The 71,777-nt window shown below is 40.5% G+C and overlaps 3 protein-coding genes across 5 annotated transcripts in view; 2 read left to right on the top strand and 1 right to left on the bottom strand.

Moving 5' to 3' along the window:
- The first annotated feature begins 49 nt into the window (after positions 1–49).
- LOC109984044 (mucin-2-like) lies at positions 50–16,527 on the top strand. Of its 2 annotated transcripts, XM_065954019.1 has the most exons (29): positions 50–287; positions 485–537; positions 637–711; positions 1,501–1,709; positions 1,795–1,876; positions 2,329–2,726; positions 3,153–3,711; positions 3,828–4,024; positions 4,103–4,492; positions 4,869–5,161; positions 6,069–6,334; positions 6,753–6,821; positions 7,009–7,146; positions 7,237–7,493; positions 8,090–8,174; positions 8,374–8,442; positions 8,651–8,785; positions 8,927–9,183; positions 9,301–9,385; positions 9,965–10,165; positions 10,262–10,399; positions 10,738–10,994; positions 11,138–11,222; positions 11,310–12,959; positions 13,167–13,375; positions 13,490–13,646; positions 13,736–14,130; positions 15,032–15,158; positions 15,345–16,527. In XM_065954019.1, the coding sequence occupies exons 1-29, from the start codon at positions 211–213 to the stop codon at positions 15,485–15,487; spliced, it is 7,056 nt and encodes a 2,351-aa protein (XP_065810091.1). In that variant the 5' UTR covers positions 50–210; the 3' UTR covers positions 15,488–16,527. The 2 variants fall into 2 exon arrangements, with proteins under 2 accessions (XP_065810091.1, XP_065810092.1); XM_065954020.1 differs by lacking the exon at positions 6,753–6,821.
- Positions 16,528–27,771: 11,244 nt separating this feature from the next.
- Positions 27,772–45,982, bottom strand: pax3a (paired box 3a). Of its 2 annotated transcripts, none has more exons than XM_065954018.1 (9): positions 45,637–45,982; positions 44,727–44,962; positions 44,047–44,176; positions 43,791–43,934; positions 34,920–35,119; positions 34,206–34,371; positions 33,878–34,101; positions 29,987–30,250; positions 27,772–28,931 (listed from the first exon to the last, which is right to left on the bottom strand). In XM_065954018.1, the coding sequence occupies exons 1-9, from the start codon at positions 45,719–45,721 to the stop codon at positions 28,914–28,916; spliced, it is 1,467 nt and encodes a 488-aa protein (XP_065810090.1). In that variant the 5' UTR covers positions 45,722–45,982; the 3' UTR covers positions 27,772–28,913. The 2 variants fall into 2 exon arrangements, with proteins under 2 accessions (XP_065810090.1, XP_020489634.1); XM_020633978.3 differs by having other exon boundaries at positions 33,878–34,098; positions 45,637–45,981.
- A 14,229-nt stretch (positions 45,983–60,211) lies between these two features.
- Positions 60,212–71,777, top strand: part of acsl3b (acyl-CoA synthetase long chain family member 3b) — a 15,445-nt gene continuing 3,879 nt past the window's right edge. The window contains exons 1-14 of the mRNA XM_020634045.3: positions 60,212–60,428; positions 62,913–63,393; positions 63,934–64,111; positions 64,206–64,315; positions 64,491–64,629; positions 66,082–66,232; positions 66,428–66,551; positions 66,776–66,847; positions 67,772–67,911; positions 70,004–70,176; positions 70,321–70,395; positions 70,556–70,747; positions 71,411–71,525; positions 71,715–71,777. The exon at positions 71,715–71,777 is cut by the window's right edge and continues 95 nt beyond it. Coding sequence (XP_020489701.1) covers positions 63,043–63,393; positions 63,934–64,111; positions 64,206–64,315; positions 64,491–64,629; positions 66,082–66,232; positions 66,428–66,551; positions 66,776–66,847; positions 67,772–67,911; positions 70,004–70,176; positions 70,321–70,395; positions 70,556–70,747; positions 71,411–71,525; positions 71,715–71,777 — 1,883 coding nt within the window. The 5' untranslated portion in view covers positions 60,212–60,428; positions 62,913–63,042. The remainder of the gene's footprint in view (positions 60,429–62,912; positions 63,394–63,933; positions 64,112–64,205; positions 64,316–64,490; positions 64,630–66,081; positions 66,233–66,427; positions 66,552–66,775; positions 66,848–67,771; positions 67,912–70,003; positions 70,177–70,320; positions 70,396–70,555; positions 70,748–71,410; positions 71,526–71,714) is intronic.

The following is a 71,777-nucleotide window of genomic DNA, read 5'->3' as shown; positions in this document are numbered from 1 at the left end:
TATAAATGCCTGACACCCTCCGCTCTGCTCTGAGAACAACCAACCAGGGCCCACACCTCTGTGCTGGCACTGATAGGGTCTCATTAGCTGTGTTTCCACAGAGAGGCTCTTCAACAGTTACTGCTCATCATTCATTCTCCAGCTCATCAAAGAGGGAGACAGTATTAGCAACGGGAGAGCAGCTGAGAGGCTGCCGCTAAGGGATCAGCTATGCTCCGAGGCATCCACACTGATTTGTTGGTCACAGTGACTCTAATCTTTTTAACTCAGACTGGGACTCCGATCAGGTGGGTCTCTTGATAATTAACATTTCAACTGTCTGGTTTGAAATACCTACTAAACTTTTTGTAATAAAGTCAAAAAGTGGAAACAGAAGCAGGACATGGTTTTTAGTTCAAGTATGATTTTAAAGTCAATAAGATACTTCAATTTATGGAATGTACTTCCACAAGGAATCTGATCTCTTTTTTTTTTCCTATTTCAGGGCTGAAAATGATTTTTCATTAGTTACTTTACCAGAAAGGAGAGAAAATTCAGGTATGAATTTATGTAGTCGATAATTGCTAGAACTTCATTTGACACAACAATAAGATTTTAATGCATTTACTGAACTTAACCCTCTCATTTTTTCCATAGAGTATGTTTCAGAATGTTTCTACGACAGGCACAACAATTACTTTTGTGACTGGACAAGAAATCAACAAACAACAGGTACAGATGCCGAGTCAATTAACTGAATGTATCAATGAAAATTAAAGCAGAAGGTTTTTTTGTCATCAAACCAGGTCATAGTTCAGTCAAGTAATGAGTTCACTTTGACATTATGAGATAACTTGACTGAGGCAACCTTTACAGTAATAATGTCCCGCCCTTACATTTGGCATATGGGATATCAGTCAACAGATCTTTTTTTCATCTTCAGGCAGCGTGAGAGTGTGTCTGCCGAGCAACATATGACCTGAAGCAGGCTAATATTATTTTATAGTCTGGTTCTCTCCCAGTAGCAGTTAAAGTGGAGGGCCTGCACTAATGGCGCAAATGTAGTGCAACACTTCTTCACAGCTATTTTACGTGTATTATGATGATTGTACCCCTCAACATAATTAAAATAATGACCAGAGAATCATTTGTTATATCTGATGTCGTTAAAATTATGACATCATTAAAGCTCATTCTTGATAGGCATGATTAAAATAAATATTGTATTTATGTTTGGGATTTAACGGACACATACATATGTCCTAGCAGATAGGTCGTGCCCCATGTACAGGTCCTCCAAGCGAGCGTCTGGGTTCAAGTCCAGCCTGTGGCTCTTTTCCCACATGTCATTACACAATCTCTCTACCTAGTTTCCTATCTAATAAAAGCAAAAAGGCCAAATTACTCATTTCAAAAGTTTGAAACAAAGTATTCAATTGCTGTAAATATATTAAAAATAGATCACTTTTTTGTGTTGATGAAATCAGTATTGAATTGTCTTGTTGACCCTTTCCCCCTCAGGGGATGATGCAGTTAATACTTTAGAGAGTGGTCCACTGGGAATGGAGGGGGAGGCCTGTCTGGAGTTCTGGTACCTAGCTGGCTCAGATGTCCGGGCTTTGTTAAAAAGCAGCCTTGGTGAGGTTGAAATCTGGTCATCACCTGCATTAACAGAGGAGACTTGGAGACACGTGTTTGTTCCCTTGAACGTCACCGAAGCAGGGACTCAGGTATGACTACAGATTTGTAATGAAACTGTATGGAAGAAATAGAATATTGGATATAGTTCAACGAATGATCTGCTTTTTAAATCAGGTTGTATTCAAGACGGTTCAAGCAGCTTCCATGGAAGGACAAGTCACACTTAAACAAATAGGTGTGAGGAGAGGCTCATGTGGTAAATATTTTTTACTCGTGTTTAACTGCAAAAAGACAAGTCCACTTCTGGTCCCATCAAATTAGAAAAAAATACATATTACACTATATTCATGTTAGAATCTTGATGACAATGTCGATTTAAGAAAGAAACCATAACTGTCATAACACTTGACAGATTAGTGTTAATGAAGGATCCTAAATCACCTTCTGGAGATATTTAAATGTTTCATCTATTATTATTGACAGGAACAAATATTAATAAGTTGGTGAGGAGTCTCTTCATTGTTTTAATAAATGAAAATTAAGAACATGCTTATCTAATAAAAGTCACTTGTAGGTTGGTTGACAAGGATTGTTAAGTCCAGTCCATACAGCGTTATCAGCAAAAATGATTCATAACATGAAACTGATCATTGTTACCAGCCAGATGGTATAAAATGTGAATGGTTAATTGGTCCCTCCCCCCAACAGGACCACAGTGTGAATCCAACACAGAGTTATGGACAGATGAGTCCACTCGCTGCCTTTGCTCTGATGGCCAGCTCTCCTGCTCTCTCTCTCAGTGCCCTCAGGGCCAAATCTGTGGCTCTCAAAGAGGAGGCTCCACTGGGATTTTCGCCTCTGGGACATGCACGATCCATAGTGACACAGACTGCAGCACTTTTGATGGAGTGCTGTTCCGCTTCATGGCTCCCTGCTCCTATGTACTGGTTAAGAGCTGCTTACCCAGCGAGGCCCCGCCTGCGTTCATTGTGGAAGTGGTCAATGAGCAAAACGGGAACTCATCTCTCTCGACTGTACAGCAGGTTGTTGTGGTCGTGGGGCACCACAGAATTTCCCTGATGAAGAAGATAACGCGCTGGGTTGTGGTGAGTTAAAGTGGATATCCAGGGAGGCCAGAAACAGCATCTACCAATGTAAAAGTGATCAATCATACTGCCCTGTTTCCTTTTGATCTTTCCTTTAAAAAACACTGTATTCCCAACAGATATTTTACACTGCTCCTTTAACTCAAAAGTAACTTCAGTACCTTCTTTACAACTTCAGTTTCTTAATAAGTGTTGGGCTATGTAATTGATTTAACAGTTTCAATGTTTTCAGCCCACTCTACTGATAAACTGTGTTAATCATAAAGTGCTAGGTTTATTGTCATAATGTCCGGGAATTCTTTAGACTTATCAGCCTAAGATAGATCCATCTTAGGAACACTGCTGTTTATACAAACTGTAAGATAGAGTAAGGTCTTACTGCTGATAAAAGCTGGTTAGGAATTCTAACACTTGCACTGTTTTTAGGTCAATGGAGTCTGGCAGAAGCTTCCACTGAACATCCACAATGTCCACATCGAGAGTAACCCCGTTGCTGTGTCACTGAGAACAGACTTTGGTCTTTCAGTTTCATACGACAGCGCTGGTGCAGTCCACGTCAAGCTGCCAATCAAGTACTCTGATAAAGTCTGTGGCTTGTGTGGAAACTTTAACCAACTCGAAGAAGATGACTTCAGAACGCCTAATGGGTCAAATGCAGGAGATGCGACAGCTTTGGCTAAGAGTTGGCAGACGAGGGAAACCAGCTCCTCGTGTGAAACCATGCTGGTACCACATCAGTGTGACCCACTGGAGGAGGCGGAGTATGCCAGTGAGCTTTACTGTGGAGGCCTCCTCTCGAGTACTGGGCCCTTTTCCAACTGCCTTTCAGTGGTGGGGGCAGAGAGCTACTTCAGGGGCTGTGTCGTCGGCATGTGCTCTACTCACGGTGACCCTGGAGTACTGTGTGAGACTTTAAAGGTCTATGCTGATATCTGCCAAGAGGCTGGAGTGGCTGTACCTTTCTGGAGGAACTCTTCATCCTGCTGTATGTTGCTTAATTTCTTCCAGCTTTTTAATTCTTTAACTCAGTTAAAACATTTTCTATTTGTCAAATAATGTGTGCGATAAGGTCAAGTATTCTCCTCTTTTCTTCCCTCTCAGCCCTTCAGTGTGGTGAGAACAGCCATTATAACTCTTGTGCTGATGGCTGTCCAGATGTGTGCCCCAGCATGGATATAGTTGGCTCCTGTGGAAGCTGTGTAGAGAGATGTGATTGCGACCCAGGCTACAAACTCGATGGGGGAAAGTGTGTCCCAGCAGAGGGCTGTGGGTGCTGGTATGAAGGAAAACACTATGAGGTAAGTGTGAGGTACTATCTCCTTTGCCACATTCCCTTTGAAGTGCAGATGTATTTAAACAACTCACTTTGCTTGCAGAAAGGAGAAACATTAATGGAAGGAGAGTGTGTGCAGCAATGCAAGTGCATGGGGAATAATGAGTTGGAGTGCAAAGCAATGCGGTGCGCAGACAGTGAGGTCTGCAAGGTCAAGGATGGAGTCAAAGGCTGCTTTGCTTTCCATCCTGTCACCTGCAGTGTGTATGGGGATCCACATTATATCACCTTTGATGGGTTGGCCTACGATTTTCAAGGAGGTTGCAGTTACACGCTGATGACAACATGCGGAAGAGAAAGCACAGTCCAGTTCACTGTAATCGGACACAACATGCATCCCGCCCTTCAGAACTTCACCCGGTCCAAGCTGCAAGCTGTGTCTCTTCAGGTCGATGATCTATACCTCAACCTGAATACGAGTGGAGAAGTCTATGTAAGCATGAAAACACTTTTGATTTGATACACTTCAAACAAGTTGTAATTGTAAATGCAAAAGACTTTTTTAGTTTATTGGATTTATTGCTTTAATTTATTGCTTTAGTATCAGCACACACATTTATAAGGGTGAGTTATTACTCTGTGACAGGTCATTGGAGGAATTCATTTGTTTGCATATCTTGGACTTACAACGACACACAAACTAAAAGCCAACCCACTTGACTTTGCCCTTAAGAGCTGGTTGGCAGCAAATTAGTTGCAAAGACTATCCCAGTGAGAGTAAACACTGATCCTTTATGTAAGACATCATCAATAAACTCACAGCCTAACAAGAATAAATCCACATCAAAATATGAATTGTGTCTTTTTAGGTGAAAAACAACTCTGTTGGAATCCCCTATTTCACCAATGGCACATATGGCTCAGTATGGGTTAATAGGTGGAATAACTATATTATCTTGGAGTCAACCTTTGGCCTCAGGATTATGATAGATGGGGAGAACAGGCTGTTCCTGCAAGTGGATGACCGCTACAAGTATGAACTGTGTGGACTGTGTGGCACCTACTCTGAACACCAGGATGATGACTTTATAACACCAGGAGGCCAAAATGCTACTGGGCCATTTGAGTTTGGTGACAGCTGGAGACTTCCAGGCAGTGATGAGTAAGCTGTTATTACCACAATATATGCACTTAAATGTGTTCAGATGAATAGAATGTTGAGCAATATTAAGGTTTCCAAAAGAAAAAAACATACCAATCAACAGCAGGTTCAATGGAGAGACTAGCATTGTGGTGCTAATTACAGTCCCTTCAACCTTATCTATACTGTGTTTACAGTTAATTAGTAAATGATAGCATTGAAATGCTCTAAACTAAGATCAGGAACATGATAGCATAACTGCTAAAACAGCATGCTAGCATTGTCGTTGTCAATATGTTATCAATTTATTCAAACATTCATTTCAAACTGCTACTGTGCCCAAATAAATATTTTAATTATCTACAGCCTATATAGATATATATATATCTATATAGGTAATAAACTAACCTTATGTAGTTTTACAACATGGTTTTCTTGATAGGTTTATTTCATACCACATAAAAAAGAATCTAAATTACTACTAGCTAATTAAAATCTGAACACAAGCACATAAAGTGGGACACATTGGCAGAAAATAGCTGAAAACCTTGCAACCAAAAGATTACTTTTAATTTTTTCATTAAACAAGTTGTTAAAGATGCAAATATGAATAAATAATTAACCATTAATAAACATTAAAGTCAATTTATAAATATGATTATTTAATTTAAGTTCTCTGATATTCTTCACACCAAAATCTTCACTTGCTTACTCCTTGTTTGTACGTCCCTCTCGAGCAAGAGAATCCAAAGGCAGATATCGCCCTCTGCTGGTTTTAATAAACAGCATTGTAATATTCCTTTTTCTAAAATGTAATTTAATTGTCCATTTGTGTTTCAATTTTAAATGTATTGCCAGGTATCATCCCTAGTGAAAGGTGCTATAAATCTATTATTATTTCTTATTAAATGTAAACTTTGTTCTCTAGGTGTGTTGCTCAACCTAATGATCCAAGAGTCTGTGATTATGAAGAGGAGAATGAAGCATACAATGAGTGTTTCACACTAGTAGGGGAGCCCTTCAAGCCCTGCCATGAAAGAATTCACCCAAGCATCTACCTTAATAGTTGCGTCTACGACTACTGTGACACAAGTGGTGACCAAAACACCCTATGCGAATCTCTAAAGTCCTATGCTGCAGCATGTGAGGTTGCAGGAGTGGAGCTGCTCAACTGGCAGATGGACACTGCCTGTGGTGAGTGTTTACATCTGACATGATGATGATGATGGGTTGCAAAAAAGTATTGTTTGTGACTGAATTCATAAAATAATTGAGCCAAATACAGTAGAGATTTATCAGCACTAAAGATCAGATATAACTTTTTCAGTTAAATGCCTTTTATTACCTGTAGCTGGTCTTAAAACATTTTTATTCTAAAACACTCCATAATTCAGTCTTTTAATTATGGCAACAACTGGCAATTGCTTAAGTGCCCATCAGGCAAATGGTTCGAGCTATGTTTGGGTGTTTTGTCATTGATTTAAGCAGAGCTGGAGAAATTGGATGGTTAACATGTGGAGGGGTTGGCCAAACTCAAACTATTTTATAGGGTACAAAAAAGCTTACTGGCGTGTTTGATTGGTTTTTTGTTTCATTTTTGTCCCAATTTCAGCTGACCCCCCAACCACTGCAACACCTCCAACAATTCCAACTGCTTCCTCTCCAACACCAGATCAGATTTGTAAGAGCCTTATGAAACAGAATATTTACTTGTTTGGATTTGCAGCGCAGTTAAACATTTATTTCAACTGTCTTGCTGTCACACATTATGTATGATATTCTTAAACTTAATCTTTTCGTTCTATAATGTTCTCGCTATTAACATTAGCTTTGACTACTCCGTTATGTGTTCATCTGCTTTTTCATAGTGTGTCCCATGAATTGCGACTTTGAAAAAAATATGTGTGGATGGGAACAGCTTATACAGGACAGTTTTGATTGGACAAGAAATTCAGGATCCACACCATCAGATCAAACAGGTCCAAACCAAGACCACACCACTGGAGGTAAAATGCTTGGCTATACCATATCTGATTTGTTGCTCCTCTGATTTTCATTTTAAATGCTGATTGTGCTGATTTTCAACATTTCTCTAGCTGGTTCCTACATGTATATTGAGGGAAATAGTGCGACACATGGAGACTCAGCTCGTCTGATAAGCTCAACGTGCCATTTTAATGGCCCACTCTGCCTACACTTCTGGTACCATATGTATGGTTCATCTTCAGCCATGGCCCTCAATATCTTCCTGCTCAAAGGCAATAAGGCCACCAAGCTTTGGTCACGGATGAACAACCAGGGACCAGAATGGCATCCAGTAAATGTTGATATTGAAGTGTCTGGTCCGTTCCAGGTAAGTTATGCACAATATGTGAGAATATATGCTATATGAATAGTATGAAACTTTAGATATAACTGAACAACAAACAGCTCAAAAATAACCTGAAAGACACTGGACTTTGAGAAAACATTGACGGTTATTTTTGTCTTTCGGATGCTTTCCGCTCTTGCCTGCCATTTTTCTTAAGACGGATATGATGTCACGATTATGGATCCCATTTAAAAAATATTTTCAAAATCATCCAGTAACAAATCCAGATGCTTTTGTGAATAGATTCTCTTTCCCAGTCCTAATGGCTGGCACGTCATAAACTTAGTCTGTAAAATGTCCTGGACTTGTTAATTTACACTCAGAACTAGAAAATTCTTCATTTATGTGCAATACTTTGTGCCATAGTTACACAGTTTAACACTGCTGATGCATATTTGTGAAACGTGTGCTTGTATAGCTTACTTCTTCTTCTGATACCCTTACTTTGGTACTTAGTTCTGCTTATTCCACTTAAATATATATATATATTCTATAGTTCCTACTTTTTATTTTGTTTGAGAGGAACTGTAACGACCAAATTAATAAAGCATTTCTGATTCTGATTCTAACTCTTTCAGATCTTAGTGGAGGCAATTCGAGGCTCTAATGATCAGTCAGATGTGGCCATTGATGACATTTCCATCCACTTTGGCTCTTGCAAAGGTAAAATTAACTTCTAGCAAAAATAAGAAATACTTTCAGCTTGATTTTAAAAATGCAATGATCTTAATCAATCATGGCTTTGAGTTAAACATTTCTGATACATTTCCAAGATCCCAGCCAGGTTTTGTTTGGACAGATAATGCCATGACCATTTCTAGATATGTAAGGTTTGAAGAAAGTAATTTATTACTTCCTTTAGGCATCTTCCCTGACCTGGTTAGTGGAACCATACTTCCTTCCACAATTGCAGAAATACCTTCACACACACGTAAGTACACAGGAAGCAATATTGAATGGGCCACTTGTTTCTGCATTAGAAGCTGGAGTCTGGTTACAAATTAACATTTGTGCCCAGTCCATTGCTGAACATGCATAGTTTTGATTGCAGCTGAAGTTACAGACTATCTAAAAGAAGGAAGTTGGATTAAGGCCTCAGTATTTTGTTCCTTTTTAACCTTTTGCTTTTTCCCTTATAGTCTGCGGTCTTGACTGCAGCTTTGACAGCAACCTTTGTAGCTGGAGTCAGATGATCACAGACGCTTTTGACTGGACATGGAACAGTGGTTCTACCCCCAGCCTAATGACTGGGCCCTCTGCTGATCACACTGGTGGTATTACACCCTATCTCTATGAAATATTATACATGGTGACGGTTTAAGTAAAATTTATAATACAGAAGAGCCAACAAGATCTTTCTAAGTGTATCTTTTTTTATTTTAGATTTTGATCATGCATTTCACTACTCTTTCTAGATGGCCACTATCTTTACATTGAGGCCAGCAGCGTGACACATGGAGACACAGCTCGTCTTATCAGTTCTGAGTGTTCTGACTCTGGACCTCAGTGTCTGCAGTTCTGGTACCATATGCATGGTTCTGCAGACACAATGGGCCTCCATGTCTACTTGCTCCAGGATAGATTAGCCAATGCTGTTTGGTGGAAGAGGAATGATCAAGGAAATATGTGGCAACTGGCTCAAGTGGACTTCACAACAACTGGAGCCTTCAAGGTCAGCCACCTTCAACCAGACACTCAAATCATTTATAAATTACAATCCAATGATATTGATCAGATGGAATACTAATGTATACAAACATCCTGAGAATACCTTTGTTATCCCATATAGATCATCATTGAGGGACGTAGAGGCTCCAATGAAGAGTCTGATGTTGCTATTGATGATGTAATGCTTCATCATGGTCGGTGCGCTGGTAAGGAACAGGCACACAGAATAAGTACTGCTAAATTCTAAACATGCAGGTTCTTCACCACTGGAAGCTTGGGCTGGGCGATATGGGCGATAAAATCTAAGACTGTTTTTACACCAAACTCGATTAATGATTTAAATCGACTTTCTTTCTATTCAAGAAAAACTATAAATTATACATTTATTTGATCATTAAAATTACAAAAAGACAAACTGAATTTCCCATTGAGGATTGATAAAGTAACCTGAATTTCTCTTTTGGGGTTAAAGTGCAAGCTGTGAACTTGTCTTTAAAAGTGCACTATTGCAGTTTCAGGGTAGAGCAAAAGTACAGTTGAGGCAAAGCAATTTCAGCAAAAAAACTTGGTAGGAAGTAAAGGAGGATGGAGGATATGAATTACGGGAGCCCATGGGGGGTGGTGGAGTAAGTTAAACAGAAATCATGTTTTTCATTTTTGAAAATCCAGATTTTCCCAAAAAAACAATAATCTCTATTAAATTAATTTGCGCTTCCCAGCCCTTCTGGAAGCTTGATGAAGTTCTAAGTATTTGCTCATATTGACCATATTTTGCACTGTTGCAGATCTGAATGATGTTGTGACAAATCCTCCTGTACCAGAGGGGAACACCACAGCCCCTGCACCAACCTCCGCTCGAGAGCCTCCTCTAGTCTCCTCAACTGTTAAAACTGTCACCTTACCTCCCATAGTAGAAGCAACAACCCACTTAGTTACTGTTAACAATGTTACTGACGATTCAGATAATGGATCTCTTCCACAACCAGGTAAAGTACAGATTAAAAAGCAACAACCCCCCCCCCCCCCCCCCATATTTATTACATTTACAAGGATTCAAGGATATTTCTGACTTTTGATTCCAGTATGCCAGCTCCACTGTAATTTTGAACAAGACGTATGTCAGTGGAAACAACTTCTTACTGATGTTTTTGACTGGACTAGACATAGTGGCGCCACTCCTACTATGATGACTGGGCCTTCCTCGGATCACACCACAGGAGGTAATCATCTTTCTGACACAAGCCAAGTACATTTCCTGTAGAGCTGTCAGGGAACAAATGATCCAGTTTCGTAGTCACACTTAAAAACTTGTGAAAAACTCATTGTTGAAGCAGTTCTTCCTTGTTGAACCACAATTGTTGACTGTCTTGTGTAAAGATATAACATGTTTCCTTGAGGCTCCTGATGTGTAATATTTTTTCTGTTCAATTTTTTTTCTCAAAATGTAGTAACTAGTTTCAACTGCAATTGGATATGTTTTGGATATATAATTAACAAAAGAATATTTTAGTATTTTCCTGTGATTGACTAACTTACTAGCTCTTGTGTCCTTAACCAGATGGCCACTACCTATACATTGAAGCCAACGGGGTGTCACATGGAGACACAGCTCGTCTCATTAGTTCTGAGTGTGTTAACTCTGGTCCTCAGTGTCTGCAGTTCTGGTATCATATGTATGGTTCAGCCGATACAATGGGCCTCCATGTCTACTTGCTCCAGGATAGATTAGCCAATGCTGTTTGGTGGAAGAGGAATGACCAAGGAAATACTTGGCACCTGGCTGAGGTGGACTTAACAACAACTGGAGCATTCCAGGTGAGTAACCAATGAGGTTACCAATGAGGTCAAGCAATTCATTTGCTTGTCTTATCTGTTTAATGTTGAAAGCTGACAGAGCAAAACAAATATCTGAAACATTGATTGTGATAAAACTAACTAACCTGTGAACTTAATTTTAGATCATTTTTGAGGGTCGAAGAGGCTCAAATGATCAGTCTGATGTGGCTATTGATGATGTGTCTCTTCATTATGGCCACTGTGCAGGTAATTCTACCCTCCTACTAATAACATTGTAATTCATAGGTCATGACTTTAAATTGATATGATTTATTTCATTTTTAACTTTAACAGACCTGGCTAAGCCCGTGACCCCTGCTCCCACAATATTTGAGACCCCAGCAACAGAAGGTCCAGAGCTTCCTTTTGTGAACAGCACAACTGCTACACAGCCACAGACATCAACGACCCAACAACCTTCAACAAATCAAAGTACAGCTAAGCCCCAACCAACAACAGAGAACCCACAACTTGAAACTTCATTGCAACCAAAACCTGAAAACACAGAACAACCCCAAACCACAACATGGACAGATCAGCCAGCTACATCAACGAATGAATCCCAAACCACAGCTAGACCCCCCCCAGTAACAACAGAGTACCCAGCACTCGAAACTTCAGAGCAACCAAATCCTGAAATTACGGAAAGACCAGACTCTACAGATGGACCTGTAAATCAAACACAGACACAAGCAACTGCTCAGCCACAGCAACCAACAACAGAGGGACATCTACCTCTAACCTCAGTAAAACCACAACCTCCAAGCACAGCTCAGCCACAACCACCAACAACATCTCAACCACAGCTACCAACAACAGTTAAACCACAACCGCCAACAACAGATGGACCTCAACCTCCAACCTCAGTTAAACCACAACCTCCAAGCACAGCTCAGCCACAACCAACCACAACAGCTCAGCCCCAGCCGCCTACAACAACTCAACCACCAACAACAGCACAGCCACAGCTACCAACATCAGTGAAACCCCAACCCCCAACAACACAATCACCTACAACAGCACAGCCAGAAGCACCAACAACTGTGAGACCACAACCTCCAACAACAGCTCAGCCACAGCCACCAACAATGAAACCACAACCGCCAACAACAGGTGGACCTCAACCTCCAACCTCAGTAAAACCACAACCTACAACCACAGCTCAACCACACCCACCAACAACAGAGGGACCTCAACCTCAAACCTCGGTAAAACCACAACCTCCAAGCACTGCTCAGCCACAACCTCCAACAACAGCTCAGCCACAGCCACCAACATCAGTGAAACCCCAACCCCCAACAACACAATCACCTACAACAGCACAGCCAGAAGCACCAACAACTGTGAGACCACAACCTCCAACAACAGGTGGACCTCAACCTACAACCACAGCTCAACCGCAACCTCAAACAACAGCTCAGCCACAGCCACCAACATCAGTGAAACCTGAACCCCCAACAACAGCTAAGCCACACCCACCAACAACAGTTAGACCCCAACCACCAACCTCAGTAAAACCACAACCTACAACCACAGCTCAACCGCAACCTCAAACAACAGCTCAGCCACAGCCACCAACATCAGTGAAACCTGAACCCCCAACAACAGCTAAGCCACACCCGCCAACAACAGTTAGACCCCAACCTCCAACTACAGCTCAACCGAAACCTCCAACAACAGCTCAGCCACAGCCACCAACATCAGTGAAACCACAACCCCCAACAACAGAAGGACCCCAACCTCCAACAACAGCTCAACCACAACCACAAACCACAGCTCAACCGCAACCTCCAACAACAGCTCAGCCTCAGCCCCCAATAACAGATGGATCAAAACCTTCAACAACTAGTAAACCAAATCTCACAACAAGTAAACCAGGGATTCACACGACAGCTTCATCACAATCAACGACAACAACCAGACCATCAAATACACCTGTACCAAGTAAGTTTTCATATCCCCTTTTAAACATGAACTGGGTTTTGCATTATGTTTTCTCCTTTACATGTTGGACACCACTTATTAAACCACATGCAAGCAAAGATACTCAAGACTTCTTTCTAATAAAGTGCATGGCACACTGATTACCTTTTCTGTTTATTTTAAGCCCTTGACTAAGTACACACTGTGTCTATATTTCTGTCACTCTAGCCCCCTCTTGCCCTGAGGATAGTCATTACACTACTTGTGTCCCATCCTGCAGTCCAACTTGTTCATCCCTGAATGGGCCACCACACTGCAGTGAAAATGAGGGTTGTGTGCAGGGATGTGTATGTGATGATGGATTCGTGCAGAAAGGCAGGGTTTGTGTGCCTATCCAACTGTGTGGATGTGTTGACAGGAATGGCAACAAACGCCAGGTGAGTTACCATTAAGTATGACTCTTCAATGGCAGCAGAAGTCATTGTGTACAGCTATGCCTTTTCAAAGAGCCTGCATAGGACAATGCTGTGATGAATCTCTTTTTCTTTTAGTTCAGTGAAGAATGGTACACAAGTCACTGCAGTGAAAAATGTAAATGCAAGAAGGACAGTGGTGTGGGGAGAATTGAATGTGATGACAAGGATGAGTGTGATGGAAATGCTGTTTGCCTTCCAAACGAGAATGACGATTATTACTGCCAGTCAACAGGTGCTGTAAAAACATTTAACTCTGTGATATACCTACACCATGTTCTATCTTGTTCACAAACTTATGAACTGCTCTGTGTTGCTCCACAGGCTTCAGTGAGTGTTCTATCAAAGGGGACCCTGAGTACAGAACCTTTGACAGGTTTAAGCATGACTTTGAAGGAAGGCACTCATACGTGCTTATCCAGACCAAGAACTTGCCAAATAACCTTCAAGAAGTCTACATCGAGGGCATTAATAGACGCACAGAGGATGAAGATGATAGTCATCATCATGATGACAGTAGCAGTGAAGAAGACAACAGCCACAGAATCAGGGATGAAGATGAGGATGAGGATGATGATGATGATGATGATGATGACAAGGATGAAGATGACTCCCATAATGATGAAAGTGAGGAAGATGATGAACAAAACGGTTTAAGAGAGCTTAAAATCAGAGTGTACAATCACACTGTAGAGTTCAAGAAGAAGCGGAAGTTGACTGTAAGTATTCAGGGTGTGTTTAATGTCATACCCCCTTTCTTTTTAATATTCCTGTGAAGCCCTTCCAGCAAAACAACGTTATGTTCATAAGATAATTTAATCATAATTCTGTCTTTCCACAACACATTTGTTAAAGACTGAGGGAAATAACAATAGCTCCAAGAGTATAGTTTAATAACAGCAGCGAGCTGATGTAATGTGGGCTAAATTATGTTGATCAAATGTTGTATCCCTATTGTAAGTTTGTGGTTGTAAGAGAGTAAGAGTTTTGTAATTTTAGGACGGTCAGAACATAGTGTATCATATTTGATCAAACTCAAAATCATTGAGCATTGTAAAGCAAAAACTGTTATTAATAGGTAAGCTTAAAATCACTAACAGGGATGAGGTTGTATATCTACTAAGAGTGGAGCTTTTCCAATGTGTAATTTCACAACAATGGAATAGGGGTGGATGGTAACAATACTGACACCGGTATTACCTTCTACCCCTACATTGCAATCACTGCACATTTAGACAATGTATTATTTTTCACAAGCACTGGAAAAACATAGCTGAAGTTGAATGGAAAGTCTGTATTAAGCAATTACAAATACAAATTTTCCTCACTTGAAAAGTTCAAATAAAAGCTAATACAACTCAGTGGGATTATTATAAGAATTTGTACAGTAGTATCAATTTTAATTGCAAGCCATCAACTAATTGTTGACATATTTCTCTCTGAATTTTTCTGACTGACATACCCCTTAAGACACTATCATGGAATCTTGGAATGAAAAAAATATATTCAGTTCAGCATCCCTGCAAACATAAACATTAAATCAAGTATAAATACTAGATACACCAGGTACACTTCATTGTGACAAATCCCACTGACACATCTTTATCTCTGTACCTGCAGATGGATGGAAAGAGAACCAACACTCCTGTATCACTTCCTGGTCTCAGCATTTGGCAGCATTCCTCTCGCATCTACCTGAAGACTGACTTTGGCCTTTCAGTGGAGTTCGATGGACAAAGTGAAGCAGGTAATTAAACTTCACCTTATTACGATAGTTTAACGGAATAGACAGTAATCTAAAACAAGTAGGGTTCATCACAAATCCTTAAGTCTCAATGTATCGTTCCAACGCAAATTAATGAATTATTTTGTCTTTTATAAAGTGTTGTATAATACATTAACTGACATTGTATTGTTGATGTTGTTTCTGCAGAGATCATTCTACCCAACACATATAAAAGGAAGGTGGGGGGCCTGTGTGGGAACTTCGATGGCAGAAAGCAGAATGACCTGATGATGCCGGATGGCACCAGGGCCAGGAACGTTCAAGAGTTTGGAGAGAGCTGGAGAGTTTGAATATCAGATAGATCTTGTGTTGAAACTCCGCACTAAAATAAATAGGGTGGTTTGAGCACTTGAAGAAACAATACTGAAGAATTTTACTATGAAATGCACATTGACTGAATCTATTACTTAAAATAATAAGAACAGACATATCCATGCATATTTCACTTTATTCAAGACAACTTAACCCCCAGCGCTAAGATAAAAGATAGCAAAAGATATATCAGTGGAAAGACATACCTCTCGAATGTAATCACATTATTCAAGGACTTGAATTGTTTCAACTAGAGTCTGTTTTGTAGTTTTCAAGTAAATTTAGAAAAAGTTACTTATCTCTTTGTGTATAGAGTCTTTGTCTTTTTAAAGATACTTTGCACTCTGAGCATAAACTGTATCTTCGGTACAGTTTGTGTCTTTGCCATAAATACTATTTATTCAATAGATGATGTTATTACTGTTGTGAATACACTGCATGTCTGTTTTACAAAGTAATGGCCGTGTTGAGATGAAACAAATGTTTCACTGTGTTAAGAGAAAGATAATTCATGACAATGAAGGATTTTCTATCACTATCTAAACTAGTCGGAAATACATTCAATGCGCAATAAACAAGTAATCAAGATGCTGCTTGTACTGTGTCATGATGTGTTTGGAAACATTGTGCACTGTCCTACTGAAGCTAAGACAACATTCCTGGTATATTTACAGTCTGGATGTGAAACCCATTTTGACCTCCAGATCTACAACGGGCGAGTCTAATCATATAAGAAAAAAATTACAAAACTTCTGTAACATGATAGTCTGAGAAGGCAGACAATGGGATTCTTGTCATAGTATACATGTGCGTGTTTGTATGATGTGTGTGTGTTACAGGCAAAGGGGGTGGTGTTTTTTTGTCTGTGAAAATCATCTATAAAAAAAAGTCTCAGTTATACTTACAGTCACGCAGAGTCATGGATTGTTTTGTATTTTTCTTCCCTCTCCTGTTGGGGTTGTTACCTCTCTATAACGGTGAGTGCAACATTATAATAAAATATATGATATCAATATTGCTTGGTTTATCTTGGTCTATTGCTTTAGCGATTGTGGTATCTAAGAGTATTCTTTTAGGGCAGATATCTAAATATATTGGTACCACAGATAACCAGTTTGGCTTTAAATCTAAGCATGGTACTGATCTTTGTATTTATGCCTTGAAAGAAGCTGTTGAGGTATAGGAAAAACTCCTCAGTCCTGATAGGATTTGTTGATGCCTCTAAGGCCTTTGATCGTGTCAATCATCGAAAGTTGTTTATGAAACTAAGTGAAAAGGGGGTCCCTGATTATATATTAAGGCTTCTGGCGTACTGGTATGCCAACCAGAGTATGCAAGTCAAATGGGGAGATAAAATTTCCTCCCTCTTTGGAGTGAGCTGGTGTGCGACAGGGGGGGTTGCTTTCTCCTGCACTCTTTAACTTGTACATGGATGATCTATCTAACCCACTGAATGGTTGCAAAACTGGTTGTGTGTTGGGTAACAGTATAATCAATCACCTCATGTATGCTGATGATTTCGCAATTTATTCCCCTAGCAGCGCTGGGTTTCAGCAGCTGCTTAATATATGTTCTGATTATGGTCAAACATATGATGTGCAATACAATGCTACAAAGAGTACTGTTTTCATATGCAGAACAAAAGGAGACAAGGACCTAAACTTTCATAATTTTTACCTCTCAGGACAGGTGCTGAGTGTGGGCACCAAAATAAAATATTTAGGTCACTTTATTACGGATCAAATGTCCAATGATGACGACGTACAGACAATGTCGAATGTTATGCCCAGGCCAATATGTTGGCAAGAAAATTCTCAATGTGTACAGTCAATGTTAAGAAAAATCTATTCAGACCATATTATACTCCTCTTTATACTGCCCCCCTGTGAGCCAGGTTTAAAAATGCAAGCTTACAAAAGCTTAAAGTTGCATATAATGACTCCCTTAGAATACTGTTTAAAAAACCTTGATGGACTAGTGCAAGTGAGTTATTTTGTAATGCAGGAGTTAACACTTTTCAGGCTCTTAAGAAACTTAATGTACAAATGTATCTGCCGATTGAAGGATTCTCAGAATTCCATCATTATGCTGTTGACAAATCCCAGTCATAGTTCTGTGCGATACCAGTCATCCTTGTGGCGACATTGGTACAGTTGTCTTTTATGAAGATGATGATGATGATCCAATTAAGTGATGTCACTCAGGGCACAATTATCTGATAATACATAAATGTGTTTTACTGATGTAGACATGTGGACGAATAGCTGAAACAAATTTAGTGAACAGTTTTTCAGCTATTGTTTTTGACCTGATTGTACAAATCTTATTGAATGGTTTTTAATTACAAACCAGGAAACAGACTCTTATCTATTTGGTGCAGGGTAACTGTGTGGTCTTGATGTAACATCTATGTCCCATCTGACAAGGAACAATGAACAACATGAATGCAAAGCTTGCTGTACCAGTCTGTTCCCAGTGATGGTGGCATCAATGCCAGTCTCCTGCTATTTAATCATGATTAAAAGCCCCAACTAAATGGCTGTTTTTTCCTGATTTTTGTCCCTTTTCATTTTCTAGCTCAAACAGAAGATCCCAGTGACCTGCCGTCAGGTAAAAAACCACTACACCCTTTTACATCATACTTACCTGCCCCCACTCTTAAAATGCAACACATTCTTCCTCTACTTCAAGCCCACGATATCAGGTAGCTTAAATACATTTCAAGCCCTTTTCACACAATCACTGCACTCTGAAAATGTCTTGACATTATCCAGGTAGACTGCATTTGAGAACGCAAATATCTGAGTCCTTCACTCTGACTTTTCTAGCAAAGATTTCCCAGACAAACCCGCTGTGATGAGGCCTGTGTAGCAATGAACGACTGCTGTCCTGACTACATCTCTACCTGCACACAATGTAAGCAACATTGATTGAACACAAACAGAAAGAGGGTATTACTTTAGTTTGTTTGAAAAATCGGATAGGTTCAAATTTAAAGTTGAAATCGTTCTTTTTTGACAACAGCTTTTACAACAACACAGACAAGCCAACACAGTAAAACAAGCAGGAATATCACATCTTCACTGGAAAATAATGCCACAACTTCCACATCCCCAAATTCTTCTACTATGGCACCCAGCACGACATCTGACGTACAGAATGTTAGCGCAACCTCAGCATCCATAGTGTCTTCAACTTCAGAAATCAACCAAACAAGCAGCAGTACATCTACATTAGCCATCTCTACAACACCCAGCACATCAGGCAGAACTGCTAACTCCACGCAAGAGGAAATGAGTTCAACTTCAGCATCCACAGTCTCTGAAACTACCAGCCAAACAAGCAGAAATATAACATCTCCAGTAATGAACATGACAAAAGCTTCTACGTCCATGATCTCTGCTGCTACCAAAATTAACCAAACAAGCAGCGGTACATCTACATCAACCGTCTCTACAACACCCAGCACATCTTTTACAGCAAATAGCAGCACAACTTCATCAGTCTCTGGAACAACAGCACCCAGAAAAACAAGCAGCAATACTACCTCTGTGCTAGAAGGTGACAAAACCAATTCAGCATGCACAGTTTCTGATTCCACACCAACACCTATCACAATAAGTAGTACTGCAATATCTGAACCTGCGTCTACAGTATCTTCTACTACACTAACCAGTCAAACAAGCAGAAGTTCATCCCCGCCAGCAGATACTAGCACAACATCAGTCTTCACAGTCTCTCCAACAACAACATCACCAAGTACAACAATCAGCATGACTGTACCTGATGTAAGCACCACTTCTCAATCCACGGTGAAAGCTACTACAGCAAGCAGCCAAATCAGCGTAGTTAGAAGTAGTAGTGTTGGATCTACACCACCAGATGGCCCTAAAACTACAGCCACAGTCTTCACTGCTACAGGTCGGTCATTCTAACTTCTCAAAATGTACAGAAAAGTCACACTATAGAATAAATATATTTGAATCAATATATCCTTGTAATGATTGGTTAAGAGTCGGCTAGTTTGACGGGCTCAATAAACACCTCAGGCTTTTAACGATTTCATTTTCCTCTTAGCAGGGACAACACTGACGGAAACAAGCACAACTGTCCAAACTAGCAGTGTTACACTTTTACCAGAAGATGGAAGCAAATCGGATGTTTCAACCAGCTCAAATAAAGGTGCACTCAGTTTAACTGACTTCTCTACTTTAGTGAGTTTCCTATGAAACACATTCTCATTTTCATCTTTATTTCTCCAGATTCCCAGGTAGTGACTGTCCATCTCAAGGTTTCTGTTCAATCTGATAAGGATGTTCAAGAGGAAGCCGTTTTAGAGGCTTTATCTAATGTAAGTGTGAACAACCTGCATTTATGTATCTCATGAAGTTTGCAGTATAATACTGAGCCCCCAAAGGTTCAGGTAAGAAAAAATAAAAAGCTGTTTACAAGTCCGTACCCACGTTTTGCAAATCTGTGTGCACAGATTATAAACCGTGCAAATGGATATTTAAAACATGGGTACAGATTTGAAAACAGCTCTTAATTGTTTCTTACTATGGAGCCTTCGTGGTGCTCCATAGTATCACAAAAACAAGCATTTAAAATACTAGTTTTGTCTCTTACAGTTTGTATACCAGGTCCTTCTCCAGGAAAACTGCATGGGCTGCACTACGTCTAGAAAACACATCAACCCTACCTGAGAGAGGACTGTAAGTGTTTCAGCTAATTTATGCATCAGTATGGACTGCTGCACTCCAAGAACAGACTGCACAACCCGTCAGAAACAACTGAATCATCAGAAAACAAAATAGTACTTGAATACAAGTTGAGACTGAAGGCCTAGGCAAATTAAATGCACTATAACCACATATTTATTCAGTTGTTTACAGTTTTGTTAGAGCAAACAGAGAAGCCAACACAGATAATGGCAGTTCATTAATGTTTAGTCCAACATTAGTTTTTTTTAAATGACTCACTTAGCATTTTAAATGTATGTCATGCAACAAACAATATCAACTACAATACTACCTATGCTAGAAATATCACATCTGAAATAGCCTACAAATAGGCCTACTAAAGATTAAAAGCATTGATGGAACCAGAAGTTTGTGTTCACCTATCCTCGCATGTTTTACATTCATGGCCTTTAGCTCACAGCATTTGGAAATCAAAATTTCAATTTTAAAGATAAAGGAAAAGCTTAAAAACAAAAGCATGGCTTATTGAAGCATCCAGCAAAGACTCCATCCAAAAATTAACAACAAAAAAATGTTCAAATTCTTTAACATTTCAAGCTCTGCAGGACTTCATTGTTTATTTAAGAGCAGGAAAAACAAGCTTTACCACAGTAGGCCTACAAAATATAACCACAACAATATCAACATGTAGGCTATACTCATCAACAACCAGATAACAGCTCCTAACACTTTAAATACTTTTCTATAAAACCACAGACTAAAGTTACAGAGGGGGTTAAATAGTCCACTGTTAGACCACTGTAAAGCATTTGACCATCACCAGCTTGCAAAGAAAACAGACAGAGAATGTAATTTGTTTCACTTACGTATTTAGACGTCGACGTTTTTTCAAGTCGTGAAGTTGATGTTTTCCATACACAAAGTGTTTCTCTGCACTTGTTGCTGTGACAAGTTGTTTATCGCCATTCATTGTATGACTGTAGCCGTCGTTAACTCTGTGAAGTTTATGCTGGTCTTACATTTCATACTATTTGTTTCCCCTCATTTTATGCGTAAACTGCTGGTCAGGTGTATCTATAGTTTTTTGGTTTGTGACCGCATAGAGTTTGTGACATTTATTAGCCACAGAGGGGCGCTGTTTCACTCAATGTAGACTATACTGAGTTCTACCACAATGGGAGAGAGATTTATTTTGTTTTACATTAAAATTTGCTGTGTTGGTCTATGGGTGCTTCGACAAATATCTTATAATTAGCCACCTCTCAGAAATCCTGTTGCCAAATGACAGTTTGGAGATAATCCATCATTCTAAAATACAAAAAACGTATAAGCTAATCAGGAAAATTAAAGGAACAGAATCGTTGTATTTTGTCAATGTAAGCCAGGAGAGGCATCCAGTTATAAAAATCAATAAAAACAACATTTACTGATAGCAAAATCTATTATGTTGAATGAGACTTTGTGAAAAAAAAAAAAAAAAACACTAGTATTTACTGATCATTGATCATCACTGATCATTCCCCTGTGTTTGATAGGTACATGGCCGAGAAGTCCTAGAGACGCCTATTCAATATCTTAACACCTACAATTCAGCGACTTTTTAATAAAATGCCATCTGCTTATTATACAGCAAAATGTTTAAAAACATCCATGATTATTTAATTCAGGCCTATTTGGCTTTAGGCTCCATTTTTCTAGAGCTGTTTCTAGAGAGAGGTTTTCTTATCATAATGGCTAAATTATAATAATATATAGAGATTAAAGCATTACAGGACGATATGACTAATTTTTTCATGATATTTTAATGTTGAAAAGAAATGTAATATGCTATTTGTTTATTCAACTAGTGCTGCCATTTGGTCATACCTTGTGTTTAAATGGCCACTGGAGATTTTATACCGTTCTTGCACTGATTCAATTTAATGTGAGTCAGTATAAGAAAAAAATCTGTGATGCGTTAAACTATCCTCTCAATTACAGCTGCCAAATGGTTCCAGTGCAGGCCATACTGGTGTAGATGGCAAACAGTGTGGGATCTCCGCCAGTAGATGGCAGCAACACCACAGAATCAACCATCCGCTATTACAGTGTAACACTTTTGAAACAATACTTTAGCATCCTACATGTTGCATGTTGTGATCTTCTGTGATGATGAGCATTCAAAAATGAAATTTGCTACAAAAAATGTGTCCCACATTTTCTGTCAGACTCATTGTGGTTCAATCAGTCAGTCAACAATAATCCTAAACAGTTACATTGAGCCACACCTCTGCACACTCCTTTATCATACAGCCTGTGCCTAGAAACCGGGCTCTATGGCCACAATCAGGACAGCTAAGAGAGGAGTCTGAACAGTTGGTGTAGATTAAAGATTGCAAGTATTTAATTTTTTTTTTTTTACATCCTTTTCTGCTCAGATGTATGACTAAGCGGTATGAATTGCCACCTGGGGAAAAATAAAGTTTTCTTGAATTGAATTGAATTGAATTCACCTAAACCTTGTCGTTGGAACCTCAACCTTGGGAGAAAGGTTTTATCTCGTAAAAGTAGACTACATGAAAAAACAACCGTAATAAAGGGAACTCCTACACAGGCTTTTTTGATATATTTCTTTATGTGGTTTCTCTGTTTTCACTGCCTGTAAACCAGGCTCAAACGCTTCTCATATAGATATCTGAAACTCTGAAGGTGAGAAACATTAACCCCTCCAGTGGATCATCTCTGTATTGCTGCAGCCCCGCAAGTGTGTGACTTCTACCTGCAGCTGAATGATGCGCTAAACATGTCAGATGAAGTTGGTCCTGAGTATATTCCATGAGGAAAAGGCACCCTCAAACTGCCATGAGAAGGATAGGAGCAGAGGGTGCTGCAAAGACCCCCCAAACCCCACCTAAATGACGTAGGCTATGTTCAGGTCTAATTGTTTTTGGGTTGCTTTTTTTTAACATCACATTAAACATCAACATTGCCAGAGGACACATTATTTTAATTGCTATAAGCAGGAATATGTATAGTGCATTAAGAGATTCTTACAAGCTACAGTTATATTGTGGACTATGGACCAGATACAGACTACATGTGTAGTGACAAAAACAGATTTTATTTTTTAAAGATTTATATTTGGGCTTCTTATGCCTTTTATCTGATGAACATGACAATGGATAGGGTTGGAAATTGACGAGAAAGAGTTAGGAATGATATACGAGAAGGCGCAACAAGTCAGATCTGAACCCATGCTGCCCACTTTAAAAACTACAGCCTCTGTACATTGGGCCCACGTCCTAACCAATCAGCCACCGGGGACCCTAAATTGCAGATTTCTTTAGGTAGATTAAAACTTTTTGAGTTGAAAAATTAATTTGCAGCTTGAAAAATGTTTATAATAAAGCATTCAGGCTCAAAATAAACTTTACTCATTTTTTTCAAGATTCCTTTCAGTTTATTGACTTTTTAATGAAATCATATGAAAATACCAATGATATTTTTATTTTTTCCCATGATTATTTTTAAAGATTAATCGCATGTATGATAGAATGGAAACCCAGTTAACAAAATAACTTGAATCCATTGGTTAACACGACTTGGTCGGAGATAAATATTTGGGCAAGCTCTCCCTGAACATAAAGACTGAGTTGTTTGGCTGTTAGTATGGACACGTGTTGACCTCAGTACTTCAAGGGAGGAGGATGAGACAAAAATCTAATTATGAGGGAAGAAGAGGAAACAGGTTCACATGGCCTCGGGGACCGGCACAACCTCTCGGAGCGGATAGTTCAAATTAGACCTGCATTGTCAGTCCAGGGCCACCTTTGACCCTGTAGATTTAATTGCATAGAACCAAGCATGAAAAAATGTGATTGATTTTTTTTCCAGCATTTTAATCTGCGTCTTACTATCTCTACCTGTCCAGCTGCTAATCTGAAGCATCCTCCCGTTCACCGCAAACATAACGCTGCTAGCCAAGCGTGGTGCAAATCAGAATCGTGTGTTCTCTCTCCACAATCCCACAATTGAAGTTGATTCTGCAGAGTGAGTCTCAGGCTCACGTTTCGCCACAGCTTTGTAAACTTAGATCATGTGGGGTCACTGGGAGGTTGAATGGTTTGTAGCTGCAGCACGTTGAGTCTGCAAAGATCAGTTACATTGTAATGGCACAGGAATGTTGCTCAGCCCTGCTGTTGCATGGAGATTTTTTTTTTGCCTAATTAGAACCAATTTGAGAGCGCAAGATCATTTTATTTTGTGAGGAAACATTGTTTGCATGCTTTCACATTTTGAAGCATATGTCAGTTAGTACATTTTTGCAGAGAGATCTACTACTTAAAACCATACTTATTGTCCAGAAAAGAAACAACGATAATAAATGTATCATTGAAATTCTAAGTCTAATAAAAAGGCTTTACACTTTAATCTTTAATGCAGTAAAATAAAGTTCAACCCATGTCTAATTTGTTCAATATGTTCAGTTGAAGTACTCTGAATACAGAAAATGGAAAATCTATTGGCAGGTCAATGCTAGCTCTCTCCCTCAAACACACACACACACACACACACACACACACACACACACACACACACACACACACACACACACACACACACACACACAGTATCCATGTTGTCCACACCATCAGTCTGCAGAGGTATCCCTGCTTCCCTGCGGTGTGAATGCATGTCGAAGGCCCGGTGTTATTGATCCTGATTGGGCCTCACAGGAGGAGATTCCGGCCTGCCATTGACCCACACTTCTCTGTGTTCCCACTCCTCTCACAGATCATTAGAGGCAGTCGGCTCCTTCAGTCTGCCTGCCTGCTTGCATGAGATTTCTGATTGTCAGATGGAAGTGGATAAAAGGAGAAAAATGAACTTACTACAGGTTTTTTGCTAAATCACTAGCAGGTCTTGCCTGAGTACCTGCTCTGACGTTTTTCTGGCTTGGCGACTGTCAAAACATCCCCCCCATGTGTTACCCTCCCCTCCTTCTCCTCACAAAGCTTGTTGCTCAAAAGTTGCTCTCCTCTTCAAAGTCAAACTTCTCCTCCATGTGGCCTGTGTTGAATTTCTGCGTCGACTGCTTCCCAGTGCTCATGAACTCCTCATAGGGGTCTTTTTTCTCCTCGTCGCTGCCTAAGCACTTGAAAAGTGTCATGGCAAGGAAGCAGTAGAAGACCATGACAAACAGGATGTAGAAGTAAGCATTGTCACTGCTCCCCCTGGAAGTGGAGATGCTGCTGGACGCCGGACTGGTGCTGGACAGAGGGTTCTCTGTGACGTTGGAAAATGTCTCGTTGATTTGCATTCCATTGATGTCGATAGCAGTGTCCTCCAGGAGCTGCCGACATCTGGAGAGGAGAGGAAACAGGAGGGTCCGGTTCATATGTTTCATAGCAGGAAAATCGCTGTGAAAATTCTTGATAGAAACTATAAATACAAAAGTGTAGACAGAGAAAAGGGACCAGGACAAGCGACAAAGAGAGAGTGAGAGGTGGGCACTCACCACTTTAGGAAAGGCATGCTGAGAGTTATTCACCCACTCTTCTGGAGGCTTGATAAGGTATCCAGAGATATAGCCCTGTTCTTTTTGTATCCTGTTGAATGCAGCCAAAGTGTCGTAAAAGTACAGCCTATAATGATTGGAACACAGGAGATTTTTCATTTTGATCAGAAAAAGCCATTAAACTCTTTCAAGAAGACTTTCTTAAGATCCCTTTCTACTCTTTTTTCCTATCAAAACCTTTTTTTTTTTTTTTTTTTAAAGCTCAGCCTTTTGCCCTTTGTTGTCCTTCCTTCACTTTCAATTTGAGTTCTTGGAAGCTGAAGAGACACTCGGATTGTTGTCAGCTTTGGTCAAGTAGTCTACTCATTTCAAAGAGTGTTGGGGTCAGAGGTTAAGTTGTCTCCAGTGTGTTGCTGCTTGACTGACACACCACTCCAAAGCAACCCCTTTGGCTTTTCACTCATTGTGTCTTACAAGTTGAGCAATTGTAAAAAGAAAAGTTTGTGGAGAGCAAAGAAAATAGTGAAATTTGATCTTGCCTTGATCTAAGACACAGCGCAGAAAGAGACAAACAAACAAGCTAACACACAAACACACATACAGAGGAAATGTTTTAATGGTGTTAAAAACAAACACTCTTTTTCAACAGGCACAATGAATGACATGGGCAGCTGCATACCTGATCTCTAAACCTCTTAAAGAAATGAAAAGACGACAGGGAGCGATAAAAAGAAAAGCACCTGTGATATCTGTAACCTTTTGAGGTGTCTGCCAACTGGCTGAACACTGTTTTCCTTTCTGTTTGGCAGCGAGAGCCCAAACCTTTCTGAACCCTGCACCGCCATGTCAGTGACTGATGTCCTGGTGTGACTGCGGGCCGCCGTGCTTATATAATTTACAGCAGCTCTGCTTTAGTCATCAAGGGGTGTGAAGGAGCCCCCAGGGAGCAGGAATTTGTCCAAAAGGACTGTTTATGAAAGGGGATATATTTAAAATTTAGTGCTCCAGGAGCAAGCATGAGATATTCTGCTCACTGAGCGGGGGCATTGTCAGTCTCCTGATCATCGTGGTTTGAAGAGGAAGGGGGGAAACAGCTGGCATGTTTGAAATGGAAAGGGAAAAAAAGAACAAAGAAAGAGATGGGGGGAAAAAAAATCTTTAGTTTAACTGACAAATAAATCAAAGGGTCATAGAGAATATCTAAGAAATGTTGAGGTCAACAGTTGTCAAAGGCATCACTCTCTTCCCATAAACTATTCTGACTCTAAATCAGAAAGATAGCTGAGAACTCATCGTTTTAATTTTTAATCATGTATTTGGTTTCCAGTTCAGTGTTATTTATTCCTCATCCAATTTGTAAACGTAAATGTTGTGTAAATGTCTTGTGTGACGTACAGTGACGAGTATGAAATAATGGGGAATAATGTGGAAGTATTCAATAAGCAGATGTCAGACAACAAATGTTCATTGTTGGCTAACTTGTTTAATTAATATGAAATGATTCGACATGTCTAAACCTTTCTGTCTCTTTGTTGCATTTTTGAATATTAAAAAATGTCCTCATGCCTGAACACAATTTCTGCCCTAAGATACGGTTGAATCAGTAATGAAGATTGTTTAACAACCTTTGAAGACAACAACTCGCCCAAGCTTCTTCATGACATCATCAAACCATGTTTTTTTTTTGTGTGTGTGTGTGTGTGTGTATTGTTTTGATTGGGAGGCCCATAGCTGCAGAAATTAATTTAACCTACCTTTATTTATTGGCCTAAATTTAGGTTAGTATAAAACAAATGATGTGATTATTTTATAAACTATTCAAAAATGACAAATCAAGTAGTTATTTTGGATATAATTACCCTAACCCTGAAATAAAAGATGTCTGTCTTCTCAGTTGATGCTACGGCCCTGGTTTACATTTTTATTTCCTTTCGTTTATTTCTGTACTTCTTTACATTTTAAAATTAGAAATAAAATATATAGGAAAACAAAATGATTACAGCATACTTTAAATGAAGACTGTTTCCTTTTAAGCTTCCATTAATGACACCCACTCAAGGCAATGTTTTCTGCATTTTTAAACCGTTTATTATAAATAGTAAATAGTGCTGTATTGTACACAAAACTTCTTACAACAAAATCATTTTATGCCAATGTAAATGAAAACAATACAAAAGAGGAAACATGTATACTGAACATAGTGTAAGACTTACTGGAGCACAGAGGACACATAACACTTAAAGACTAAATAAATAAGAAATGGAACACATGTTTTGCAAGTTCCTGCTGGAAACTAATTTAAAACATGCAAGAAAAGAAAAGAACAAAATTAACTGTCAAACTGAATAATGTATTCACCGGCAGAGAATTTTTGGCTTCATGACATCACAGCTACCTTTACTAGTTTTCATTGCTTGATGATTTCCCCTGATTGGTCGATGCGCACAACCCAAATAAATGACATTTAAAAAGAGAGAGCATATTTTTCAGGGTTATTATCAGGGGCGTTTTGATCCTTGTTGTTAATTTACAACACATGAGGTATGAATGTATTGCACTTTCTTTGGGGTTGCAGTGGTTTCACTATGACTCCACTCCGCCTCGGTTCATGCCTTTCTGCTAAGTTATCTCGGTGTAGTCACATATTCATCGCCAATGTCCGATACAAAAGTCACATCAATGTACAGTACGTATTTTCTCCTAAAACATTGAGATGAAGAGAAGCTTATTGGGGCTTACAAAGTCCACCTCAACTTGCATCTCTGCCACTTATAACCAAAATCAAAGACAGAATCTTGAATGTATTTACTCCCCACCACACTTCTTTTCCTCTTTAAGCGTGGACAATGAATCGTGCTTGGTCCTTGGAGCATGATGTGACGAAAAAGCAAAGCAAAGATTGCCAGGTAACAGGAGAGGCTGCTGCCTTTGGTCCCAATTATTCCAGTCATCATCGCCCCCCCTACTTCACCATCGCTACACCTCCATCTCTACTAGTTCTCTTGCTGAAGAAGAAAACCTCAACCTCTTCAGCCATCCAACTTTTTTTATCTTCCTCTCTCTCCCTCTCCCTCTCTCTGTGTTTTGCTGTCCTCAGGGCTGGGGAGAGGCAGCAAAGGCAGCATGTTAGCGTTGGGGGGAGGTTGTTCTCTAGCGATGAATGTCAGACTGTCTGGGATGCCTCCTGTTTAGAGCATGTTGGGGGTTTCATATAATGAAAGGCACCTGAGGAAAACAGGGAAAGAAAGAAGAAGGGTTAGGCATTATCTGCGTTTTATTCAGGTTAAATGAGAGGTGACAGAAAGAAAAGGTGTTTGAAGACCAGATAAGGTGAGGATGCATACTGAGGTCTCAGATTAGAAAATAAACCTGAAAAAAAATGGTTAATTACATTTGGGATTCTCCGAAAACTTTCTTTGAACACAACGTGGTTGGCAAAAGAAGTCTAAGACAGAGCCTTAGCCTGGATCTCTGGTTCTGCTCCACTGATCAATAACAACTCTAAATCTGACCTCCAGTGGGACACATGGTTCTAATCCTGGCCTGCCAACGGCCATAATCACCCCCTGTTAAAGAGCCCCCTACCCTTCTTTTATACATAGTTACACACACATACATATACACATAGACACACACACACATTTCACCAAACCCCCAAAAGCTATATGCGAGTCTCTCCCAGGACGGGCTAAATTAATGACATCAAGATGTTGCCACTGATGGGCCAGTCAACATGTGGAAGTGTACCTCAGATCAGCCCCAGCAACACACCACTATGACCCGCGCTCCCCCCCTCCCTGCTGTCAAACACGTTTTGGGAAGTGGCTCCTTCCTTTCATTTGGGCGGCTATCTATGTTACACAGGGGTCATTACATGGCTAAGTGAGCTGCACTGCGGGTTGGATGGGCGAGCTCATCATACGGGGTCGTGAAAGGACAGTGAGGGAAATGTGTGTGTGGGGATAGGACCCTGACAGGCCCCTGAATCAGGACACGTGGATAGCAATGATGATGGTAATGTAAACTCCCTGGCCACTAGAGCTCTCTAGCTTCATGTAATTACAGCACTGCGCGGGTGATTGGAGTAGCAGGCTCATCAGAGGGGATTGTGCAATTAACATATAGGTTAGAGAATGTAAACTAAGCAGACACCCAATCACGTATAGGAAATTAAAATTAAAAAACAGAAGTTAAAGTTTGCAGACACGCCTTCATTTTATTCCATACTGTCTATTTTTCCCCAAAAAAACAGTAACATAAACAGCGTATTCCCAGCATACCTTGCTCTGACTGTACTGTCCATATTGGTAGGATGGATGGTGGTCCACGGCGTAGGCTGGGGTAGTGTATGAGGGTGGGCAGTAAGACTGGGTGCTGGGCAGAGTGGGCATACTGGTCAGGCCTTGTAGAGCCTCTAGACGCTGGGAACCATGGCAACTTGTAGCCATGCCACTGTTAGGCTCCAGGCCTCCGGTCAGTGGGGAGAGGGTGAAGTCACTCTGGGACTGATGTGGAACTCCACCTGGGTTCAATAGGCCCATGACCTGAGGGGAGACATGAGAAGAAAATGGGTTTTAAAAAAAGTTATTTTGTGTTTCTACCTCAATAGGAGCACATAAAAAGTAAACAGTTTTAAAAGCAAAAAAACAAAAAACAAAGCCGTTTTATTCACTCTTTAAAACGTTGTTTTTTAACCTAAATCTGCTGTTACGCCATTCAACCTTTATTCCACTCAGGTGGGCTGCCGTGTGGTCCCACTCCTTGTTCATTGTCAGTTATACATTATTACTGTCTTCCTTTACACATGTGGTTTTCCTTTACTCTGCTTGACTGATTGAGGAGCTGATGCTGTCTGCAGAAGTCGAATATTCTAGCGAACCAGGGCTGGCTGACACAGTTATCCTGTCAAATTTAAGGATGAAGAGAACATTTTGTTTCTCGTTTATATTTTTTTATTGGACAAGTACAAGCTTCTAGCCTGCTATAAAAATTAGAAACCAGTCTAAGAGTGAGAGTATGAGACTGGATATGATGATTATTGGTAAAGAAAGCTATGTATACAACAGATTTGTGAGGATTTGATGTGTTTCAGAAGAATTTGAGTAAATTAGTGTCTGCTGTTTCATTGTGCCTCTTCAGATCAATGCACATTCTCTTATGGTCTACCTTTTCCTCTCTCACTTTCTCCTGATGCCCTAAAATCACCATGTCCTTGTGGGGCCAGGGTGAAGAGGCCAAAGGGTACGTGGGAACGAAGAGCAGGGTGTGTTTATGTATGTGTGTGAGGGCTACCTCGCCTTTGTGTGGATGGGGGTATTTAACAGTAGGTGTGTGCGCGGTAGTGTGTAATATAAGCATTTTTTGCTCTGATGTCAGGGGGTAGAAGGGGTATCGGTGATACATCATGAACAGCTGCACGCAGGTTTGCGTGAGAAGCAAAGTCATGAACATGTCCCAAAAAAATGGAGTTAAAGAGGGAACAAGAGTTACAGTCCATGCAATAAAGAAAATATAGACAAAAAAACAAAGACAAAAATAACCCTGTAAAAAAGGAAAATCAGAACACAGTAAGTGTGTGTGGTGTAAAAACAAAGGATTTCCCATCTGATAGCAAGCAACCTCAAGTGTCTTTAATGTATGTAATTTACAGTCTGTCAGAGGGAACTGCACACATCTGTCAAACATATCATTGCAGTGTACCACTAAATCATTTTACTGCTAGGGACGTGTGATATTCTTTGAGATGCACAAGTGGTATGACACTTATAAAACCTTTATTAATATTTATGATAAAGTTTGGAAAATACTAAATCCATTCACCAACAAATACATGTTGCTCTTGTCCAATGAACTCATCCGTTTAAGCTTCATAATAATATGTATCTGTAAATCAAATACTTTTGTTAATCTCTAAATTTGGGATTGGTTATAATCTAATATAAGGTTTTCACGCGGCTTGTTTAAGATCTCTTTTCATTGTTTTAAGTCGTATCTCCTCACAACGACCCCCAAAGTTTATATTCTCTGTCTTCTCTGTCTGCAGTTGAAACGGCAGCAGTCCCCGATGGTGTCTGTTTTGAGGTTGTTCCGGGGATTAGGTCTCGGGGGGGGTGCAAATCCCAGCCGCTCGCTTCCTTGGTGAGAAAGGGTTCCTTTGGTATGCACCAGATCAGCAGTGAGACGCCACAGATCCCGCACCACAGGGAAATCACCTCCATGACTGAAGCTCTGACTACAGAGCTAACTGCCCAGACAAGAATATCACCTATCTTAAGTAAACTTTATCCATATCCAAACTCTGCGGCGCTCTAATGTGACCATATCTGGAGCTAAGTGAACCTCTGAATCTCTTGCTGGATACAGAGTAGTAGATAGAGTAGCTCTTATAGGCCGATCTGGAGTTCAGATAACCAGATAATTCCAGGGAGGATTTAGGACAAAATAGACCCAGCTATGTATCTATTGGAGGAAATTGAAGCTGTAAAGTTTTCTAGGAGCAGTGAGGGTCTTGGTTTATTAACTATCAATGTCATAGAATTTAATCAGTTCTCATTTCCCCTGTCTTAGTGGAGTTCAAATTAGAAAATTAATTCTGTACCCATCTGAAAAAGAGAAAACTGTTTCTCAATGTACATTCAAACTGCCGCAATGAATACATGAATTAAAACAAATTAGTCAACAAAGTGAGTCATTTGCATATATTACACACTTTGTTATAAGGAGATAGATTACTTCATTCCAATCAATTAACACACTGGAACATTCTCTGATTGCAATTCCAGACTGAAAAAACATTCCAGGCACGCCGCTGCCATCCCTACGCAAGATGAGATGTGCGTTCAGTACGGAGCGGCCTGATGAGGTTAATGCTGAAACCATGCACGAGGGCACGGCACCTTTGGCCTCTTTATTGGAGGTAAAGTCAGCCTGTGACCCTGTTGCTGTGTGAACTCATACGACAGTCATGCGCTCAGTAGCAGGAGGGGCAGATCTGCAGTTACGCTCCAGCAAAGTAATTAAGTGAAGTACAAATTAAGAGTTAGTTTGGTTGTCTAACGATAAAACAATCATGGCATATACTCATAGTGTGCCTATCTTCATTCTCTCTTTTTATCTTTATTTGTTCTATGAAAATAAACTGTTTTTTTTAAATCAGGCAATTTCCTGAGGAGGAAAAAAAAATATTCCTGCCTGCATTTAGAGCTCATCTTCAAAGAAGTCAATTATACCTTCAGCAACAATAAGACCACCTACCACTTACCCACAGTGCAGCCTGAGAACAACTACAAAGATCTACTTTTTTCAGTATTTATTATATATCCTCAGGCATCCAAGTAGTTACAAACCTGCCTGAGGCCGTTTTTTATCTGTGCCTGACAGGAGTCTCAGATTTTTCTCTCATGGGAATTAGTACCCAGCATGCATTGCACGTGGGCCTGCCACCCTTTGTGGCGGTTAAAAGCTTGTTTTCCGCCTGTTAGTCCATCTTCTGGGCCGATGGGGAGCCACTGATGGACACTGATGACTGTGTAATCGACCATAATTGTCTTTTCAGTTTTGATTTGTGTCATCATGCAACATCCATACATCCATCCTCATGTCTGGTCCCTTTTCCTCCTCCCCAAAGACTGACGTCCGCCACATTTCTACATTCATCAAACAACTCATCAAAATAAACAAAATGGAAAGCTACCGTGTTTCTCGGCCTAACAAGGTCTTCATCAATGTCACTGCAATGACACCTCCAAGGTCATGCGCGGAGGAGTGCGTATGTGTTTGTGTGTATTATTACCACTCCATATGGTGCCTCTCAAACACACCACGAAGGACTAATGGTGCCCTGTTTCCTGGTATGATAATGTGACAGTGGACAGTAAGTGTGTCGTTAGAGACAGAATTGACAGAAGTGTCTATTTTGTAACTACACATGCAGATGTTTTTTAAATTTACGCTAGTGGCAGACGGCTGTTCACAGATGAGTCTGGTTCTGTTCAAGGTTTCTGCCAGTTTTCCATACCCCTGTTACCATGTGCTCATTATTGTATGTATACTGCATCTGACCCTGCCAAATAACCCAGAGAAAAGAACAAAGTATAGTCTAGAGCTGCTTTTTATGTCAAATTATGTCAAGGGAATATCGAAAAAAATTGAATCTAGAAGTAGGATCTAACCTGAGGTGAGAGGCTGTTACTGATGGCAGGGTTGACTGTGTTGGTGTGTCCCGTTGTGGCCACAAAGCTGTCCGAGTAGCCTGAGAAGCCGTGACGTCCGGAGGAGAGGCAGTACGCTGAACCTCCATCCTGCGAGCCGGCTGACGAGCTGAGCCCAGTTTGGTGCACGGAGGTGGGGGGCAGGGGCTGAGGTCTGTGGACTGTACTGGGCTGCTCGGATGCTGCTGAGGATAACACAGAGAACTTAAAAATTGCACTTTGTCATCAGTTTGTACAAGTTGTACAAAATTCTGCATTCCTGTCTGGACATATGTGAGGGTGAGCCCACCTTGAGATATAGAAGTAGGAGTGTAGGGACTGTCAGACAGCTGGTAGGGCTGCAGGCCTGACATGGCTGATGGAGGGAAACCACCGGGGATGAGGTGGTTAAACGCCATCAGCTGACTGGCGCCTGCTTGCTTCCTCCACCTGGCTCTTCTGTTGCTGAACCACACCTGAGCGACAGAATGGAAACACAAGCCTTTAGTGGGAACATACATCAGCTAACCCAATAGAATAAGTTGACTTGTTCATATATGGCGTGTGTGTGTTTGAGGCCTCTCCAATCAATTACAGGCAGCTAAACTGATAGAGATCTTAACATCTGGAGCGGCACTGAAACATTACATCTTTGTGTGCTACTGCAAGTCACTGGGTTCAGAGTGTATAGCCAGAGGGCTGGTTCAGCTCTAAGCCTATATTAGAACACTATCTTAATCTGGCATATTTTCAGGGATCTTTACATGGCTTATTTTAGCCGAGTCTGACAAAAAGACAAAAATAGGAACCCATCTTCAAACACAGTGGACTCAGTGTGTCTGTGTTTGTGTATGTGAAGAATGGGGCAGACATGACATGAAGTGTAATGGCTGTAAGGAATGTTTGGCAACATCCCCGGGGCAATTAAACACCCCCATGACACGACTCCATGACAAGCAGACACATTACTTCGCTCTACAGGGCTTTTATTTTGAGGATTGTGTCTGTGCGTGATGTTTCTTACCTGAACCCGAGCTTCCGTCAGCTTGGCTCGCTGAGCCAGCTCCTCCCGCGTGTAGATGTCGGGGTAATGTGTGCGCTCGAAGGCCCTCTCCAGCTCCTCCAGCTGCTCCGCCGTGAAGGTGGTACGACTGCGACGCTGCTTCCTCTTGAGAGGCAGGCCCGGCTCCGAATCCACGTCAGAGCCCTCATCCGAGTGACTTGCTAGAAAATAAAAACATGAAACGTGTCACTCTACAACTGAAAGTCTAATACAGATTTAAATGAAAAAAAACTCCTGGATATATAGGCGGGGCTGAGACACTAGATCCTGCTGAGTACAACACATGGTACAGAGCAACTTTAGATTGTGTCCTCCTGCTTCCCTTAAACTCCTCAGTAGTTTCTAAGGAGTTCAAACGCCAGAAGCTGCTTGAACACAGATTAAAGAGGACTAGACCCCTCCAGGGCATCTATCCCCTGGGACACAGTGTCTCTCCTGGTCTTAACCATGCTGTGCACTATGGCCATAGGGTCCCTTGGTGCCTTTTTTGCAGGTGCTTCTAAATCTGTTTGTTCAGTTGAGGGCAGGAGAGAGCGACTGGGAGACAGCTATTGGGATCTAATTCAGCAGAAGAAGGGAATCAATGCAGGCTTGAGACTAGAGACAGAGGACTATTGCTGCATTTCAGGGGGAGGTTACCCGTCTATTAAATAATGATTAGGCTCCACAAGCTAGCGTGACAGCCTGCCATTGTGCACCATTACACGTCTGAAACCCCCCCCCCCCACCGTCTATTTCTCAGTCATATGCACACTCACAAACATGCATCTGCTGCATTTCGGCTATGGGCTTTTACTCAATGAAGGCAAGTCCATGACAATGTGTCAAACACAGATGGACCCAAGACCGAAAGAGTTGGAATTCAGTCCCAAATCCATCCCCAGCCTCATGAGGAAGGTTCACTGCACCTTTTCAACAATCAGACTATGTAGCAAACATCTAAAGTGAGAGAAAAGAAATGAGCAGCAGACAGGTGTGCAAGCAGCAGAAAGACTTCGTCTGTTTTCTCCAGACTGCTCACTCTGCCCTACAGATTTAAAGCTTTAATTAAAAAGTGCCAAGTCAGAAATGGAGGGGGGTAAGCAGGGATCTCCCTTTGCCTCTGGAGCCTCTGGAGCCAAGCAGGAAATGTTTGTGCCGTTGCCAGTGTGTGTCTGACCAGGCATTACACACGGATTTGCTCCCTGGGAATGCCTGGGGACTGGGGACCACTGGCACACAAGATTCTGATGCTAAGGAGAGCTCTTTATTACATTTGAACCAAGGGCGTCACACTGGCTGAAAGGGGCACATAGGATTGGCTGGATACTTAAATACTCCTAGAACTCTGTGACTTTGGATAGCGGTTTGTTTTGGTAAAAAATTAGGCCTGAGATAAGTTGAAGGAAATGTTGGGTTAATATGTTAATATGATGGGCATAAGAAAGTGGAAACAGCATGAACATAAAACCTGATTCCTTTCTTTTAAATATACTCTTTCTTTTTTATATTTTTCGGACTTAGTAAAAGCAGTTTTCATTAATCAGCATGTAAACAATACCATTGGAGAAGACTACAAGTGTAATCAATACCATTTTAGTGACTGAGGAACAGAGAAAGAAGATGAACCAATGACAGCGCAGAAACAAAAAGAGATTCCTGAGAGAGGGAAGAAGAGCTCATAAAATGCTCTGAGGAGAAAGGTCCCAATTGGCACTGTAACTCATGTTAACTGCAGGATGGGGGTGGATCTCTCCTCTTTTTAGCTCCTTTCTGTCTGTCCCTCTCTTTTTTCCTGCCTCTCGGTTTTTATTATTAGTTACTAGAAAACACTTCGTCACAGACTCTCCCTTAATGGCACATGACAGTGTTGCTTTTGTCATCCTCTGGCTCGCGCTTTCTCTTTTGCTCTCTTCCTCTCGCACTCTTCTCTGTCTCTTTTTTTTATTTGGAAGTGATGTGGCCAAGCCTTTGTATCTGAGCAGGGAAAAGCCTGTGGCAGGGCTCTATTGGGCCGATTACCACGCTCCATCTGTAGGAGCCATCAGGGACGCCCGGGCCTGCATTCAGGGGCCTGTCACCTGCCCAGCAGGGGAGTAGGCGGGGGCTGGAGGAGGAGGGGGAGGCTGTAGGGCCAGGGGCTGAGTGGGGGAATGAAGGGTGGGAGGAAGGGGATGGAGAGGGGGCACAAAAGGGGTCCAGAGAAGGGCCATTGGGGGCTGTGGAGGGGCACAGCAGGGGAGCACCCCTTCATCCCCTCCCTCCATGGCCTGAGGGGCACCAAGCTAAGGGGGGAGGGTGGGGGAGTTGAAGAGGTTGACATGGAGAGGAGATGGGGCTGAAGGCACCTGAAGAAGAAGATGCTGGGGAAGGGGTGCGGGGGTGTTGCTGTTCATTCTTAAAAAAAAAAAGAGCCTGTCCCTTCCATTCATCCATTGCTGCATCCACATCTTTGACGTTTAAAAAAAAAGGCTCTAACACCACTGCTTTGGATCGATCTTAAGGCACGCTGATGCAGAAGCAGCCCCACTGCCCAAGAGAGCGTTGTTCCCACACATTCCCAGCAACAAACGGCAGAAGAGGATACTAAAACCCACAAAGGAAGGCCTCGACCTCCTAACTTAAACACCCAAATCAAATTTTACGCTGCAGCTAAAGCGCCAGGGAGCTGAAAATGCTCCATAGCCGCTTGCTGTTTGGCTGCGGCTCTGACAAGAGTCTTAATAAAAAGATAGATTATTATCCCTCCAACGGAAATTGGGGCTGCTGCAGGATCATCTATAAAGCAGATGTTTCAAAACAAAGTAAGATGGAGGTTAATAAACTCATAACAAGATAGCTTAGATAGTAGATTGGATGTGGGATGATTTATTTAACATCAGAATTAGGGGCCAGAATTTAGCACTGTTTAAGGGAGAGTGAGTATTCAACAAGTGAACTCAACAGGTTTTGTACAGGTTTTTCAAATAAAAAAGAAACCGGTGCATTTACAGGTGCAATTTTGCACACACACAAACACACATGCAGGACAAAGAAAGCAGTGCAGATAAGATAAACAGAACCATTAATCGACCAAGAGAGGAGACTGACAGGCAGGGAAGATAAACTCCAGCAGGTCACAGATGTGAACTTGGGGAATGTCCAGTTGCATTAGCTTCACCTGCAGCAGTAATGCCTCTTGCAGGCCAAAAATACCCAAGAAGAATCTCAAACTGCGAGAGGAAAGACTGCTCTTGTTTACCGCATAGTCTACATCGGCCAGGGCTCGCCTTTGCCAAGCATTCATCCCCCTCCCATCCGCGCTAGAAGATGTTAATATGAAGAGACATGCACAGGCGCACATAGCCATGTATGAGTACACGTTGGGATACAAATCCATTCATGTAGCTTGAAATAAAGTAACAAATGAATGAGTTGGAAAGAGCAACAAAAAGTGCAGGGGAAAATCGGAATACATTACAATATGAAAAAATATCTGCAACAGAAAGTGAAACAAAATAAAATAAGTGGCGTGAGGGATGAAGAGCCTCCTCAGAGAGAAAGAGAAGTGGAGCATATGGGCCAGTTTATAGCCTGGTATTGCAAGGGGTTGGCTAGCCCTTCCTCCAGGGGATGTTAATAGAGAAAGTAATTGAGCTGGTGACATGTGTTCGCAACAGAAAACAAAGGGCAGAAGAGACAAATGAACTAGTTATTTGCCCAGGGAAGTAGATCTGGGCCCTTTCAGGCCACAGTGCATAGTGTGAGCCGGGGCCACTGAATAAAATAGTGCCACGCCATGTAGAGCCAGGGCGAGCAGATGCACCGGAGGAAAAGAATAGTTAACTGACAGCTTATGGGCTCAGCTGGGGTTAACAGTTAAGGGAAAAAATGGGAGTGAGTGGGCTGCTCACTTGACTTGCTAAAGAGCCCCCAGGAACCTGCAGCTGCCTGAGAATAGAGGGGGGGGGGCAGAGAGAGAGAAATAGAGAGGGAGATGATGATAGGATGGACGGACAAAAATGGAGTGAATATGCACAGGAGGTAGGCACTTAACGGACAAAGAAATAGCCTGCGATATGACTTTGAAAGATGTATCTCTGTCCAATATTGGTGGAGTGACAAAAAGGCACAAATGGCCCTTCATGGCTATTATGGGTGCCCAGTGTGTGGTGGTTATTATTTAGTTCCACCGTGGTGCGGTTAGGTGACAGTTTCACGGTGGCATTTCCACCCTTGGGGCATGCACAAAGCAACGGCACAGAGCCCATGCAGGGACGAAGCAACAGGCCGGTCTGCCGCACGTTCCAGCCAAATGCAGAGCAACAAGCAGAGTTACACCTCAGCAGAAGAAAAAAAAGTGTGACGGCCAAACAACAAAACCAAACATCCAGTTCAGAATAACCAGCATACTCTCTTCTAATGACAGCAAATAGCACCTTCAAGTGAGGGTGTTTAAATCAGAAGTGACTCCCTGATGAGAAATTAGGGAGTCAGTCATATGTCATCTTCTCCTAAACATTATTGTAACCTTCTTTTCCTGGGGCCTGATAGTTTTAACAGTCATGTGACCCCAGGTTAGCCCCTGACCTTTTCACAGCTACTGCACAGGGGCAGCAGCAAAAAAGACGAGCCCACCACTGACCCTGCAAATAAACTTCACAGACTCTCAGACAGAGAGAGAAGCCATCATCACATTCCTCAAGGACTTTTATTTTTTACCCAAACACATTTAAGGTGTTTCTTTAGGTTTTATTTGCTGTGTACAAAAGTCTTAGTTTTGCTTTTAACGCCTTTTTTGGACAAAGTAGGAAATAAATAATGTTACTTGAAATGCTTAAAAAAAATTAAACATCTGAAATGTTTTGTTTTTAGATTTTTTTTTTTTGTTCAAAGAGTGGCAAAAAAAGACATTAATCAAAAAGGCAACAGAGTTGTGCTGGCGTGTCCATAATGTTCAATGTGCTGGACGAAACAGCTCCACAAAAAGTGAGGCTAAACAAAGTTAAGTGATTGACAACGCTGTCTGGCTTTACTCAATTAACTATCCCATTGTGCTCCTCTTTGCAGAGCCCCTTCGCCCCCGACCCTTTTCTCCTCTCACTCCTTTATCCTCCCCATCACAGAGTTTTGCTTGGCTAATACTTCCAAGGAAATAGAGAGTTCTTTTTCTGCCGGGGCTCCTCTCCTTGACCTTCCATTGCTCGATGCTTCTCTTTCACTCACTTCACAGTGTCTCTGGGGTTAGCTGGGAGAATGTGGAGAGTACATCAGCGGCGAGGGGCCGGCTCAGGGCAGGACCCCGGCCTATTACTTCAAAGTTGGCCTGCATTCATTAATTGTCCTTTGAATTAATATTGGGGGATCACAATGTGGGTGCCAATAGAGAAAGAGGCTTTAATGAAGCATAGAGTCGGCATTCAGTTGCAGATCAGCCAGTGTGGATTTTTTCTTTCTTTTTTTGAGAATAAGGGAGACTTTAGAGACATGCCCATGGAACTTAGAAAGTGTTGAGTATTTTCTGGAAAAGTCTTTCTATTTATCTATCTAATTATCTGCAGAATTTTTCAGTGAACTTTGGTCTACATATGCTCAGCAGCCCACCAAACCAAACTAGCATTATAGACACTATTAACACAGGGAATAACACAGGGAAGCATGGAGTGAGGCCCACATATAAATTTGTCCATTATCCAGCCCTGAGAGCAAAATGGAAATGTGGCTACAGCAGACATTCCTCTGGTTGAATTGAGACCTTCCGTCTCCTTCAAACCTCTTTTATTTTTAACTCATTCACTGTGAAAATGCAACAAAAGATGCAAGAAATCCAACATCTACCTCTCAGTTTGCAGCTGTGGGTCATCGACATGCTGCTCAGTTCCTCTCGCTGCTCGTGTGCGAGGGAAATAATATTTTTATTCTCAGATTTCTCTTGAGAATAAGGGTTTTGAACTTTAAAATTGGATTAGAATGCTGCTCGTGGAAGTTTGCTGCCGTCATCATCTCCTCTTAGATAGCTATTGAGCCTAAAGAATACTTTAAAATCTTTTTTTAACTGCTTTAAAACATGGCAAACTCATAAACACAAATATGATTTATCTACCCTGCTCACTCTCTGAATTTCCCTCATGCCAAAGTCACAGGGAGCCAGTAACCCACTTTATTTACACAAACAAAGTCCCACTCAGCTCCTTTAACAAAAGCAGCTAAATCTTTCATGTTTTGTCAGCACTTGATTCCTCCTGTCCCTCTGGCTATTTGCCTGCCCACAGACAATGGAGGCAGGAGAATGGCAGCAGATTGTTGGAATGCACCTCAATGAAACCAATTATTACATGTTGACTGCGTTCACCATGGCACATTTGAAAGAACTGGCCTCATTCAGTTTGGCACCGCAGGACTCCCTTTAAAGAAAAGTTATCCCTTTGACTGTTTGTATTTCTGAGCTTTTCTTTTTCTTCTCCGTCTTTCTCTCGCTTCACCCCCACGGCCATAAATGAATCTTGCAAGAGTGGCTGCTCCTCTTTCATGACTGTGGTTACTTTAATTAGTTAAATGAGGCTAAAGTGCTAACATTAATAAAAAAGAAAGAAGGATGCTATCAATTAATCCAGAGCCACTCTCAGAAAAGAAACACATATTCTTGGCATGATTTATCCAATTAAAATTAATTTCTAGAGATACATATTGTTGGATCTTCTTCTGCTTTATGTGCAAATGTGATAAACCAAATAAAAATCGTTCAAACAAATCTCAGGCTGCAGCTCGTTCATGCATGTTGCTTTAATTCTGCACACTTTAATTCTACGTAAATTCTACCACTGGAAAACAAGAAGTAAACAACTTCATCCCAACGAACATCCTTTTCCCACAATGCTCCAGCCACTTGCTAATGCCATGCAGACCTAGTGCTGCCTGGTTTACTTTATCCCACAAACCTTAGCAGTCCCTTTTCCCAGACAAATAAATCTAAATGAGTCAGCTTTGATCTTAGCACTTAAGGAAAGCCAACAATAGTGGTAGAGGAGAAAGGGGCAGAGAGCAACAGGCCTCTCTCTGGCACAACAATAGCCTCTGCAAACACCTACTTAATCAATATTTGGCCAGAAGACACTCTCTCAGTCCCCGAAGCAGTCTTTTCACATTCTAATGAAGAGCTATAAAAGAGAAAAACAACAACTACTTCCACAAAGAGACACAAGAATGAAATAGTGCTGTCCTGTATATCAATGGGGGAAAGTTCCCTCAGAGCTGTTTGCATATAGGATGTCACCTATTTCATGTAAAAAAAAAAAAAAAAGCTAATGTTATGTGTTGTTTTTTTGTGTATGTTTGTGTAATTAAATATCATCCTATAAATGTGTTTTATTGAATACAAATAGAAATGCTTTCTGACAGTTTGATCTTCAGTCTGAAGTTAAAAAAAATCATCTGCATAAAAACTTTGATCAATTCAAGTTTGATTTATACAATGTGAATTATGGTCTACAGGTACATTTTAGTTTTTTTATTTTATTTTAGCAGAAATGAGTTTAAGTTCTGGTTTGGCCTGGATGAAAAAGAGGGAAGTGCCCACAAATATCGCATGAATGTGTGCACCCTGGGCGAAAGGAAAGGGGCGGACTTTTGTCAGAGATGAAAGTGGGGAGAAAGAAAAGGTTTGGATTTAATCTAGTGGCGAGAAGAAGGGAAAGAGAAGGGGTTTCCCTGCGTTCACTGGCTGGAGGCATCACGCTCACATGCGCAAAGACTGTGCACAAAAGCTGCGTGCGTAAAAGTAACGGCACAGTACAGTTTGATTACATAAGACCCAAGTTGATTTTAACACAATTAACAAAATTCAGAAGCCCCCTCCAGATGCTTAAATATTTTATTAAACGTTCATTTAAAATCTACATTTCATGAAGAACAAATCAGCTTTTAAAACTGGGCCAAAAACAATACAACCAAAACTTCTACAACGAATGACAGGAATAAATCTGCGCGTCATGACTCTTTCAAAACACTTCCACTGTCTCTCGAAGTCAATAATTAACTACAGGCTGCATTATTTCCCCATAAGCAACTTTCGCTTTTATGGTATCACTGCTCACAATCCAACAGGTCGTAAATCAACAGGTGTTTGAATAAACTCTGCACCTTTTCTCCCCGTTCCCTGAATGGTGAACTGTAAGCATTAGGGAGTAAAACCCGCAAATTGGCACTTTTTTGAGCAGTCTATAAACCAGGTCGCACTGGGCCCATTGGTGTCCCTGAATAATTCATCGCTCATTGCGGGTTCATAATGTCTTCTCGCGGCCTTTTGTCAGCGCACTTTTTTCTCCCTTTCTTTGGCCGTTTTGAAAGGCGCTGGCGTCTTTTTGTACACCACTGAGCCGCTAACCGGAGTTTGGCTTTTGTGCTCGTCAAACTGAGGTGTGATTTTCAATGGACTCTCCCTGCTTTGTCCGCTGAAGTTCATCCTCAAGTATCCGATTGTGCGTAAAAACAAAGTTTCTCAGGCTTGGAAGGTAGACAAATGTTTGCTTATCCACTTAAAGAAAAATCTCTGCACATTTGTTAAATGTCAGAATCTTTAACGCATGCGTTTTCCTAAATTATTCTACCTTTCCGAGGCCAAAAGTCTATGAGTTGTGATTCATATAATCGATTGAATCATAGCATCATTATTAATATTATTTTAAATCGTATTATTATTATTAGTAATAGTATTATTATTATTATTGTTATCATTGTTATTTGTATTATATAAAAACAGCAATGAATGAATGTATTATAATAAGAATAAAAAAGAAATGTTACTGAGGATTTCCCTATTTTTTTTGGTTTGCAGAGCACAAAGCGAAGATTGAATTGACTAAAATGATAACTTACATCTGTCTCCCAGAATCCCGTCGATGCTGTGTTTTGTCCGTGGTTCGCTCTCCTCCATCTCCCTTTTCACCACTTCTTCATCATCCTCATCATCATCACCCACTCCACCGAATTTAGAGCGCATGATGCGACTGATAGCGCTCACTTAAAGAAATAAGATTAAAAACACAAGATAAACCCAAAAGGAAATATGTCCTGTATGCCACTTAAAACAAAATAGCAAAGCGTGTATACATAGTGTAAAAGTTTCGCCCACCTGAGGGAACGTTGTTCCTGTCGCAGATCCCATCTTTTAATAATTTGTCCCTGATTTCCCAGCTGAACATGCCCGGATTTTCTCTCTTGTACTCTTCGATTCTCTTGTCCACTTCTGGAGACGAAGTTTGCTGTGGTGTTAGGAAGGACAGAAAAGGTTAATATTATTATTATTATTATACTTATAATTATAATTATAATAATAATAATTATTATTATTATTATTATTATTAATAATAATAATAATAATAATAATAATAATAATAATAATAATAATAATAATAATAATAATAATATTATTATTTTTGTTAGATCCCAGGCTTGTAGACCAGAGAGACGTAATTGTTTTTTTTGTTTTTTTAATTGAATAACTTGGAAGGCTGTGTTAAACAAAACGTTTTTACACAGCTATTAGGAAGATAATTTAGGTCTACTTTAAAAGTTCAAATCTAAAGTTGTAATTTATCTCAAAGGTCTCTTTTGCTTTGAACCTTTTTTTTCCAGAACAGTGACAGTTATCCTCTTTCACTTGAGTTTTTACAACACTGTAAAACTCACTGTTATTGAGTTCATGTCCAGGGGACTCTTTTCTGTAGAATTTCGTACAAATATGTTTTCGTTTGTTTCGGTTTTTTTTTCCACATTTAGGTGAAGAAAACTTCAAAAACATCAGCGTCTCACCTTTGGCTTGCTGCCTCCGATCGCCCCCGGCCTGATGGAGCCTGTCTCCTGGTACCGGCAGAGGATTTTGGACACGCAGCCGTGGGACACGCGCAGCTGGCGGGAGATGACGCACGGACGGACACCGTGATGCGCCATCTCCACGATTTTATGTCGGATGTGGTTGGGGAGAGGTCTGCCGTTTATGAAGACGCCACCGAGCTGGTTGACTCGACCCTGTCCTAACGGAGTGGACACTGGACAGCAATGGCATGGGACATATAAGTAGGTGTAATACAGAGGAGCTTCAAGACTATACTGTAGGCAATGTCTTGTCCACTGTTGTTGTTATTAACAGTTACAGTTGCCACACACACAAAAAAAAAACTTTTCTAACATCAAAAGTTCATCAAAATATTAGAAATCAAAGGTTGCTCTGCACTTTAAAGTTGTCTAGATAAATAAGTCGAAATTCTAGTTTTCAAAATATTTATAATCTAGCGATAATAAGGCTAGAATAGTTTTTCTTGTGCACAAGAGAGCCAAATAATTGTCGATAACGTTTCATCCAATCATTAGACAGTGATAGCTTAAAAAAAAAAAAAAAAAGGAACAAGAAAATTATAATAGCCCTACTTAGTCAAATGATAACATTGGAACAATGCTATTACTGTAGTGTCATTTTGCAATTCATTTAATACAAATACTCATCGAAATTAATATGTTGCAATTAAGCGTAACTGGATCCCAAATATTTTTCTGTTGTTTTGTAAAATTACGTAAAAAGAATAGGTTGATACGTTCCTTGATAATAATAGTATGCAAGTTTAAACCTTTCTAGAACTCCAGTCTACTTTTCTGCACTGTTCTAACAGTTGTGTTATCCGACTTGCTCGCAGCAACTGGTGTTTTTTTTTTTTTTTTTTCTTACCTTCCAGAGAGTATCCTCCTCGGGGGTAGTTTTGGTGAGGAGTTGGTCTCATCATTCTCGGTAAACCTCCTGCTAGCGCTGTCATGATCCCTGACCCTCTGTCAGGTAACAGTTTGTAACGCAGCTGCCCTCTTCTCTCGTCCCTTTTAATCCCACGAGATACTTTTTGTCTGTTTTTAAAACAGACGCGATGCAGCCTGTGTTTCCTCTGAGTAACAGGATGGATCCTTAGAGCTGTTCTTGACGTGTATCCAGAGGTCAGTGCGCGCAGGGGTGAGAGTTAGATTAAAGTACAAGTTCGAACATTTCTGTGAGGACTGAGAGGATGTTTTGGGAGGATGGATGGAAGTCAAACACTTTATCTGTGCTCGATGTCCCCCTCTGTCTCCGCACTGAGCCTCCTGATTGGTCAGAGACCCGGACGTTCAGGGTCCGGAGGAGCTCTGTGATTGGACAGCACGAGCTCTACTCAGTCTGGGTTGACCTCACGAGGTCAGCTCGTCGTGTCAAACGCCTCTGCTAACGCGCAAGAAACTTCAGCGATTCTAAAACTTTAATAAATAAAGCAATTCAAACACCGACAGGCCTACACGCCTGCATGCGTAACTTACTGAGGAGCGTTTTCCCTTTTCTGCAGAAAAAAGTATTTTACTCTTAATTTTCTGATAAATGAAGAGGCTTCGAGGGTTGAAGGGATTGTAAATGAGAGTTACTTTTAAACAGAACTTCATCATTTAAGAGGAGAATGCAGGTTGATCATGCTTTATGAGATACAAATAATTAAAAAGTTTGAACTTGTGTAAACAAGTTGTCTGATATGCTGTTAGCCTTTACATCATAAATGCATTTAGGTCTATGAGATATCAGGTGTAAACACACACAAATACACACTCCCTCTCGTTCGTCCTACTTTAATAAATTGATTCCAGCTAATAATTCAAACGTAGCCTAATAATCGGAATGATTAAAAACTTTTGTTTTTGCCAGTCTTATTTATTTTTTTTTTTAAAGGCTCCACAAATAACTGGAAATGTTTTAAGTGATGAAATAGACGACATGCAAAGAAAGCCCAAACAAACTGATCGGTATTCAACACAGCGAGATTGTTGGTGAAAAGGTGAAAAGCAGAGAAAACAGGGAGCATGTTTATGTTAGTTTACTGAGCTGGCATTATTGCTGTGGAGAGACTCTCAGGTGTTCCTGCGCAAAAGTTTAAATGCAGCAAAACTGAAGCACGTTCACAATTGTATTTTTGTGATTCTGATTATTATTATGGCTATGACGATGACGATTATTATTAGTAGGCTATTGTGTCTATTGTTATTATTATTGTAAATTAATATTGTAATAACATATGAAGTAAATAGTGCATCGTTGGGTTCATGCTCTGTCAGTGTCACCTACGCTGTAAATGATTGAGTAAAGAAAACTTTCTCGTGTGTGGTGCGTGTCACTGCGTATGTATCCATAAATAGTCTGACACTGTGGTTCCTTGGTTTTCCTTATACTCGGCTATTGATTCAAAAAATACATTTGACTGTATGCTTTTTAAACATTGATGGCACACTTTCGGTGCATTGGAGATATTTTGAAGAAGATTGTATCCAGCTGACAGTCTAGGCACAAGTATGGTGATCATGAAGGTGGGGGGGCTTCTCTCCGCGGCGATGGGGATCTGTTTTCTTTTTTCCACGAGTTGCAACCCTTCACAGCCCACGCACAAGCTCTTCACCGTCATCTAAAAGTTGCGCAAATATAACAATGGCTGCTCTACGGACATGTGGTGTTGCCACACGGCAGTGTAACATAGCCGTGCAAATGGCAGATTATTAACACATAGAAGCACATGAGGGATCATTTGACTTCTATGGAGCTTGTAGAGTTGTGATAATGATGATAATTAGGCGTGTTTAATAGACCGATGCATTTTTGCTTTTCCCCACAGGAATAGGACCTTTCTGACCTTCTCTGTTTGGAAACTTACAAACAACCTGTTTTGTATTGACAGGCATGGTCATCCACTCCATAGACACAATGATACATCATCAGAGTGTGCAATCAATCATTTACATGTATTAAAACTTTTAAATGATTGGCTTAAGATAACAGGGATCAGAACAGGAGCGTCAGAACATCATGTAGAGAAATAAATAGAAAATCTTTTGAAGAATGTGAATTACAAAGTTTTCAAGTCACACTTTTTTTTTTAGCAAAACCATGAAAATGGTGAAATACCTTTACCCAACTTTATTGCAGAAGTGTCCTTTTCCCCCTCCCTTTCATTTCAGTATCCCTCAGCATGTGGCCGAATTATTTTTTATTTCTCCTATAAGACTTCATGCAGAAAAAAGGAGAGACAGATCATGTGGAAACATTATACCTCCATAAAAGAAGGAATGGAGGGGGGAAAGAAAGTTATCATAGTAAAGTTTGACTATCATGAAAAGGATATTGGATCTAGCATGTCAAATCAATTAGTGGGGTAAGCTGAGTCAGAAATGTGCTGTGCTGCTGCTGCTGCTGCTGGTGCTGGTGGTGGTGGTGGTGGACAAAATACATCAAGATAAAGACCGAAATGGCAGCAGAAAAAAAAAGTGTGTTGTATGTACAAGCAATACTCACAGAACGAGCCAGCGGCTTTTGTTCCAATATTTTAGAAACCTTACACATTAAGAAAAGAAACAGAGTAATTAGCTCTGCATTCGCTTAAGATAAAGTCAGTTTGAGAGCAAAGATATGCAGTTTGATCTTGCCTGTGGGCCTATATCGCTTAGATCCTATACACTGTAAAATCATGTCTAGGCCAGTGGGGAAAAAAGTCTCATGATTAACATTAAACAGTGATTATTTGAACATAAGCTATAGGATGTAAACTGCTGAACTAACAAGCTTCAACTCAAAATTAAGATAGTCCGTCATGCATTCTTTGCTGTAAGAGACGCTGTATGTAACTGTAGCAGAAGAAAAGCACAACTCTAGCTTGGCAGAATGATACTTTAAGTTTTAACATACATTCGCTTTATGCATATATGGCTTATTGAGGTTTTAGTGTGCTTCAAAACAGTGCGCTGAAAAACAGTATGTGCCTCACTTTAATAGTCTCCAGAGAAACATGCCAACACTGTGAGGGAATTTCAGAATAGTGTGCCATAATATCAGTTTCTTTCTACCAAAGTTGCCCACTAATTACAGTTGAAGGTTTGAGTTGGAGGGTTTGATCACTACTTCCAGAGTCTCTCTCTGTAATATTCTAAACACAGATTTGGAAGTAGTGCACTATTTCTACGCCACATGTAGTGCAGACAACGTTCCCTACATAAAGGGGAGGTCAATACGTGGTTTTTATAGCCGTATGCTGAGTGATTCATGGAAATAAAACAAGTTTCAAAGTGTTATTCTGGTTCAAATGTCATACAAGACCAATTCTGTTTCTTTTTTTTGTGTGTGTATTTAATCATGAATGAGCAAATAACTGACTGTTTCCTGTTTATAATCATGTGTATCATTAGGTATTTTTTATGTTTACTCTTCATTAACCTGCAGCAGTGCATTGACGGTGATTTAAAGGAGCTTTGCATCACAAAGAAGGTAAAGAGGACAGTGTTTGGAATGGTAGAAACAGGGAAACAGGTTAGAAGAATGGCCCGGCCAGTGTTTAGATAAGCATCTCAAAAAACATTGCATCTGCAAAATAAGGAAATCAGCTCTGTGATTAGTGGCTCTGTGATGTTACTGTTACAAGCTGCCTCCAAAAGAGGGTCTGTTTTTTCTGATGTGATTGATCTTATCAAATACATGTGAACCACAACACTTCAGTGGGAGCTCAAACCGAGTGTGGTTATCATAACAAAGAGCGGAAAGGTGCACCCAGGTGAGTGAGAGAAAAGAAAAAGAGAAGTGGGGCATTTGTTAACCATACAGCTCGTGGGCATGCAGGGTCCCCTCCAGACTTTTCTAATGAGGCCTGAAAACAGGAAGCCAAGAGGTTATGATCCCGTGATGAACGTGCAGTGTCTTAACTCCTGTGAGATTCTTATCATTCCTACAACATATTATACCTTTTACTTCAGTTAGTGATAGTGATAGTGATAGTGTGTGTGTGTGTGTGTGTGTGTGTGTGTGAGGGGAGGGGGGACATGTTATTTAATGATATAAAAGCACCTTGAAGATGTTTTTCTACTTCCCAAAATAAACTTGGTTAAAAAGCACTAATATATATTACAGATATGAAAGATTGTTTTACATATAATGTAAAAAAAACATATTTTCTAAAAGTGGGTTTGCGACTGAGAAATAATTATCTGCAGATCTGTAAGAAAAGTCTTCTGCAGTATGTAAGGGTGTTCACGTGCTTGTGTGAAACCTTCAAATGAGCATGACAGATCCTGTGCTTTGCTACAAATGTTTTCCATTAGTCAAGTACATATTTTCAAGGTTAACATATTATATGTAGATAAACACAATACAACATGTCAGATATGTCCTGACAGACTGAACCATAGCATTAAATACTGATTATAAACATCTTTAAAAAATTGTTGTAAAAAAAAAAAAAAAAAGAAGAAGTAAAAAGTAAAGTAATATTAAAAACATTTGCCACTGGACTTTATTTTTCCTTTCCATAACCAGTTATTCAAATTTAAAGCCGATTGGTTACCAGTGATTTTGTCTTCAAAAATGTACAGATTTGTACAATTAAACAACAAAGATAATGAATTCCATGATAACATGTTCTCTAAAATGTTATACGTGTACTTTCTAGCATTTAACTGTAATAACTGTAATATTGTTGTTGTTAACACTAACTCATAGCACGTGTACATTTATATTTCAGTTATCTGGTCCAAATTGAACAATAATAGAAAATTTTATATCACAGAACCAACATGCACTCCGAAGTTCTGCCACAAGAGGGCATATGTATGTTTATTTTATGGAGAAAATATTGTTCATACCGCCTGTCTGTCTGATGCTATGAAACGCTCTAACCTGTTATATATATATATATATTTTAAAATATTCATATAGAACTCACCCTAATGTGCTTTCTTGTGTGAAGAAGTGACAACATAACATTATACATTTTTCGAGTGATTTTATAAAATTCACATGCAGCCTTAGCTCGGGCTTGCCTTGATAAGTGGAAAAAAAAAAATCTAATTTACTAATTACCAAAATCCAAAATGTTTACTTAGGCCTACTTGTATTTGAAATTTGTAGTTTTGAATTTGACTTAAACAAGTTTCTATAAAAGGAGAATATTGCAGAACCAAAATGATCCATTTTGGGGAGAAGACGTGTTTAAATATGTTTATAAAGGCTATTTTGAGTTGTTTTGTAACTGATTGTCACCTGATTAAACAAACAGTTAACTCTATTGTATTATTCTAGTAATACTATAATTGTAATTGATTTTATTTAAATATAATGTGTATATATTTATATATTAATTAAGATGATATTTAGTGGTATTCCGTGTGTCAACAATGAAAACAACCGGTGCTAAATAGCTGCTGAAGGTGTCTGCTGCTCGGAGCTGTCCACTGCCTGTGGTGCTGAAACAAAAAAAACATGGTTCTCTCTTCATTGTCACTATAGGCGCTAAACGCTAATGAAAGGCTTACACAGGCCCAATACACCCATCGTATACACATTAAAGTGATTTATTATTTATCTTTATCGGTTCATTTCGGGATTGAGCTCTGTTAATGATGCAGCCGTGTCGTGTCCCAGTAACGCAACAAGTGTTTTGACGTAATAGCCCGTTTAACTCCGACCACAGGATGTCGACCGTGAGCCAAGTTTATTTATTTGATTTTATTTGATTTTTTTTGCAGGTGTCCTCGCGCTGTATTCGCTCCTTCTCGCGTGGTTAGTTTGCATATTGTAGTAGGCTACAGGCCCGAAACACACGTGAGCAGTTTCAGTGACCTCACCTTTTGATCTGACGTGACCATTGACTGTAAACACGTGACCCTCTGCTCGGGCGACCTGAACGTGGAAGGACGAATTTTAGCCTTCACAGTTTTTACCCTTTTAATGCACTTTTTGAAATCAGAATCCGACTTGTCTCGTGAATATGATTGCATGCCAAACCACAGGTGTAAATCATGTAAATTGTCATAGCTCGGTCTAGATTTTAGCTAGCTAAGCAAGTCCTGGTGGTGTGGAAAGCGTGTTCCCGGACTAAGTCATGTTTTACTGAGATTCTTAACTTCAAAACTATTACTTTTATTAGCAATAGGCCTACCTGTGTGAACGTTTCAACGTAGGTAGGCCTACATCAACAATACCAAATAGGTGCAGCCTAAGTTAATGGTAAGGTTGTAGTACTTGTGGAGCCATGATGTCTCCCATTGTTTGTATGCAACAATATTACATTTATTTTTGAGCCTTTGAAGGAACTAATTTGAATTGTATGCATTATGGAACAACTATGATAATGTGAAGAGGACACCATGTAACTTGCTGACACAGTGCAGTAGGCCTAAAATCATAAAGATTTCAACAGATCTTAAAAATGATGTGACTGATTTATCCTTACAGTATCTTATAGGTCATCAGGATTTCCAATAAAATGATCTATTGTGCCAATGACAGGTGGGACAATGACCTGCTTACCCCATTTCCACCTCTGTGGTATTACACTAGCTCCCTGTGGTGGACCAGGTCAGCAGGGGACCCTGAGGGGACATGAGTCTTCACAAGATGAGAGGAATAACTTTTGGGTAGGGGGCCAAAATAAGTACTGTTGTAAAGTAATGAGACAATGGAGGTGTAAATGACCTCCTAGAGGTCTTCAAACATGGATTTGGCTTAGATTAGCTTTACTAAATCATGCAAACTGCTTGATATAAAGTTGAATAATAAATTGGCCCGCATGCAAATCTTAGGCTACAAGGATGTGTGCGATAAAAGAGCGCTTACTTCAATGTCTCTGATTCTTTCAAAGAAAATTAAACCCCAAATATATTTTATTCATTTAATTATTTCCAATATTTAAGAATTAATACAAATAAACAGTGATATGAATTCACAAGGTTAAGAGAAGTACATGACCTCTCAGTTTAGTTAAGTTATCTGCTGAATCCAAAAACACAGTGGGTATTTATATCCACTAAGTGTTGTTTTAAGAGGCAACATTGGTCTCAGGAGTTAAATTCAGTTTCTTTCAGGCCTCTCAAAGGGACCCCTTCATTTGGTCATCACGTCGCTGAGTAATGCCACTTAAATGCCAGCAGGACAAAAGCTGGAGAAATAAAGGGAGGGCTGGCCGGGCTTACACCGGGAGCCACAGGCAATGCTGTGTCTGGAGCAAGGGGGCTTCGTTTCACAGGGACTGCAGGGCTTAAAGTTAAAGATTACTTTGAAATCTGCATCCTCTTTACCATCAAACTCTCCTATCGCTCCCCTCTACCCTCCCTCTCCCGTCTCCCTCCAGCCGTCACTCCCACTCCCCAAAAATAAAAAGCTGTCGCCACTGAGCAGGGGATGAGTTAGAGTAGATCCTCTTTGATGACAGAGAAGGATCCTTTTGTTCCCTAATCCCCTACAAAAAAAAAACCCTCCCCACCCCTCTTTTCCCAATAAGTCCAACTGGACAACAAGGGGCTTCATAATCAGTCCCGGGGCTCTAAAGTTGTTAGTTTACATGTTTCAGTTTCAAAGATTGGAAGCCAAAAGTGATTTCTTGCTGTGAAACCTCATCAAAAGATATTTCATGTTACTTTTTCCAATGTGGGTTTGTTCGGTATGGAAATCTCTTTAAGAGCAGCAAGGACTCAAAAGAAGCAAATAATAACCCTGAAAGTCACATGACACTTGTATATGGTTGACATAGGTGGATCCAAAGGGACACGCCATTAGCCGCTGTGCATGCTGTCCAGAAAGACGGGGTCACTAAGAAACAGACAGTTCAAGGATACATTTCCTTCCTTCTTGTATCTTGCCTTTCAGTGTGTGCAAAGTGTGTCCTTGAGCCATTATCACATTGGACACACACATTTCAAAGAGGAGATGAAAGTCTTCCTTTTGCTGGTAACATCTGCCCACTGATGGTTTGTCCCTTAAAGATGACCTCAAAGACATGGCCTGAGGAGAGCGATTATCACCACTCTGTACGCACTCATGTGATCACATCTCTGCATGCATGTGTGGACCCATGATTGTGTGTTTTCTACGGTTGAAGAAAGGGATGGATTTGTGTGTTTGTGTGTGTTTTATGTATTTGCCATGAATATGTCAGTACAGACATGTGGCCTAACATAGCATGGAAACACTGCACAGACCAGTGATAAGAGATCAATGTTCAGGGTCAAAGTGTCAAGCATGGATTACTGAGCTATTTCACTTTCATGGTGTCGCCCTTCAGTAGCTGCACCTCTTCCCCTGTAACTCCCACAATGTTCAAAAATGTTTTCATAGCCACAACAACAATTTCAATTCTCTCTGATTTGTCTCTTGTTCAGCAGCACAGTTTATCACCAATGCCAGGAAGGGAATGAACCAAAGCTGCTCTTGAAGTTACAGTTCTATACTTCAAATAAAAGACACATCTGCTGCAATCATATACACAAGTCAATCAATAGCAATAATAATTTAAACTGCATTAAATCATCCTGAATCAACTATTCACATATCTATATATGATCATCTGAATCCTGAAAACAACCAATCATGATCATCTTGCAATTCTGTTTTGTATGAGTAGTTGTGTGAAAATCAGTTAAATGAACCCTTTAAAAGGTAAAGTCTGGTAATAGTTTTTTTTTTTCTTTTTAAGTGGTTTAAATAAGCTTGACTACAGCAGGTAATGTAGTATTATTCTCTTATGTCAGAAAACATATTTAGCTATTTCACTTTCATGGTGTCGCCCTTCAATAGTGAATGGAGGCTTTCTTCTGTCCTGAGCACTTTAACACAGACACTGTTGGTTTTTCTCTCTGTCCAGTTGAAACAAATGCATTATTCAAGTGCAAGTCCTCATTAAAGAAGAATGGCTCACTGACTCCCTCTGGTGTAAACAAGCGAGAATGCAGGAAATGGAAGCAACTTTCTTTTTTTTTTTAAATACCAAAATACATTTGCTTAACTTGGTCTTGATTGTTGTTTTTATTTGTTGTGCCTTATTGTCAATATATTCTGTCAAACTGGCCTAAGTTATAAGCACAGAAAAACATGAAAACAGCAAATACTTCTTGTCATCTACAGGTCGTAACAGATATAACAGGGTGCTGTATACTGGTTAAATTATTATAGTGGTTGAGTAATCAAGATAAGGTAGTTTTATAAACAGCTTTCAGTCAACTTTTAGCTATTTTAGCCACTTTTTTTGTTGATAAATCAAAAAACCATTCAGCTAACAGTGACTGTGATTAATTATCTAGCAGAATAGGCAAGTGGCACATTGTTGTAAACAGCTTAGTGTTTATTCTTGGCAGATGACTACAGTGTAGGGAAATAAAATATTGGTGTAATTTGTTAAAGTAGATTCTATTAAATCTTTAAGACTTGGGGATAGTTGTTGAAATTGAGCAAAGATTGTACTTCCACAGCTTCCTAACTCTTCACATTTAACTTATGTAATCACAATAATCGCAAGATTAAATGAGGAAAAATTAGAAAGCAAACTAAAAGGAACATTTTACATAGACATTTTGTCATGGTTACTTGTCATATGTACAGCCTTTCCTGAGACACGTTTATTATTAGTTCCTTCACTTTTGTCATTACAGCTACACCTAAGAAACTCCCATTAACTATGGTGATTGACTGGTTTCGAAATAGACAGAATAATGTCCGTACAACTCAAGTCGTTGGAGTTCAGTGCATGAGCTCATGGAGAGGTAAAAATGTATTTTGTTTTTAAAAAGAAAACTGTAAACTTTGTCCCATTTATTTCAATCAAACTAGCCTCCCACCAAGGTGTTCTGTTAAGTAAATCCTAGTTTTCTTCAGATGGATGATTATGTCATCATGATGAGTGCTTTAAAACACTTTCAATGAGAAATGTGTTAATATTTATATTTTACTATATTTACAAAACTCTGTTTCGGCAACAGCCTATTTCACCACTGCAGAATTTCTAGAGCTGTGGGCTGAAATAAGTAGGCTTCGTCTATGTAGACCTTTGTGTGTGTGTGTGTGTGTGTGTGTGTGTGTGTGTGTGTGTGTGTGTGTGTGTGTGTGTGTGTGTGTGTGTGTGTGTGTGTGTGTGTGTGTGTGTGTGTGTGTGTGTGTGTGTGTGTGTGTGTTCAACACTAAACTCAGCATGATACTAGGAAATGAAAAGTAGGCTATCATAGGTATTAACAGTTACGTTTGTGGTTCTTTTTATTTCACAAAACATAATTTTAGCCCTTTTCTTTATCCATGATTTACGAGGGTCGCCTCTTCGATTTATCCGGAAGAGTCACATCCCTGCTGTTAAAAAGTGGCACAAGAAATGCAGGTAGCCCAGAATGCATCGTTTTTGTGTTCCCTTCACGTGACATAAAGTACACACCTCGGTCAGTCGTCCGTGTCAATAGCCTACTTCGTCTTTCCGGTTTGAGATGCGAAGTTTGCATTAGGCTTACCACCTCCCCTTTGGACTGAAAGTAAGACTTTTACTCTTGACCAAATTGTAAAATTGCCCCAAAAAGTGCCAAAGTTTGACACGTGAAAATGTGTCCGTCCTGCCACTTCCGTATTTACATCTCGCTGCTGAAGCTCTGCGATCTCGCGAAACCCTACGTCAGAGCTGCTCTTCTCGTTGGTTTTAAAGGCGATTGACAACCAAAAGTTTGCATTACCGCCTACCTCTGGATTTGAAGTTTTACTACAATTTCTAACTACTATTAACTTGTAAATAAATAATAATAAAGAAAAGATAAAAGAAAAGAAACAACAAATGTAGGCTACACATTCCCCAGCCTTAATCCAATCTTTTTTCAGGCTGGCCGACTCAATCCAGGCCATAGATTGTTCTGAAGGCCTCTCTCAGTAGCTGCACCTCTTCCCCTGTAACTATCACAATATTCAAAAATGTTTTCATAGCCACAACAACAATTGCAATTCTCTCTGATTTGTCTCTTGTTCAGCAGCACAGTTTATCACCAATGCCAGGAAGGGAATGAACCAAAGCTGCTCTTGAAGTTACAGTTCTATACTTCAAATAAAAGACACATCTGCTGCAATCATATACACAAGTCAATCAATAGCAATAATAATTTAAACTGCATTAAATCATCCTGAATCAACTATTCACATATCTATATATGATCGTCTGAATCCTGAAAACAACCAATCATGTGGTTTCAAGTGGTTTAAATAAGCTTGACTACAGCAGGTAATGTAGTATTATTCTCTTATATGTCAGAAAACATTTAGAGGGTTGGTTACCAAAGTAATATCAAATAGGTAATGGTAATATTCCTGGGTATTTTGCAGTTATCATACAATGGTGGTTAGTATGCATAAAGGTGTAACTTTCTTTTGGACACATAAAATCAGCAAAGAAGATCAGTTATTGGTTACTGTGCTCTGACATTCTTCTGTACTGATTCCACTTCAATTTGATCTGCTGTCAAATCCAAGCATAAGGATCACAAACATGTTTAAATGCCCTCTTGTGCTTAATAAAGTCAGTGTAACAGCCCAAAATATAACCCCTCCCCAGACTTTTTACTCTGGGTTAAAGTGGGCAGGAGCCTCTTTCATACTGGAATGTTCCAGTTTATTCATTTCATTATCATTTATTTACACCTCTATACCATAATAACATGTTGAGGCACAAACAAGACACTCAATAATAACAAAACAAAGCAATATCTCCCGGCATGGTTAACATACAACAGATATTACTTCAACAACAGGAGAACATTCTTCATAGGGGTCCTAATTTACAAATAACTTTTGACTTAGCTGATTGTAATGTCAATTTTACAAAAAAAATTGTAATCACATTTTATCTATTACTTAAAACTAAATCAAGTGTATTATTCCTTTGAGACTGTATTTATGAAAAACACAATGAGGTATAATCCAGACAGAAGAGATATAGTCTGGTTTGGTCCAAAATATATAAATTATGATGGAAAAAAAACTCTTGACATTGAAGTAAATATCTATTTATGAAAAACACAAGGGGTATAATCTGAACTTGAGAGGTATAAACTGAAGTAGTCCAAAATATACCCTAAAGATATATTTTGGTGTGGGGTTAATGTAGAGTGCTACACAAAGGATTTATTAAGTGCAGAGAAGCCAAAAATTCAAATTGTGTTCCTTTTGGTGATCCATATTGTGGTGTCAAGTCGGGGAAGCTCAAATGCTGAACTGATGTGTTTCATTTTTTAACTCATACATATTGGAAATCTTACAATTTCTAATAATCCTGCTGTGTCTGATTGATTAACAACTGATAAGATAAAGTCATGTCTGTTTAATGTTGGCTCATAGATACTGTTTCCTGTTTAGGCTGTTTGTTAGTTTTTATGTTTTTTTAAAGCCCATAGGGATGTGCAATACAATTTTGTCTGGGAAATAACTGATTTCATGTGCCAACTATTTACTTGCTTGCTTTATACTTTTCCCTATAATGAAAACATTAAATTAATAAATGTATTAATCAATCAACAATCTGGAGGAAACATTTGTCAATATGCTACTTCAAGCTAAAACTATAGCCTTTAAAGCCTGTTTGTTAACTGATATGCTGCCATTAGGCTACACAAGCTTATTTCCACCCTCATTTCTCCAAACATTACAGATGATAATGATACAACTTGATATGATAGAAAAGCAGTATTCAATTCAGAATGAATTAACAGAACAGCAGGGTTTATCCTTCTGACAACATTATTTCAGCTCCCAAGATCACTAATGCAGGGATGTCAAACTTATGGCCTGCTGGCTGAATTCAGCCCACAAGCAGGTTTCCTCTGGCCGCGAGACATTTTGAGAAGTAGAGAAATATCAACTGGGAAAAAATTGTGTATGCGATTTTCATATAAAATCATTTTTAATACATATTTTCACTCAATTGTTGTACACTATGTGTAATTGGGAAAGATCAATATAAAGATACAATAAATTCATTGAACGTGGCACTTTAAACTTTCTTCTCAGCAGGGAGTTACATCATAAAGATGAGTTGCACGCTTCTGCTGTCTTACATTGGCTCAGCAAACATGCTGTCTAAAATGAGACAAATAATGCAAGGTTTTTCAAGAGAGATGGAAGGAGCAGTATTTTTTTCTCTCATTTTGCTAACAAGTTGCAAGTTACAAAATGTGATCAGAGCTAAAGGATCTATTCATCCATCATGTGTTAAGGACCGTCTGCACCCATTCAGACAAAGTGTGCACTTCTCAGGGTTGAGACTCTGGCATCTGATCAAATCCTGATTATTTTTATAATAGTAGCCTAATGTTACATTTATATTAATTGACTTTATTTACAAATTAGGTCATCCAGAGTTCATTCGAATTACCTGAAGACAACAGTGTTTGCATCAAAGACACTCTGCATGTTTGTGACGACATATGTATGAGTGCAGGCTTTCTAAGTGTTGAACCTTAACAAGTCCAAACTGCACATTTGGCTGACATGTACAGACATCTGAATCAACCATTCAAAAGCACTGCTCACTGCTGATTGGAAAGACTAAATGCAAAAAGTATCATAACCCAGATGTCAGATCAGCTGTAAAATGATTTGCTATTTTACAGCCTTAAACAGCAATATTGAAATATATCTGAGAATTTACAAACAAGTGAAAATACAAAATATGTTTTTGTTCTCAAGAGCTCTTACTGTGCCCCTTGTGTAAGGCGTTTTTGTTGTACTTTTCTCCAGTAGCCTACTGTTGTACATCATTTTCATGTGCCAACATAAAAATGTGCGAGCCTGCTGAAATCATGTTCCAAACTGTCTTATAAAGTCATGATTCGTGAATGCCTAAACCATTTAAATTTGAAATAGCCTAGATCTTTTAATATCTTGCGAGACTTATTCACTGTCTGATTTGTTCAAATGTGTTGCTGTTAAACTCTCTGCTCAGAGTAATTATTTCCTTTTTGTGTGTTTTCATTCAGTGCTCATTGCTACAAGTCTGGGCCTACTTTATGTTGAATGATTTGAAATAATAAATCATTTAGCAACACTCATGTGTTGAGTCAAATGGATGTGGGAAAAAATACTCCGGCTCCCTTATGAGATCTCTTGTGAACAACTATGCTGCCGACCCAAAATGATTTTGACACCCCTGCTGCACTAGTGTGACGTCGGAGGCAAATGGCTGCCTGTCTTGTGATGTAATGAATTGTGACTCTTTCGGCATTCCATTAATCCAACGCAACTGAACGCTAAACGAACACCGGGTGGCGTATTTAAGACATGGCGCACTACTGAGCATTTACACGACTGTAATGACAGGAAAAAAAAAAAAAAACGAGATACACTTCGCCGCGTTTCACAGCCTGCTCATTCCGTCTCGACTGAGCTGTGACCGCGAGTTACCTCACTGACGTCCCCGCAGCCCCAAGCACGCGCCACCTCCAGTCCTCCAATCGATGACGGGGAAATATCCCAACGTCACACGACACTTCCGGGCTTGTTGCTCGCTGTCCCGGCGATGCTCTGATTTACAATATCACTGAATTTTTTTTTTTATTCGTTTTATGACACACTTGTGATCTATTACTGCGTGCTCTGTTTTAATAGCGTACAAATGAGTACAATGGCTGAGCTTTTGTTACAAGGATAAACACAGCTGATCCGATCCCGCAGCGGTGAAAAGAGAAGAAGAGGTGAGGATGTGTTGCAGATGTGGATGAGAGGGACAGCGTGCTTATCAAGCCTGTAATGTGCCACTCTTTTGGTTTCTTTTCAGTACAGCGTGTCTGTCGTCTTTAATTCTCACGATCACATTGGTTAATAAAATGATTTTTAGTAGACCGGAAGCGAGCCAACAACTGCTGCCGTGGTGTTAACTCGTCTGAGCTAGCCGCTAGCTGCTAACCTTGAAGCTACTTCGCTAGCCTTTTATAATCGTAGACACAAACACCGCGGAGGGATCGATGTTAGGCTGTGGCAGCATCTTAACACCGATGTGTGTTACGATATTTGTCCAGCGATTTTTAGACATTGACACGACTATTCCAGACTGAAAGGTAACATTATCTGACGTAAAAATAAATAAATAACACAATAACATCGGGAGTTGCGTTAAATAAGTAGCAGATTCCTAAAAACATAAATGGAAAGGTGTGATTTAACATCATCCTGTGGTCCTGCTAGTTACTTAGGATCACTGTTGAGAAAATGTAGCGTCATTGTAGGTAGGTAAATTCTAGTTAATGAAGGTACATCATGGAGTAATAGGCTGCTGGCTGTGTAGTATTCACTGAAACACTTTGTTAGTTTATCTGTAGTGTCAGGTGTTTCAGTCCTGGTTACTTTACACACCAGAACATCAGGTAATTGATGGTTTGTGTGTGTTTTTATATGTGTATATATATGTATCTATCTCATATCAACATAACACACCTTCCTTGATTGTCTAGCATTACCATTATGATAATATTATCTCAATGAAGTGTTGGTTGAAAAGCTACATCACTGGTAAGTCATTCAAACCTGTGTGTCAGGTCAGAGCCGGTGTGTCTTCTTTTAGAACACATAAAGGCATTGACTAGCTGATTACAACATCCCCTTATAGTAGTGATAGCTTGTTCTTTGTGAGTTCCTTCGGGAGGCATTGTGTCGTTTTGAAAGATGCGGTCAAACAGGTGATACATGTTCCACCTCTCTTTCTAAGGCTGAAGCCGCTTATGTCGTCTCGCTTGAGATGATTACTTAAAGGTAAAGTGAGCTGCGGTTTGACGAGAGAATGCAGAGAATAATCATCTCGTGTTCCCCCCCCCTCCCCACTACAAAAAAAAAAAACCCAGTTTGATTTGATGATAGATTTGTGCAAAATGTAATCATGTGAGGCAGCTCGGAGCACTTGCGTAAACATCCATGTGTACTCGCTCGTCGTACACACACACACCTTTGAATTCATATTATAGTGAGAGGCAATCATCTATTGTGTAGAAAAAGGTTGACCTCTGCAGGGTTATTATTGTCCTGCCTATGGTATTAAAGTGCTATCACGGTCCTTTCTGGAGCACAAGAGAGTGGTGCAGTGCAGGTGACCGACATCAGACAACACTAAAATGTGAAGTATCTGCGTCCATGCCATCAAAATAGCTCATAATAGAAGGTAAAATACTACGCTAGCTGAATAAGATCTTCCTGAAATGTTCTTAAATATGCGGCTGAGCATGTAGAGTGTCACTCAGTAGTATTCAGGTTGTTTTTTTGATTTCTTGTTGTTTGTGTTTTACATGAGTCTAGGAGCGGCCCACCTCATCGGCGAGTGTGAGATTCTTCTCAGTGCTGTTACATTAGCTGTCCACGTTATGCTAACCTCCCACCTGACCTCTGGACATCTGCTTATGAGCTGCAAAAATGAGTCACAGCCGCTAGTTTCTAGTATGCTCTGGCTGAGTGGCCATTCGGATGCACTGAAAATTATTCTGTCACCCAAAGGATACACTAGAAATAGCAGCGGGTCAGAGTTCATCCGAAGGTTTTTGTAGTACAGCCAAAAATACTGAAAGCAGTAAGGCGAATAGCATACGGTGTATTCCTGCAGTTGCAAATGCAATTACACTTTGTGGTGTAAGTTACAAAAAGGAGCAGGTGTTTTAATTCTGGAAAACCAATGTTTAATTGACCTGCATTCGAAAGTTGCTTTATGGTCTCTAAGATTGTTTGAAAATGTCGTTTTTTAAGTTAAAATGTGTGGATCTGAATATTTTCAGAGAACACATGTTGCCCTCAAATTGCTGTGAAGTCTGGCAGGCAGCAAAAACTTACAATGAAATGTAACAGTAAATCATCATCCCAAGGTAGGACTTATATATTTTTCATCTTTCAACAAATCATGTGTTTGCCTAATCATTTCAGTACAGTTATGAATTCTTGGTGATCTTCAGTTTTCTAGTAGTGTCATGCTCTCTCTGTAAGGCCCTCTGTGGAGCGGGGCCAGTGGGTCTTGTGAGAGAATAGAGTGCTGACTGAGAGCAGGACTAAGAATAGGCAGATGGTCTTAGGGCAGGCGAGGATTAATTTACCTGGAGGCCGTAGCAAGCATTCGATGCCGCTCGATAGTTCCCCAATGTGCTGAATCATCTTTTATTCCCAACGTGACTTCTAAAATCTCCTGTTGTGTCTCCGTGTTGCAGGTGTCGTTGCTGTGCTGCACAAAAGAGCCCCTTGCTGCCTACAACCTTCAGCCTCGGCAGCGAGTCAAAATAGATCAGTGACGGTGGGTGCCAGGTATCACTGCCTTTCTGGTTGACTTCATCGTCAAAGATGAAGCTGAAGGAGGATATGAACCCCCTGCTGCTGCAGGTCTTCCGCTCCGTTGTTTGGGTCTACTCCTTCATCACCTTCATACCCTGGTACTTCCTCTCGGGAACAGGATCCAACCTGGATCGAGCTCGCCGGCTCAAGGCACGATCAATCAGTGGACACCCAGCAGGGCCGTACAGGGCCATCAACTGTCAGGAGAAGCTGTTAGCATTCCTGCAGCCCGGGGTGGACACCATAGACAAAATGTTTGAATACGCTTCAGTGCAGTTTCCAGAGAGGGATTGTCTGGGTACCAGGGAGGTGTTGAGTGAAGAAGATGAGCCCCAGCCTAATGGGAAGGTCTTCAAAAAGGTAAAAGACTTCTTCTTGTTACTATCAAACACACAGGCAACAGAAAGTTTATCACCTTGTTTTATTGTTTTTGTCATTATTATATTCTTTAATGGTTTTCTTCAGGAGCAGGGATTTATTCAGTGGGTGGTACATCTCATTTTCTCTCCAAGTAGTACACCAGTGGGATGACAGGATGTATTCCAGCAACTTGTGTGTGAGGCTGACAGCTTAGCCTGCTGCTGTGCACAGTGCGACAAATGTGTGCGGAGGAGGAGCGCTGAGAGCAGAAGCCAATCGTGCGACAGCTTAGAGAAAACCTCATTAACACCTGCGTAGCTGCAGTGGCCCTGTAGATGGTGCTACATGACCACGTATGATCGATGATGATGTATCGTCCTGTGTCAGGATGTTTTCAGATTCAAAAGTTTTCAGATTTAGTTCAGCTTTAAGCTTTCTCTAAAGCTACCCACGTCTTCTAAAAAGTGTGCACCATACATACATGTCGAGTGTGGAAACAATAATCCTGAATACAGTTTAAACGCGCATGTTGTCTTTCAGGTCATTCTTGGGAACTATAACTGGCTGTCATACGAGGAAGCATACCAGGGAGCAAAGTGTTTCGGCAGTGGTCTGGCAGCTTTGGGGCAGAGGCCTCAGTGCAACATCGCCATCTTCTGTGAGACCAGAGCGGAGTGGCTCCTAGCAGCACAAGCCTGCTTCATGTACAATTTCCCACGTAAGTGACACAAAGGCAGATGTTGATAACAAAATCCTCTCAGACCCACACAAAAGCCCTTGACATTAACGTCAACTAATTTTTAATGTGGCAGTGGTGACCCTGTACTCCACCCTTGGACCCATGGCCATCGCCCATGGCCTGAATGAAACTGAGGTCACACACATCATCACAAGCAAGGACCTGCTTCAGAGTCGTCTCAAGGTACCCGCTTTTTCTAACATCACCTGTCGCTATTAATCTCCTGTGAGAAACAAGATTAAGCACTTTGGAGTCATTGATTCCTCTCTGAATCACAGGTTGTGACAATAAGGCCGGATAAGGAGCTCAGCTATATTTACATAATTACTTTTTCTTCCCACTCTCCCTCCTTCCTCAGGCCATACTGTGTGATGTACCCAGACTGCGCTATGTCATTGTAGTGGACAGTAGACCCACCAGCTGGCCAAACATCCCCAGAGGCATTGTGGTGCTCAACATGGATGCTGTGAAGGAGATGGGATCCAAGCCTCACAACAGTGAGTGTTTGTGCCGATGTGATTTAAAAAAAAAAAGGTTTCTAATTTTGTCAGGAAATGGAAGTGCAGGCTTAACACCCTGATATGTAATTAAAGTGATGTGCTGTGCATGACAGATTCAGCACCAGGTCAGACTGTTCTGCAAAACGCTCCACGCTGCAACAACATTGTCCACTTAACACAAACAAGATGTTCTTTTCCTGTCATAGCACTAGGAAAGAAAACAAATAGGAGGAAACTTGAGGCCAACGTTCCTTTAACAATCACACTTAAGTTGATCAAATCATGCACCTAGGTCTCTTCTTCTTGCTGACATTTGACAGAAAAATAATCAATAGATTGATTCATTATAAAAGTAGTCCAAAAAGATGCTGCTCGTCCAAAAAATATTCACAGCCTTTCCAAAGCATTAAAGAGGCAATATGTAACTCAGACATGTAGCGTTGTACTGCAGTCAAAGTTCAAAACATTGGAGAGAGCTGGCTCTCCTCACCCCTTTCCCTAGAGATCATGGTGCCATGTTGTGGACACGGAAGCTTCAGAATTTAAACATTTTTGCAATCGGTCTTGAAATGTTCTGGGCTCTGCGGGGTTTTTTTTTTAGGTTGGGTTGAAACAGTTACATCTGAACCGGTTCGCTGGCCCGCTTCCATCACTGCAACAACTGTTGGTTTGATGTTTGCCTGGCAAACCGAGGGGCGTGCAAAACGGCCGTGTGGTGTTGGTTTTAAAACTGCGTACCTTGTCTGGCTAAAACAAATACAGACCATTCCAGCCGGAATCAACACTTAAAAGGAGGACGTACTGGCTGCTGCATTGTTGGCAGAGAAGCCAGAACATCAACATAGTATGTTTTCTTAATGTCTGATCATATAGTGAGGTCATTTCATGATTTCATTCAGTAGATATCTTACATATTGAACCTTAAAGGCTTTATATATTTTTCACACTTAAATATAATAGAAATCAAGTCATGACTGTCTACAATGGGTGTAACACCCGAGTCCCGCTGTCTGTGATGTTTTCCGAGTCCTATCTTCAGTTTGTTTACATCGCCAGGACGACGGCTGACTCCTCCCCTCGCGAATAAAAGTTGTTTAATTGAGGGACTAGAGAAAAGAAGAATAACATACTGTACTCACTGCTTAACTGTGTTTCTAGATTACGCTCATTTTGGGTAAATTTACGTTTAGTGTGAAGATACGAGCATAATAAAGATCGCTAGCATTAGCATGCTAACACAACAATGCACCGCAAGTTGTTTTGGTTTCATGCTGGTGCTCAAGGGCAACATCTGCTAGATCAAAAAATTGCATATAAAGCCTTTAAGCTGTTGAAAAAGACCCTTATTACGACTTTTCTGTATTACAGTGTACTTATTATAACTGATGATGTTTATGGCGGTGAGTAATCCATTTCCTCTCTTATCTGTACACTCCACTGTCTCCGCAGTCGCAGTGAGCCGCAAAAAGCCAGAGCCCTCTGACATTGCTGTCATCATGTACACCAGCGGCTCCACAGGCATCCCCAAGGGTGTCATGATCTCCCATGGCAACATTGTTGCTGGAATCACCGGCATGGCTGAGCGGATTCCTAACCTCAAGTATGCTGTTATCATATTCACTCTGACACTTCCTCTTCTCTCTTCCTCCTCTTCCTCCTCTTCCTCTTCTTCTCAAGTTAGGCTGCTCTCCAAATGCGCAAGATATCACACACTTTTTACTTTCCTGCTCTGTGTCGCCGCATTTGCTCTCTTCTGTCCTGGAAATTAATCTGGTTTTTGTTTCTGTGCTGGCAGTGAAACAGACACCTACATCGGCTACCTGCCACTGGCCCACGTTTTAGAACTCAGTGCTGAGCTGGTGTGCATCTCTCACGGTTGTCGCATCGGCTACTCCTCCCCTCAGACTCTCGCCGACCAGGTCAGTGTAGAAGAGCACACAAGTACACATGTTGCTGCCTGTACGTTTTAACTGCAGCCTGTGATGTATTTCTGCTACAATCAAACTAAGTTCCTTTATATCTCTAGCTGCAATGACATACATTTCACTGAAGATTCATAAGGTTGGATGTAAAGCTCTGTGTGGTTTGGACCTCACCTCATTCAGTTACTAAGATGAGTGTTTGCTTTGTGTCATTCTCACAGTCTACCAAAATCAAAAAGGGCAGTAAAGGGGACACCAGCGTGCTGAAACCGACTCTAATGGCTGCTGTGCCGGTAAGTCTTTTAATCACCACTCAATCCCGTCGACCCAATTTCACTCCGATCAAGAGGGGTGGTTTATGCCAATGGTTGTTTGGATCTATATCAGTGTATCCGATCGCGTCTTCCTGGTTGGCGTCAAACTATGCTCACTGCTCATGTTTGCCCCTCTCTTCGACTGCACGTCTGAAGGTCCTCCTGCAGACCTGCTCTCTCCCCCCGTTTATCTATGGCAGGGCAATTATATACTGCTGAGCTTGCCGATTAACTAGGAATAGAAGAAGACAACAAGTAAGAAGTTAAAATGTCAAAAAGCACAGATTGCAAGAGAAGGGGAGAATTAAATATCTGGGGCACAGCGAGGGGGAGAGTGGAGGGGCAACATTTGGAGATGTGCAGGGACAGCAGTGTTTGTCTACAACACAGCAGGGAATGAGTTCTGCTTAAAAGGGTTCTCACTCCGGATAAAAACTTTATTGACACACTTCCATTGACAGAAACTTGAACCTGATGTACCAAAGCACAGAGATACATTTCTGACAAGTTATAGCACTTTTTCTATTTTTGTTTTTGGAATAGCTTTTATTGCTGATATATCTGTCAGATTAGACCAAAAAAAAACAAAATAACTGTTGTACCTTTACCTCACCTGGTTCAGCTCTCTACCAGCGACTCTGACATAGACACTGACATGTAGAGAGAGAGAATGGGTGGAGAGACATTTGGGAAAGAAAAAGTTCTAGCAAGTGGTGTTTGCACTTCTTGACATTTCACATCTAGGAATTTTGACAATACAATAGCGCATGTGTGCATCACAGTTTCATGCTGAAACAATATATTGTGACTCTCTAGCTGGCAGTATTGATTATACTGCTATAAAAAAAAAAGTTAATGTATAATAGAGAGTTAAATGAGTGTTTCCCTTTCTGCTGCGTGTAGGAGATCATGGATCGCATCTACAAGAATGTGATGACCAAAGTGGAGGAGATGAGCAGATTCCAGAAAACCCTCTTTGTGCTAGCCTACAACTACAAGATGGAGCAGATTTCTAAGGGCTACAGCACACCGCTGTGTGACAGGTAACACATATATTAAGGTGTTGAGGTTATGCACATATTATATTCCTCTACAGCAGGGATGTCAAACATACGGCCCGAAAGCAGGTTTCATCCGGCCCATGAGACGTTTCGGGAAGAAGGAGGAAATAAATTAAATATATGTAATACTTATTTTCCCCGAATTGTGTATAATGAGCAACGTAAAGGTTGGTATCATGATATAAGAAAATTAAATAAACAGGGCACTTTGAACTATCTTCTCAGCAGGGAGTATCATAAAAAAGACTAGTGGCCGAGCGCTCGAGCTGCTCCTGCATTACGCTGGTAATACATCACATCAGCAAACAGGCTGAACACCTGAGAGAGGTGACACAGAATGCAGGTTTTCAAGAGAGATCGAAGGAGCGATATTTCTTTAGTTTTAATTGCTCACAAGTTGCCAGAATTTCATCAAAGCTACGGGACTTAACGACAGGCACACCGCTGCACTGCGCGCGCATCATGACGGTCTTCAGCTCTGTCCACACTTCTTACCAGTTTCTCCTCTCTTCACTGATGTAAAACAAAAGTTTGACTAATGTTAATAAAGCTTCCAATGGAGTGAGCCACAAAGAGCACCTCGTGCAAATATAAAACAATCGGCCCAGACCGTCTCACCACATCCAGACTAAGTGTAGGTTGCGCACACCGGAGTTGACAATTAAAATGTCAATTAAAATGAATATTAACTGATTTTAATTACAGATGGTTCAGTTTTAGGTCACCCAGAGGTGAACGTGTTGCGTTGATCACCTAAAAGTTTCAGTGCGACATCACTTGCAGTAGCCTGCTGTTGTGCCTTTATCACCAGCTTTCATCAGACTGTAAAAATATAACTTTTACTGAACATTTCATTATTAAAAACAATATCACGCACAGGCTGTCCGATCATACAGAGGTCCGCTGGTTTAGCAGTGGAGCAGCGCTAAAATGCTTCCTCGAATTGCGCACGGAGATGGCACAGATTCATGGTGCATTCTACGGATACGTAGAAGAACGGACTGCCAGACTCATATCAAAAGTTGTTTAACTGAGTTTACTTAGTTGAAGAACGTGCACTCCACACGGAGCTGATGAGACTGCAGTGCGCAACGCTGAAGGATCAATTCAAGTCTGTTGGTTTGGAAACATGCTATCATTTTATAATGCCTCACACTAAAATACCCGAAGATGACTTCGGTCTTTGCATCAGAGACACTCTGTGTGTTTGTGAGCAGGTTTTATCTGTAATGAACCTTAACGAGTGCAAACTGTGCTGTGGCCTGACACACAGATCTAAAGTCTCTCTCTCTCTCTCTCTCTCTCTCTCTCCCTCTCTCTCTCTCTCTAGTAATGCACTGATCCCAGGGCAGGTAGAATAACCTGTGGCAATGTTTCTATAGCCTTGAACAGCAATATTAAAACATAATATAATAATCTCAAACATAACATAATTATTGATGTTTTCTTCTGTAATGTGGTACATTTAAATATTTCAATGTGCCAACATGCAGTTTGCAATGACAGAGTTAACCCCTTTGCTTAATGTACTTTTACATTTTATGCATTAACATGCAGTTTTCTATACAAGTACCTTTTTCTGTCTTTTTTTTCTAATCATAGCCTATATATCCATGTGTTGAGTTATAGTGATGTCTGCAAAATTAGTCCGGCCCACTTGAGGTCTCATTTGAACAAATCCGGCCCCCGACCCAATTGGACTTTGACACCCCTGCTCTACAGTGTCCACCAAAGCCCCTTCTTCATAACATCATAACATAAGCTTCCCTTGTGCTGTTTGAGCAGACATTAACCTCTGTTAGCTCATGGTTAATCATAACCTAGAGCTAGGTTTTGTTAACACAAAGTCAGTATAGAGGATGTGAATCATTGCTGAGTATTGATTCTGATATTGTGTTTACAGTTTGAGTCATACATTCAGTATGAGCCAATATCTTGATGCTGTGTATAATTATGGCAGGCCATTCTTAAAAGCCGCTTTTTTTAAGTTGTTGGTCTTATTCAGCATTTTCTCATCATCTCCATGCTGTGTATTTTGGTTTTTCCACCTCCTCTTCTCCATCCTCCCCCTCAGTCTGGTGTTCAAACGGGTGCGTTCGCTCTTGGGAGGGAACACGCGGTTGCTGCTTTCTGGTGGAGCTCCTCTGTCGGCTGCGACTCAGCGCTTCATGAACATCTGCCTGTGCTGCCCTGTGGGGCAGGGCTACGGCCTGACGGAGACCTGCGGAGCCGGCTCCATCAGTGAGAGTAAGACAAATGATTTGATGAAGGAAGGAAGACCGAAAAATCATAGGATGTTGCCATCCTTTTTGGGAAATAAAGGAAGGAGCAAATATTAATGATTCATGCTAATGCAGGATTTTTTTTTTTGTACCTTTTTTTTTTTTTCAGTTTGGGACTACAGCACAGGACGAGTCGGTGCTCCATTGGTTTGCTCTGAGATCACACTAAAGGACTGGGAGGAGGGTAGGTTGAAGTGCAACAAATGTTAGGACAGTGGTTAGAGTCGAACCATTGCTGCCCGTTTGTAGGATGAACCTCCATGCGTATGTGGGACATAACCACTAAGCTTTCCGGTGCCCCAAATCTTTGAACTTTTCATCTAACCCGTTATTTGTTCTTTAAGGTGGTTACTACAGCACTGACAAGCCTAATCCACGGGGGGAGATTGTGATTGGCGGTCCCAACGTAAGCATGGGTTACTACAAAAATGAAGGCAGGAACAACAACGATTTTTTTGTGGATGTCAACGGCCAGCGATGGTTCTGCACAGGAGACATTGGGGAGTTACACCCCGATGGATGCCTCAAGATCATTGGTGAGAGATCCACATACCGGTGCATGCATGTTTTACAAGTAGAGTGCACACAATTTGACCTAAGTCAAAGTACAGATGATTGAGTACGAAAAAAAAAAGGTAATATAAGTTAATATTATACAGCAGTCTTAACTGAAGTTACAATGAAAACGGACCCACTTTAAAATGTATTCCTCATATAGAAGTAGAAAATGACTGTTAGGGTACAAAGTGAAGCAGATCATGTAATGAACAGTGACTTTGCTCTTTAAATAGATCTCTCCAATGCAGGATGTATTGCTGCACTAATATTCACTCATACGATGGTAGCATCTTTAGTTGTATCGCTTTCATCCATGTCTCTACAAGTTGCTCCTCAAGTTTGTCCTCAAACTTAGCATTGAATATTAGCCTCTTCTCCGCAAGGGGTTTCCCGCTCCTGTCTTCTTCTTTTTTTGTCGGAAAAAAGCAGTTTTTTGGAGATTTAAAAATAGAGCAATTAGTTTTATCCCCCCTATAATGCATTAAGCTAAACTAACAAGCCTTTTTTTTTTTTTTTAGAATGTAAGGAGTAAAAAGGACGAGTTAGTACAATACTGATACCATAGTATTTGAACTTTAAATTCCATGTCTGGGTAGTAGTGTTTTTTCTATCAGGATTGTGACGCGTGCTCTTTTCCGCAGACCGTAAGAAGGACCTGGTGAAGCTGCAGGCGGGCGAGTACGTCTCTCTCGGGAAAGTAGAGGCTGTTCTGAAGAACTGCTCGCTCATAGACAACATCTGTGCCTATGCCAACAGGTAAAATCCTCCACTCACTCTCTCTGAAACATTTCACTTTGAACGTCATTTCTAGTTACCTTTTTGAATGCAGGCCAACCGAGCTCACAATCATGTTAGCCAGTGTCTCATTTTCTTTGCTTCTAGTTGCCATTTAATTTTTTTCCCCCCCTCTGAACTCAACTCCTGGACCTATGTATTCATTTTCAGTGACCAGTCATATGTAATCAGCTTCGTGGTGCCTAACCACAAACAGCTGATGGCGCTGGCGGA

Source organism: Labrus bergylta, chromosome 4 (genome assembly GCF_963930695.1).
Source record: "Labrus bergylta chromosome 4, fLabBer1.1, whole genome shotgun sequence".
NCBI classification, from domain to species: Eukaryota; Metazoa; Chordata; class Actinopteri; order Labriformes; family Labridae; genus Labrus; species Labrus bergylta.
This window is presented reverse-complemented; position numbering and strand designations above follow the sequence as displayed.

Excerpts from the sequence above, each read along its gene's own strand:
- LOC109984044 (XM_065954019.1), top strand. The coding sequence starts at position 211 with ATGCTCCGAGGCATCCACACTGATTTGTTGGTCACAGTGACTCTAATC. Across the intron at positions 1,710-1,794 it reads TCACCGAAGCAGGGACTCAG|GTTGTATTCAAGACGGTTCA; the intron begins GTATGACTACAG and ends TTTTTAAATCAG. Across the intron at positions 6,822-7,008 it reads TCCAACACCAGATCAGATTT|TGTGTCCCATGAATTGCGAC; the intron begins GTAAGAGCCTTA and ends GCTTTTTCATAG.
- pax3a (XM_065954018.1), bottom strand. The coding sequence starts at position 45,721 with ATGACAGCGCTAGCAGGAGGTTTACCGAGAATGATGAGACCAACTCCT. Across the intron at positions 34,102-34,205 it reads TCCTACTTCTATATCTCAAG|CAGCATCCGAGCAGCCCAGT; the intron begins GTGGGCTCACCC and ends TGTTATCCTCAG. Across the intron at positions 30,251-33,877 it reads GTAACAGCCTCTCACCTCAG|GTCATGGGCCTATTGAACCC; the intron begins GTTAGATCCTAC and ends GTCTCCCCTCAG.